General features: G+C 46.1%; 1 protein-coding gene and 1 pseudogene across 1 annotated transcript; both read left to right on the top strand.

Moving 5' to 3' along the window:
- Positions 1-27909: 27909 nt before the first annotated feature.
- Positions 27910-30023, top strand: LOC123038249 (uncharacterized). Its single transcript, XM_044462123.1, has 3 exons — positions 27910-28881; positions 29000-29232; positions 29385-30023. Exons 1-3 carry the CDS (start codon positions 28023-28025, stop codon positions 30021-30023), a joined length of 1731 nt encoding a protein of 576 aa, XP_044318058.1. The 5' UTR covers positions 27910-28022.
- Positions 30024-30584: 561 nt separating this feature from the next.
- Positions 30585-54326, top strand: LOC123038248 (probable LRR receptor-like serine/threonine-protein kinase At1g63430; annotated as a pseudogene).
- The last annotated feature ends 17763 nt before the right edge of the window (positions 54327-72089 follow it).

Below are 72089 nucleotides of genomic sequence, written 5' to 3'. Positions count from 1 at the left end.
GCGGCCCTCAGGATCTCCAGACGGCCATGTATTACGCCCGGGCCTTCGAGGCTCGCGCCCAGGCCATGCTGCCGGCTGCCCCGGCCCGAGGAGGCCGGTAGACCAGCCGCCCGCCACCTGCACCAAGACGGCCACCCCCGGCCACACCGGCACCCACTACCTCGGCCACGACGCGCCCCTTCCGGCGCCTCTCTCCGGTGGAGCAGATGGAGCGGCGGCGCCAGGGCCTCTGCTTTAACTATGGCGAGCCCTACACGTCGACACATGTGTGCCCGCACCTCTTCTACTTGGAGATGGTCGACTTCACCGAGGGCAACGCTTTGGCCGATGAGGCCGCGGCACTACCACCCCCAACGGCGGCTGAGGGCGGACCCACGGCTGCCCCGACGACGACCCTCGTGGTCTCCCTCCACGCGCTCGCCGGGATCCGTGACAAGCGAACCATGCTCTTGCCAGTGACAATCCACGGTGAGCCCTTGGTGGCCTTGGTGGATACAGGCTCCACCCATAACTTCCTGCCCGAGGCTACCATGCGTCGTTTAGCGCTTCAGCCGACGGGCGGGGAGCAACTCCGGGTCACGGTGGCCAACGGCGATCGCCTTTGGTGTCATGGTCTCGCACGGGACGTCCCCATCACCATCGGCGGGGAACACTTCTCCATCACCTGTGCGGGCGTCAACTTGGGCTGCTTCGACTTCATCCTTGGCGTCGACTTCTTACGGCTTCTCGGTCCCATTCTTTGGGACTTCGACGCGCTGACGATGACCTTCTGGCGCCTGGGCCGCCGCATTCAGTGGGACGGCGTTGGGGGCACCACGCCCGCACCACCTCAGCTTCAGCTGGCCGCAGTCACCTCCGAGGCCAAGCATCCGCTCTTGGAGAACCTTCTGCAGTAGCACGGCGACCTCTTCACCGAGCCGCAGGTTCTTCCGCCCACCCGGGCCTATGATCACCGTATACATCTCTTACCGGGCTCCGCGCCGGTGGCGGTGCGTCCTTACCGCTACCCGCAGCTGCAAAAGGACGAGTTGGAGCAGCAGTGTGCGCTTATGCTCACGGCTGGCATCATCTGGATCTCCACCTCGCCGTTTACCGCGCCAGTGCTTCTTGTCCGCAAGTCGGATGACACATGGCGTTTCTGTATCGAATACCGTGCCCTTAATGCTGTTACACTTAAGGACAAGTTCCCTATTCCGGTGGTTGATGAGCTCCTGGATGAGCTACACGGGGCGCGCTTCTTCACCAAGCTCGATCTCCGGTCGGGGTACCACCAGGTGCGCATGCACCCAGATGACATCGCCAAGATGGTGTTTCGGACTCACCATGGCCACTTCGAGTTCTTGGTGATGCCCTTCGGCCTCACCAACTACCCGACAACCTTCCAGGCTTCGATGAACGACGTCCTCCGTCCCTACTTACGTCGGTTTGTGCTCGTTTTCTTTGATGATATTATGATATACAGCGCCTCTTGGGGAGAGCACCTCCAGCACGTCGCCATCGTCTTCAACGAGCTTCGGGCGCACCATCCTCATCTTAAGCACTCGAAGTGCTCGTTCGGGACGCCTTCCGTCGCCTACCTCGGCCATGTCATCTCGGCCGACGGGGTGGCTATGGACGCCGACAAGGTGGTGGCCGTCGCAGCCTGGCCGACGCCGCACTCGCCGCGGGCTCTTCGCGGTTTTCTCGGCCACGCCGGTTACTACCGGAAGTTCATCTGGGAGTTCGGCCTCATTGCGTCGCCCCTCACACGGTTGTTGCGCCGCGACGCCTTCTCCTGGGATGAGGAGGCGACAGCGGCATTCGAGGCCCTCAAGGGGGCCCTCACGACGGGGCCCGTTCTTCAGATGCCGGATTTTGACCGCCCCTTTTTGGTGGACTGTGACGCCTCGGGTGCGGGGTTCGGCGCCGTGCTTCATCAGGGCGATGGTCCTCTCGCCTTCTTCAGCCGACCCTTCGCTCCGTGCCATCTTAAGCTCGTGGCGTACGAGCGGGAGCTCATTGGCTTGGTGCAGGTCGTGCGCCATTGGCGGCCCTATCTGTGGGCCCGGTCTTTCCAGATTCGCACGGACCACAACAGTCTCAAGTTCTTGCTGGACCAGAGGCTCTCGACTGTGCCGCAAAACCAGTGGATTAGCAAACTCTTTGGCTTCGACTTCTCCGTCGAGTATCGCCCAGGTCGTCTTAATATCGTGACCGACGCCTTATCGCGCCGCGATGCAGACCTCGACTCCACCGACGGCGCCTCTGAGGGGACGGCGCTGTGCATCCGCTCCCGGCCCACCTTCGGCCTCTTCACCGAGATTCGCCGGGCAACGGCGACCGCTGACGACGCAGTCCTCCTTCGGCAGTAGCTAGCTGCTGGCGACCTGCAGGAGCCTTGGCGTTTCACTGACGGCCTCCTCCTCCATGGGCGCCGCGTCTTTGTTCCGGCACATGATGATCTCCGTCACCAGGTCTTGTTGCTGGTGTTGGGGAACGTAGCAGAAATTCAAAATTTTCCTACGTGTCACCAAGATCAATCTATGGAGTCATCTAGCAACGAGGGAGGAGTGGATCTACATACCCTTGTAGATCGCGCGCGGAAGCGTTCAAGAGAACGGGGTTGATGGAGTCGTACTCGTCGTGATCCAAATCACCGATGATCCTAGCGCCGAACGGACGGCACCTCCGTGTTCAACACACGTACGGAGCAGCGACGTCTCCTCCTTCTTGATCCAGCAAGGGGGAAGGAGAGGTTGATGGAGATCCAGCAGCACGACGGCGTGGTGGAAGTAGCGGGATTCCAACAGGGCTTCGCCAAGCGCTGCGGGAGGAGGGAGATGTGTCACGGGAGGGAGAGGGAGGCGCCAGGGCTTAGATGGGGCTGCCCTCCCTACCCCCCACTATATATAGGGCCAAGGGAGAGGGGGGGTGCAGCCTTGGCCCTTCCTCCAAGGAAGGGTGCGGCCAAGGGAGGAGTCCCTCCTCCCCAAGGCACCTCGGAGGTGCCTTCCCCCTTTAGGACTCTTCCTTTCCCTCCTCTCTTGCCACATGAGCCTCTTGGGGCTGGTGCCCTTGGCCCATATAGGCAAAGGCGCACCCCCTACAGCCCATGTGGCCCCCCGGGGCAGGTGGCCCCACCCAGTGGACCCCCGGGACCCTTCCGGTGGTCCCGGTACAATACCGATGACCCCGAAACTTGTCCCAATGGCCGAAATAGGACTTCCTATATATAAATCTTTACCTCCGGACCATTCCAGAACTCCCCGTGACGTCCGGGATCTCATCCGGGACTCCGAACAACATTCGGGTTACCGCATACTAATATCTGTATAACCCTAGCGTCACCGAACCTTAAGTGTGTAGACCCTACGAGTTCGGGCAGCATGCAGACATGACCGAGACGTTCTCCGGTCAATAACCAACAGCGAGATCTGGATACCCATGTTGGTTCCCACATGTTCCACGATGATCTCATCGGATGAACCACGATGTCGAGGATTCGATCAATCCCGTATACAATTCCCTTTGTTTAGCGGTACGATACTTGCCCGAGATTCGATCATCGATATCCCGATACCTTGTTCAATCTCGTTACCGGCAAGTCTCTTTACTCGTTCCGTAACACATCATCCCGTGATCAACTCCTTGGTCACATTGTGCATATTATGATGATGTCCTACCGAGTGGGCCCAGAGATACCTCTTCGTCACACGGAGTGACAAATCCCAGTCTCGATTCGTGCCAACCCAACAGACACTTTCGGAGATACCCGTAGTGCACCTTTATAGTCACCCAGTTACGTTGTGACGTTTGGCACACCCAAAGTATTCCTACGGTATCCGGGAGTTGCACAATCTCATGGTCTAAGGAAATGATACTTGACATTAGAAAAGCTTTAGCATACGAACTACACGATCTTGTGCTAGGCTTAGGATTGGGTCTTGTCCATCACATCATTCTCCTAATGATGTGATCTCGTTATCAACGACATCCAATGTCCATGGTCAGGAAACCGTAACCATCTATTGATCAACGAGCTAGTCAACTAGAGGCTTACTAGGGACATGGTGTTGTCTATGTATCCACACATGTATCTGAGTTTCCTATCAATACAATTCTAGCATGGATAATAAACGATTATCATGAACAAGGAAATATGATAATAATCAATTTAGTATTGCCTCTAGGGCATATTTCCAACAGTCTCCCACTTGCACTAGAGTCAATAATCTAGTTCACATCGCCATGTGATTAACACTCACAGGTCACATCGCCATGTGACTAACACCCAAGAGTTTACTAGAGTCAGTAGTCTAGTTCACATCACTATGTGATTAACACTCAATGAGTTCTAGGTTTGATCATGTTTCTTGTGAGAGAGGTTTTAGTCAACGGGTCTGGAACATTCAGATCCGTATGTACTACGCAAATTTCTATGTCATCTCCTAGATGCATCTACCACGCTCTATTTGGAGCCATTCCAAATAACTGTTCTACTATGCGAACCCAGTTTATTACTCAGAATAATCTGGATTAGTGTCAAAGTTAGCATCGGTGTAACCCTTTACGACGAACTCTTTTACCACCTCCATAATCGAGAAAATTCCTTAGTCCACTCGTTACTAAGGATAACTTTGACCGCTGCCCTGTGATCCATTGTTGGATCACTCTTGTACCCCTTCACTTACTCATGGCAAGGCACACTTCAGGTGCTATACACAGCATAGCATACTGTAGAGCCTATGTCTTAAGCATAGGGGACGACCTTCGTCCTTTCTCTCTATTCTGCCGTGGTCGAGCTTTAAGTCTTAACTTCATACCTTACAACTCAGGCAAGAACTCCTTCTTTGACTGATCCATCTTGAACACGTTCAAGATCATGTTAAGGTATGTGCTCATTTGAAAGTTCCATTAAGCGTTTTGATCTATCCTTATAGATCTTGATGCTCAATGCTCAAGTAGCTTAATCCAGGCTTTCCATTGAAAAACACTTTCCAAATAACCCTATATGCTCTCCAGAAATTCTACATCATTTCTGATCAACAATATGTCAACAACATATACTCATCAGAAATTCTATAGTGCTCCCACTCACTTCTTTGGAAATACAAGTTTCTCATAAACTTTGTATACACCCAAAATCTTTGATCATCTCATCAAAGCATACATTCCAACTCCGAGATGCTTACTCCAGTCCTCAGAAGGATTGCTGGAGCTTTGCATACTTATTAGCATCTTTCAGGATTGACAAAACCTTCCGGTTGTATCACATACAACCTTTCCTCAAGAAAATCGTCGAGGAAACAATGTTTTGACATCCTATCTGCAAGATTTCATAAATAATGCAGTAATCACTAGTATAATTCCAACAGACTCTTAGCATCGCTACGAGTGAGAAAGTCTCACCATAGTCAACTCCTCGAACTTGTCAGGAAACTTCTTAATGACAAGTCGAGCTCTCTTAATGGTGACATTTACCATCATTGTCCGTCTTCCTTTTAAAATCCATATGTACCTAACAGCCTTACGACCATCAAGTAGTTCTTCCAAAGTCTACACTTTGTTTTTATATATGGATCCTCTCTCGGATTATATGGCCTCGAGCCATTTATCGGAATCCGGGCCCACCATCGCTTCTCCATAGCTCGTAGGTTCATTGTTGTCTAGCAACATGACTTCCAAGACAGGATTACGTACCACTCTGAAGTAGTACGCATCCTTGTCATCCTATGAGGTTTGGTAGTGACTTGATCTGAAGTTTCATGATCACTATCATAAACTTCCACTTCAATTGGTGTAGGTGCCACAGGAACAACTTCCTGTGTCCTGCCACACACTAGTTGAAGAGACGGTTCAATAACCTCATCAAGTCTCCACCATCCTCCCACTCACTTCTTTCGAGAGAAACTTTTCCTCGAGAAAGGACCCAATTCCAGAAACAATCCCTTATTGCTTTCGGATCTGAGACAGGAGGTATACCCAACTGTTTTGGGTGTCCTATGAAGATGCATTTATCCGCTTTGGGTTCGAGCTTATCAGCCTGAAACTTCTTCACATAAGCATCGCAGCCCCAAACTTTTAAGAAATGACCGCTTAGGTTTCTCTAAACCATAGTTCATACGATGTCATCTCATCGGAATTACGTGGTGCCCTATTTAAAGTGAATGTCGTTGTCTCTAATGCCTAACCCATAAACTATCATGGTAATTCGATAAGAGACATCATGGTATGCATCATATCCAATAGGGTGCACTTATGATGTTCGGACACACCATCACATTATGGTGTTCCTGGCTGTATTAGTTGTGAAACAATTTCCATAATGTCTTAATTCTGTGCCAAACTCGTAATTCAGATATTCATCTCTATGATCATATCATAGATATTTTATCCTCTTGTCACGATGATCTTTCAACTTCACCCTGAAATTACTTGAACCTTTCAATAATTTAGACTTGTGATTCATCAAGTAAATATACTCAACATCTACTCAAATCATCTGTGAAGTAAGAACATAACGATATCCACTACACGCCTCAGCACTCATTGGACTGCACACATCAAAATGTATTACTTCCAACAAGTTGCTTTCTATTTCCATTTTACTGAAAACGAGGCTTTCAGTCATCTTGCCCATGTGGTATGATTTGCATGTCTCAAGTGATTCAAAATCAAATGAGTCCAAACGATCCATTTGCATGGAGTTTCATATACACCAATAGACATGGTTCGCATGTCTCAAACTTTTCAAAATGAGTGAGCCCAAAGATCCATCAACATGGAGCTTCTTCATGCATTTTATACCGATATGACTTAAGTGGCAGTGCCACAAGTAGGTGGTACTATCATTACTATCTTATGAACATGTGTATCACTACGATCGAGATTCAATAAACCATTCATTTTAGGTGCAAGACCATTGAAGGTATTATTCAAATAAATAGAGTAACCATTATTCTCCTTAAATGAATAACCGTATCGCGATAGACATAATCCAATCATGTCTATGCTCAACGCAAACAACAATCTCGATGGTAGAGGGAGCATCCGATGCTTGATCATATCAACATTGAAAACACTTCCAACACATATCGTCAGCTCACCTTTAGCTAGTCTCCGGTTATTCCGTAGCTTTTATTTCGAGTTACTAACACTTAGGAACCGAACCGGTATCTAATACCATGGTGCTACTAGGAGTACTAGTAAAGTACACATCAACACAATGTATATCCAATATACTTCTATCGACCTTGCCAGCCTTCTCATCTACCAAGTATCTAGGGTAATTCTGCTCCAGTGGCTGTTCCCCTTATTACAGAAGCACTTAGTCTCGGGTTTGGGTTCAACCTTGGGTTTCTTCACCAGAGCAGCAGCTGAATTGCCGTTTCATGAAGTATCCCTTCTTGCCCTTGCCCTTCTTGAAACTAGTGGTTTCACCAACCATGAACAATTGATGCTCCTTCTTGAAACTACTTTTGTGGTGTCAAACATCGCGAATATCTCAAGGATCATCATATATGTCCCTGATATATTATATTTCATCACGAAGCTCTAGCAGCTTGGTGGTAATGACTCCGGAGAAACATCACTATCTCATCTGGAAGATCAACTCCCACTCGATTCAAATGATTGTTGTACTCAGACAATCTGAGCACAAACTCAACAATTGAGCTTTTCTCCTTAGTTTGTAGGCTAAGAAAATCGTCAGAGGTCTTATACCTCTTGACGTGGGCACGAGCCTGAAATCCCAATTTCAGCCCTCGAAACATCTCATATGTTTTGCGACGTTTCAAAATGTCTTCGGTGCCTCAACTCTAAACCGTTTAACTGAACTATCACGTAGTTGTCAAAATGTGTATGTCAGATGTTCGCAACATCCACAGACGACGTTCGAGGTTCAGCACACTGAGCGGTGCATTAAGGACATAAGCCTTCTATGAAGCAATGAGGACAATCCTCAATTTACGGACCTAGTCCGCATAATTGCTACTATCAACTTTCAACTAAATTTTCTCTAGGAACATATCTAAACAGTAGAACTGAAGCGCGAGCTACGACATAATTTGCGAAGACCTTTTGACTATGTTCAGGATAATTAAGTTCATCTTATGAACTCCCACTCAGATAGACATCCCTCCAGTCATCTAAGTGATTACATGATCCGAGTCAACTAGGCCGTGTCCGATCATCACGTGAGACGGACTAGTCAACGTCGGTGAACATCTTCATGTTGATCGTATCTTCTATACGACTCATGCTCGACCTTTCGGTCTTCTGTGTTCCGAGGCCATGTTTGTACACATGCTAGGCTCGTCAAGTCAACCTAAGTGTTTCGCGTGTGTAAATCTGTCTTACACCCATTGTATGTGAATGTTAGAATCTATCACACCCGATCATCACGTGGTGCTTCGAAACAACGAACTATCGCAACGGTGCACAGTTAGGGGGAACACTTTCTTGAAATTTTAATGAGGGATCATCTTATTTACTACCGTCGTTCTAAGCAAATAAGATGTATAAACATGATAAACATCACATGCAATCAAATAGTGACATGATATGGCCAATATCACTTTGCTCCTTTTGATCTCCATCTTCGGGGCTCCATGATCATCATCGTCACCGGCATGACACCATGATCTCCATCATCATGATCTCCATCATCGTGTCTTCATGAAGTTGTCTCGCCAACTATTACTTCTACTACTACAGCTAACGGTTAGCAATAAAGTAAAGTAATTACATGACGTTTATGTTGACACGCAGGTCATAAATAAATAAAGACAACTCCTATGGCTCCTGCCGGTTGTCATACTCATCGACATGCAAGTCGTGATTCCTATTACAAGAACATGATCAATCTCATACATCACATATATCATTCATCACATCCTTTTGGTCATATCACATCACATAGCATACCCTGCAAAAACAAGTTAGACGTCCTCTAATTGTTGTTTGCATGTTTTACGTGGCTGCTATGGGTTTCTAGCAAGAACGTTTCTTACCTACGCAAAACCACAACGTGATATGCCAATTGCTATTTACCCTTCATAAGGACCCTTTTCATCGAATCCGATTCGACTAAAGTGGGAGAGACAGACACCCGCTAGCCACCTTATGCAACTAGTGCATGTCAGTCGGTGGAACCAGTCTCACGTAAGAGTACGTGTAAGGTCGGTCCGGGCTGCTTCATCCCACAATGCCGCCGAATCAAGATTGGACTAGTAACGGTAAGCACATTGAACAAAATCAACGCCCACAACTACTTTGTGTTCTACTTGTGCATAGTAACTATGCATAGACCTAGCTCATGATGCCACTGTTGGGGAACGTAGCAGAAATTCAAAATTTTCCTACGTGTCACCAAGATCAATCTATGGAGTCATTTAGCAATGAGGGAGGAGTGGATCTACATACCCTTGTAGCTCGCGCGCGGAAGCGTTCAAGAGAACGGGGTTGATGGAGTCGTACTCGTCGTGATCCAAATCAACGATGATCCTAGCGCCGAACGGACGGCACCTCCGCGTTCAACACACATATGGAGCAGCGACGTCTCGTCCTTCTTGATCCAGCAAGGGGGAAGGAGAGGTTGATGGAGATCCAGCAGCACGACGGCGTCGTGGAAGTAGCGGGATTCCAACAGGGCTTCGCCAAGCGCTGCGGGAGGAGGGAGATGTGTCACGGGAGGGAGAGGGAGGCGCCAGGGCTTAGATGGGGCTGCCCTCCCTTCCCCCCACTATATATAGGGCCAAGGGAGAGGGGGGGCGCAGCCTTGGCCCTTCCTCCAAGGAAGGGTGCGGCCAAGGGAGGAGTCCCTCCTCCCCAAGGCACCTCGGAGGTGCCTTCCCCCTTTAGGACTCTTCCTTTCCCTCTTCTCTTGGCACATGGGCCTCTTGGGGCTGGTGCCCTTGGCCCATATAGGCCAAGGAGCACCCCCTACAGCCCATGTGCCCCCCGGGGCAGGTGGCCCCACCCGGTGGACCCCCGGGACCCTTCCGGTGGTCCCGGTACAATACCGATGACCCCGAAAGTTGTCCCGATGGCCGAAATAGGACTTCCTATATATAAATCTTTACCTCCGGACCATTCCGGAACTCCTCGTGACGTCCGGGATCTCATCCGGGACTCCGAACAACATTCAGGTTACCGCATACTAATATCTGTATAACCCTAGCGTCACTGAACCTTAAGTGTGTAGACCCTATGGGTTCGGGAAGCATGCAGACATGACCGAGACGTTCTCCGGTCAATAACCAACAGCGGAATCTGGATACCCATGTTGGTTCCCACATGTTCCACGATGATCTCATCGGATGAACCACGATGTCGAGGATTCGATCAATCCCGTATACAATTCCCTTTGTCTAGCGGTACGATACTTGCCCGAGATTCGATCGTCGGTATCCCGATACCTTGTTCAATCTCGTTACCGGCAAGTCTCTTTACTCGTTCCGTAACACATCATCCCGTGATCAACTCCTTGGTCACATTGTGCACATTGTGATGATGTCCTACCGAGTGGGCCCAGAGATACCTCTCCGTCACACGGAGTGACAAATCCTAGTCTCGATTCGTGCCAACCCAACAGACACTTTCGGAGATACCCGTAGTGCACCTTTATAGTCACCCATTTACGTTGTGACGTTTGGCACACCCAAAGTATTCCTACGGTATCCGGGAGTTGCACAATCTCATGGTCTAAGGAAATGATACTTGACATTAGAAAAGCTTTAGCATACGAACTACACGATCTTGTGCTAGGCTTAGGATTGGGTCTTGTCCATCACATCATTCTCCTAATGATGTGATCTCGTTATCAATGACATCCAATGTCCATGGTCAGGAAACCGTAACCATCTATTGATCAACGAGCTAGTCAACTAGAGGCTTACTAGGGACATGGTGTTGTCTATGTATCCACACATGTATCTGAGTTTCCTATCAATAGAATTCTAGCATGGATAATAAATGTTTATCATGAACAAGGAAATATGATAATAATCAATTTACTATTGCCTCTAGGGCATATTTCCGACAGCTGGCTCACTCGGCTGGTCATGAGGGTGTGCAGAAGACCCTCCATCGTCTATGCACCGACTTCTACATTCCTGGTGATCGCGCCTTGGTCCGTGACTGGGTGCGATCTTGCATGACATGCCAGCACAACAAGACAGAGACATTGCGGCCGGCTGGTCTGCTTCAGCCTTTGGACGTACCGTCTCAGGTCTGGGCAGATATTTCCATGGACTTCATCGAGGGCCTCCCCAAGGTGGGCGGCAAATCAGTCATTCTCACTGTGGTCGACCGCTTCTTCAAGTATGCTCACTTCATCGTGCTGGGGCATCCGTATACTGCCACGTCCGTGGCCCGTGCCTTCTTCGAGGGCATCGTTCGTCTTCACAGGTTCCCCTCTTCGATCGTCAGTGATCGGGACCCGGTGTTCACTGGCCATGTTTGGCGCGACCTCTTCAGGATAGCGGGCGTCAAGCTCCGCCTGAGCACGGCCTTCCACCCACAGATGGACGGTCAATCAGAGGTGGTTAACAATGTGATTGCCATGTATTTGCGTTGTGTTACAGGTGATCGCCCTCGGGCTTGGATGGATTGGCTCGCGTGGGTGGAGTACTGCTACAACACCTCCTATCACTCCGCCCTGCGTGCTACGCCATTTGAGGTGGTCTACGGTCGGCCACCGCCGCCTATCTTGCCGGTGGACCCAGCAACGGCGCGGACGGAGGCCGCGGGCGAGCTTATTCACACCCGTGACGAGATGCTTGCTGAGGTCCGTCAGCGTCTCCTCCGGGCCCAACAGCTGGCCAAGCATTACTATGACGGCAATCATCGCAAGGCGGAGTTTGCGGTGCGTGATTGGGTGTGGCTGCGTCTTCTCCACCGCTCTACGCAGTCACTAGACCCGCGCGCGGAGCGCAAGCTCGGCCCTCGCTACGCCGGGCCCTTCGCCGTCTTGGAGCGCATTGGGCAGGTGGCCTATCGCCTTCAGCTTCCGACCGGTGCTCGCATCCACGATGTTTTCCATGTGGGGCTGCTCAAGCCTTTTCATGGAGAGTCACCGGCCGCTCCACCCGCGCTGCCTCCGACGGCCGACGGGCATCTTCTTCCGGAGCCGGAGAAGGTGTTGCGGGCGCAGCTCCGTCACGGGGTGTGGTTCATTTTGATCCAGTGGGCGGGTCTTCTGGAGGAGGAGGCCACTTGGGAGCAGCGTGACGACTTCCGCCAACACTATCCAGACTTTCAGCTCGAGGACGAGCTGTTTGCGCAGGCGGGGAGAGATGTTATGACCGGTTTAGCTTATAACCGGAGGAGGCCCACTGGGCCATAGTTAGGGGCTTGGCCCACAAGTTATCTTAGGTTAATTGTTATGCAAGTTATCTAGGTTATAAATATAGTCTGTAAGACTCTATTCGGAATTAAGCAATAAAGATATTTCCTATCCCTATTGCCCGGCTCCCAGAGGAGCCGAAACCCTAACCGCGCCAGCCCTAGCCGCCGCCACCCTTCTCCTTCCTTGCGACGGCGCCAACTCGCCGGCGCACGCCCCCCCCCCCTCCACCCCCAACCTCTGCTGTTCTGCCCTTATAACCTAAGGAGTAGAGCCGGTAGGAACCCTAGTCCTACCAACACCCCTTATCACCATCGTCCAGTTTCCGAGATCTATATATGCAGCTTTATTACTGCATCTATTCTAATACCGGTTAGACTTTGTGTGTAAAGTGGTCATTTAGGCCAGAGCCTAATGTAGGTGTTCTAGCTATGCCCCACTTCTCTGCACTATGCGTCCATGTGCTCACGTGAATGGAAAATAAGGTCAGTGACCTCCTTTCCCTCTATTCCCAAGTCTCATCTCAGTCTCATAGTTCATAGCAGGCCATGCCTCTTTGTCTTCAAATTTCTCCTAGACTTCTCCGACAGTCGTCGTCCTTCGGTTGCTATCAACTAGGGTGGAGAATTTTCTGGGTGGGCGAGAGCGAGACATCTGTTGAAGCTACCGACTAAGGAAAGGCAGATGGATTAGATCGAATTTACTCATGTTCGGGTTGGCCCTTGGTTGGCTCACTCTAGTTAGGGAGATATTTTAAGGACCATACAAAATGGTATTCTTCCAGCGTAAATAATCTGCCAGGAATTGTACATATCTATTTCTTTTTCTTCTAGCATGATAGTTTAACAAATAATTCGAGTACAATGGTCCAGTCACACTAATTAGGTTATTACATCATATCCAACCTGCCAACACCATTGAACGGGACCAACTTCTTCCTCGAGAACCGCCATCAGCGTGTCGTCTTCCTCAAGGGAGAATTCCATAACCTCGTTGAGGGCGACCTCTTGCTCACGGCTTTCTCTCCAGCGAACTGAAGTGCATCGTCGACACCTTGCGCGATGTTGGATCTGCGGGCAGCAACCAAGACATGCTCCTGGCATTCATCCATGGCATCAACGACGACTTCAACCAATGCATTGCGGCCCTGACCATCAACCCCGCCGGCCCCTCCTTAGCGAACGTGCGCTCTGCACTACTCTAGGAGGAGCATCTTCTTGGCGCACTCGGCAGCCCTCGCCGACCGCCCTCTTTGCTGGCGGAGCTGCTAGTCTACCAGCTCCTCCTTCGGCTGCACTAGTTGCCTCATCTCCCCCCGGCAACCGCAATGACTGGAACAACATGAAGAACAAGACAGCCCCGGCTGGCCCTCCCGCTGCGCATGCCCCCTTCTTTGTAGCTGGTTCGTACCCCCCACTTAGGGGTCTTCCACGCGTGGCCACCCACTCGTGCACCTGGCAACGACTGGCTCATTGTCATCGGCACCACCACGCACCTCCCCAAAACCGATGGTATCCTATCCAATCTCTCTCCCTACACTTCTTCTTCTAGTGTTATACTAGTAGGCAATGGTGCTTCCTTGCCCATTACAAATGTTGGTGACACATCTTTTGACAGTTCAAAATTTCCTATTCATCTCCGTGACATTGCTATCACGCCTAATTTCATTAGAAATAGGGTGATGTCCGTTGCCGCTTTAACTCCTCAAAATCCTATTATGGTTGAGTTTGACAGTTTTGGTTTTCTGTCAAGGACCTTTGAACTCGGAAGGTGATTCTGCGATGTGATAGTCCATGAGAGCTCTACCCCCTAGTTGCTGACCAGCAGACTGCATATCATACTGTCAGGACCCCGATCCTAGGTCACACCGATCTAGCATGTAACACATCATATCACTTTGTGGCCTCACGCACGGTATTTCCACGGGTGCCACCTTACCTGGCCCAGGACCGTTTGCGCCTTTTGGCTCACGTATATGATAGTGTCGCTAGCATCCATATGACAAAGAACCCGGGCCGACATGGCTAGTCGTGAACCCAAAGCGGCACTACCCCATGGGGACAGGCATACATGAATCAACCTCGAGCATGTCGGTCAACAGCGTGTGAATCCGGGCTGTAGCACTGGGCTAACAGGACTCCGGTAACCCGGGCTGTAGCAGGCTAGGCAGGACTCCGGATGTCACCGCGCGACATTTCCCCGAAGGGACAGACATAGGAACGAAGTGAATCACATGCCGGCCAGTCAAGTGTCCTGAACAGTAGTGCTGGGCTAGTAGGACTCCGGTGATCCGGGCTGTAGCGGACTACTATCGCTCAAAAGCACTAGACTACATTTCCCCATATGATAGGCTGCCAAGGATAAACAACTAGATAGTCGGATCCCACACATACCAAGCATTTCAATCATACACACAATATGCTCGATATGTGTGAATACAACATGGCATCACAACATAACTCTACAACTCAAGTATTAATTCATTAGGCTCCGAAGAGCCAGATATTACAAGCATGGGTCTCATGACCCAACAATCATAGCATACAAATCAAACACATGCGGAAGCTTAACATGTCTGAGTACAGACATCTATAAATGAAAAAGGCTAAGAAGCCTGACTATCTACCAAATCCTGTCGAAGGCACAAGATCGTAGCTGAGGTATCGAGCTAAACGTCGAAGTCCACACGGAACTACTAGCGAGACTGAAGTCTCTCTGCAAAACATAAATTAAGCAAACATGAGTACAAAGGTACTCAGCAAGTCTTACATCAGAACTAACTACATATGCATCGGTATCAACAAGGGGGGTGGTGGAGTTTAACTGCAGCAAGCCAGCTTTGACTCAGTGGCTAACCTGAACTACGATTGCAAGCAACTCTTTTGAGGTGGCGCACACGAGTCCACATATTCACCATTCAATACACCACTATGGATCCGCTCTCGTCTCCCTACGAGAAGGCCATCCATAGTACTCACACTTATCTTGCGAGTTTTAGAGTATCCACTTTCACTTGTCTATGAACTATGCAAGGGGTCCAAGTTTCCATATCCGAGGAATCCGGCTATTCGAATAGATATTGATAACCCTGCAGGGGTGTACTTCTTCACACACGCTCTCACCACTTATAGCCCTGTACACGTCATGTACCTCGGCAACCTTCAAGCGGAAACCGGGCGAGGGTGTCGGCCACGGCCTACCTAAACACTTAAGTCTCTAGTCCAGGTTTATCGCCTATTCGGGTTCCATCCGCGAGGAGATCCGGCCGGAGTTTCGCTCACAGCCCCAAACGATGTGTGCAGGGTTCCCGAGACACCAAACGGGCGCCCGGTACACCGTGCCACAGTGTATCTACCGCAACATAGCCCACCCCTAGGGTCAGCGCTACGCACGGCCGCCAACACATATCCTACAAACACCAGAAACTAGTTGCAACTCCTGGACAGAGTACTAGGGTGATTAAGAAGCCGAGAGGGGCCGTTGGTTTCGGGCCCAATGCGTGGTAGTAACTGTTCATGGATCACAGACACAGAACTCAGTTCCTGAGGACGGCTGCAATGAGACAACCCACCATGTACTCCTACATGGCCTCTCACCGCTACCTTTACCAAATCGTGTTCACACACTTAGCTCTCAACAGTAGGACATGTTTACACACCTCCGATCCATCCCCGATGAATCAGACCTGACTCAACTCTAAGCAGTAGCAGGCATGACAAACAAGCATGAATGAGTAGGCACATCAGGGCTCAAACAACTCCTACTCATGCTAGTGGGTTTCATCTATTTACTGTGGCAATGACAGGTCATGCAGGGGATAAGGGGTTCAACTACCGCAACGAGTAACAGATGAATCGTTGTTGTCCTAATGCAGTAAAAGAGAGCAGGAGCGAGAGAGGGGGATTGTATCGGAATGAACAAGGGGGTTTTGCTTGCCTGGCACTTCTGAAGATATCATTGGGTCTTCATCAGTGTCAACGATCACATCGTTGGTACAACGTCTATCGAGAGGGGACAAATACCGGCAACAGAGAAAGAAATACAATCAATGCAATGCACAGTATGATGCATGATCATGACATGTCAATATGCTGTGGTTTGAGCTAATGCAACTAGCTATGATTTAAATGAGGTTGGTTTGAGTGCAAGATTCAAATTCCAACCCCATATATGATTATTTAAATGCCCTTTATTTGTTTTGTCCAAAACAGAGGACAAACATTGTTCAAACATGCATGAAAATGGCATAGATGGATTCCTTGAATTTTTCTGATAATTTTACATATATAATTTATCTTATTTGGAGTTACGGTTGATTTTCTATGATTTTTAGAAGTTTTGGGTAATTTCTGGAATTTCCTGAATTGTTTTTAAACTAGAAAATGATTTACTGCATCAGCCCGACGTCAGGGTGACGTCAGCTGGTCAACTGGGCGGCCCTGGGTCAAACCTGACCCGTGGGGTCCACTGGTCAGTGACCCAGTGCTGGTTAGGGTCGCTGACGTGTGGGCCCGGTCAACTGCCTCGTCAGCGAAGTCAACCTAACATGTGGGCCCGGTGGGTTAGTCTAAGTTAAACAGGGAATGAATCCGGGGTTAATTAGCGCGTGGGGCCCATCCGTCAGTGGCATAGTGATCAGCTAATGGCGTCATTAGCGTTAACTAAGTGTGCCACGTTGGCTCGCCGGAGTTTCACCAGCGACGACCAAAAACGCGGCGGAGACGCATCGGGGTGGCTCGGGTTTCGCCTACCGTGCACCGTTCGATGCGCCCTTTGGCCCTACGGAGAGCTGGCGCGATGGCGCGTCAGATGGTGGTGGTCTCCGGGCCAGGGGTGGCCGGAGTCGACGGCGGCGAGCTCGATTGCGGCCGCCGGAGTTCGGGCGCCGATGGATTCGTCGCTACGGTGGTCAGGGGAGCGAGGTAAACAGTGCTATGGCCTCCTGGGTCCGCCTGGAGCTCGTCTACGAGCTCGGACGTGATGGCGCTAAGCAGAACGACGGCGGCGAAGAGGTGCGGCGGCGGCGAGCCTCGGCCATGGCGGGGGATGGGGCTAGAGCATGCGAACGCGAGGGAGAGAAGAGGGGTTCGGGGCAGGGGCTCACAGCGAGTCAAATGAGCGCGAGAGTGGGGTCGGGGACGCGTTGGTTGTCGCGAATCGCCGGCGGCGATCCACGGCGGCCGAGTGCAAAGACGGCGATGGTGGCGACGAAGCAGGGCCTCCGGGCGTTGCGTAGCTCGGTGGAGAGGGCGAGGAAGACGTGGCGGGGCTTCTGGGCGCGTCGTCGGAGCGTGGGGTGGCCGGTGGCCGCGGCAGAGCACGGCGGCGTCCTCTGGTGCGCTCGGGAAGAGAGGGGAGGAAGCTAGAGGAGGGGAGGAGCTGCGGGTGTGAGAGAGAGAGGTAAGGGGAGGGGGCGCGTGGCCGTCTCCGTGGCGCTGGGAGAGACCAGGGGCGAGGAAGCAGGAGGTGGCGTCCGGTGCGTGCGCGGGCGACACGCCGTCGTCCTCCTGGCAGGAGCTAGGGGATGACTGGCAACGGCCTGGTGGGCTGGGCTGGTCCAGCTGGGCCGGCTACAGGTAAGTGGCCAGGTAGGTTCCTTTCTCCCTTTTTTTGTGTAATTTAATTCTGTTTTCTATTTTGCAAGTTTGTTTTGAATTTGGTTTTGAAGCCAAATCAATTTTGTTGCTTCTGGAAATATTTTTAGAAGCTAAAGGAATTAAACCAAAGCTCCACAAAAATATTTCAGAATTATTGGACCTATATTTATTTAATAGTAAATATAAATCCAATTCAAATAGCTATTGATTTAATTCAAATGCCCAGAATAAATATTTCTGTGAATCCAAAAATGTTGGTTTGAATTTTACCTCTTGCCAATATTTTTATAGCTTAACAAGAACATTTTCTTAGGTTATTTGAAGCAATTTTTAATGTTGATCATTTTTTTAATTGATTTCTGGGGCTTTCAGCTTTCCCCAATTCAACTTTCAAAAATTTAGACATGATGCAAAGCCAGATGCTAGCACTGGGCATTAATAGAACTAGGGATGTGACAACTCGCCCCCACTAAACAAGAATCTCGTCCCGAGATTCAAGACGTGAGGTAAGAAGACAGAGGGAACGCCAATAAAGAACCTTCACGATCCGATTGCCCTTCTCAAAGATGTTGATTCATTGCATCATGTCGATCTTGACATCTTTGCTTCGAGAGCTTCATCCAGCATGGCGACAAGAGAGCAAGACAACCTCCCAAGAGTGGATACAAGATCAACTCCACGGAATGAGACGTAAGAACACCTCTTGAGTTGAGACACAAGGCACATATCAGAATCAACGAGAAGAAGCAGATGACAAGGTTCAATTTGGTACGCAACAAACCCACGCTGGAGTAGGATGATGCATGGTTTCAAAGTAGCGAGGGATAATTGCCATGATACCATAACGAGACATCTTAAGGAAGGTGACTCGCAGAATTATTCCCTTAAGTGGCAAAAAGAATTACTTTTGATTCGGAGATCATAGAAACTCTTTATACCAGCCTAAGGCAATCACAAATGATCAGTGGAAGGAGTTCGAAAGAATGACATACTCGGACTAGGATGGATGATGTGGACTACCTTGTTGAAGACAACGCAATGGATGATTTTTGCTTATCATCGGAAATGGATGGGACCTATGGTAAGTCCACTTTTGAAGATGACCATGAACAACAACTGCTGAGGTGCAAGCTGGGAACAAAATGCAAATGTTGGGAATGATTCTAGTAACTGGGGAGAAGGTTCGCCGGCAAGGTGATTCCACCAATCGGATGGCTATCGAACAACTGAGAGAACGGAGGCACATCCCAGTTAACGACAACATCAGAACCTAGTGCCTAAGCGTGCTCTCAAGAACTTGAGCATTTCCATACTCATCAAGGTTCTGCCAATATCCGTGTCAAGGATCCTGGCAACACAACATGCTACCATGATGAATAATGGTGGAAGATGCAGATGCAAAGGAAGATAACACTTTCTCAGATTTCACCTTAGCGAAGCCAAGGAAACAAAATCTGGATGATCGACCGAGAGACATTTAGCACTCCGCTTCTAATGTTCTCCTTGATGTACTGGTTACCACGGTCATGCTTTAAGCATCGGCATAGCCACCAAGTAGTGGTCGGACTTCGGAATACAACAGATCCATAAGGAACAACTTCTGGATTAAATCCTACGAAATCCTTATGGGAAGGTGGCCAACTTTCTTCAACCGAGATACTACAATAATAGGTCTTCCAGCTGGATGTGTTGGCCACGACATCCACTTTACCGGTTATCAGGAGACCAATATTATGGTTCTTGGAAAATGCTCCAACCATCATATCTGCCTGAGATTCAGATTTGGTTGGTGTCAGGATATTCCAGACTCATCGAGTCTAGAAAGGAAAATGAAGGTTTGCAACACAAATCGACGAGACGACATTGCGAGATTCTCGGGGGAATGAACTACGGTAGTAGGCTCCAAAACATGAGCCGGCTCTGCTACAAGCATGTGAACACGTTGTCCTAGACAAGCATGGCCACCTGGTAGTCTTACAACGAAACACTACCGAGTTCAGGAGGGAACCATCAACAAGGATATCGAAGTCCTTACGTAAGTCTAGCTCCTAAGAAGAAACTTCTTCTCCTTGAACAAACCAATCAGTGGCTTGGTGTGCTAGGAACACATATGGAGTGGAGGTAATTAATCTACCAAACCATAGAATATTTCGCACATATGCATGACTGATTTGGGATGACTCCAAGGGAAACAAAACAACCCTTTCTCAAATTCATGGCGGCAACTTACATCGAGTGCACATGAATTAAAGGAAGTCACTTCTTTCATCCAAACATATGCTTCATGAATGAAACACGAAGATAATGCTTATAAAGTTTCCAATACTAGTGTAACGTTCAACATGAATCATGGGGGAGACAAAATGCTGCTGATGGGCTCAACAGCAACTCATCGGAATTTCCATATCACTGGACTTCCACCACTATGTGAACAATGTGATAGTATTGGTCAGACCAAAGATATAATGGTGTATGCTCGAGGGACAACCGTAAGTAAGACAACATTACGAGCATCGTTGGTTCTGATTTGATTTGACAATAGCCCACGCTCAAATCAAGGTTTGGACAACATAATAGATCCAAAACTGATCACGAGGACCAATTGGTGAAGATATCATCTTTCTTCAACACACACACACACACACAAGGATATCCCTTAGAGATGAGCTAAGTCGGACAAGTTTTCATCTTCCAACTCTCCAAGTTGTTGTTAAGCTTAACCAACTAGCTCAGGGGTATCCAACACAGATTCTTGGAGAAAAATGGTTTATTGAAAAACCAACTTGATCACGAACTCAACATAACGGTCAGGTGACAACCTGGTAACACTTCCGAGAAGATATTCGGAAAATCACAACCCACCGGTATGTTACTAAGCTCAAGAACAACCTTGCTTTTCAGGGCAAGATGATATGATCAAAGAGTGAGGGATTGACACAACCCTAACCCATTGATCGAAGTGTGCACCAGAAATATGGACTAGGTAGCACGATCAGTCTTAGAATGATAATTTGATAACCAACACGCTAAGAATGAGGATAGTGTCCATTAACTACCAAGCAACACAGTTGCTAGGAGTATTGATTTCACACATCACGACTCACGTGCCGGCATTCCGGTTACAATAACACGGGAACCAAGGAATGAACAATGATGGTAAGAAGTATCACTGCGTCAAGAATTCATGAGAGATGTGCAATTCTCACGACGCTCTTGACATAAAGTGGGTAATACTTTAGGGTAGAACAAAACCAAAAGCTGGGTTGCATTTTGATCTGCGGAATACAACCACTTTGACCCGATCCCAGAAATGGATGAGGTACTGGAGTTTGTTTCTCCTAGTCATTCCAAAATAGAACGGCTCGATGGACCACAAGAATAAAAGGCACCGATGAACACAAATGCACAACTATTCCTGACTATCAATTGATAGACGAAGGTCAGAAAACAACTAAAGAGGGACAACTCAAGGAACATATAACTTTCTGAGTTGTGGAGGCATAGATTAGTATGTCGAGCAAAGCTCAACATATTTCTTCCAGATAACCCACGCAGAAAGGTAGAACTGGCAGAGCCACAATATAGAATGGAGAACTCATCAAGAGCACTCTGTCGTGACCTTTTGGTTCAAAAGAACTCCTGCCAAGAATGGTTCATGATAATTGGAAGAAGGATGTACCACGAACCTCGAGGACTATTGCAAAGGTTACTAATATCCTAAAGGAACGAGCAAACACTATCAACATGAAGTAAGTAGGGTGAATCTCGGGTTCAAAACCCAGGAATAGAATGCCTACTAACTAAATGGCATCACAGGATGCTTTTGAGAATAATGGCCAGAATCACACACTGGGAACACAAAACATGGCTAGATTACTAGGTGGCACTCTAAGACATCTAGGGTCATAATAATAATTCCAACATATATGTTGAGGCAAAAGAATACCCCAACTGACAAGTAGTGTGATTAATCTGGCCCAAATGGACATCAAGAACAGGGGAAAGGGTTTGCAAATGCATCAGACTATTTAGAAACCTGGGATGACTCGGACAGCATAACGGCTATAAGTGCTCAAAATGATTTGAGACATCCTGCAAAATGGTGGCATAACCACTCAGAAGCACATAATCAAGGTTCGAGACCAACTATGAACACACAGAAGTAGTAGAAACTGAACTGGCTTAAATCCAACAATCTTAGGCAACTACGGTTTAGTAACACGTCATCCTGATAGATAGATGAAAAGGCCTAATTCTTAATCCCCGTAGAAAAGAAGAGGTTGACTTAGATCAGATGGGCATGAGGTATAAGGAGTAAAAAGAGCCTTACGTTCCCTTCCACAATCAATTCCCTTACATAACTAAAGCATTTCTAGACTCAACTTCGACCAGTTTGGCTTGGTAAACCTACAGGCAGTCAGGCTCTGATACCAACGCTGTCAGGACCCCGATCCTAGGTCACACCGATCTAGCATGTAACACATCATATCACTTTGTGGCCTCACGCACGGTATTTCCACGGGTGCCACCTTACCTGGCCCGGGACCGTTTGCGCCTTTTGGCTCACGTATATGATAGTGTCGCTAGCATCCATATGACAAAGAACCCGGGCCGACATGGCTAGTCGTGAACCCAAAGCGGCACTACCCCATGGGGACAGGCATACATGAATCAACCTCGAGCATGTCGGTCAACAGCGTGTGAATCCGGGCTGTAGCACTGGGCTAATAGGACTCCGGTAACCCGGGCTGTAGCAGGCTAGGCAGGACTCCGGATGTCACCGCGTGACATTTCCCCGAAGGGACAGACATAGGAACGAAGTGAATCACATGCCGGCCAGTCAAGTGTCCTGAACAGTAGTGCTGGGCTAGCAGGACTCCGGTGATCCGGGCTGTAGCGGACTACTATCGCTCAGAAGCACTAGACTACATTTCCCCATATGATAGGCTGCCAAGGATAAACAACTAGATAGTCGGATCCCACACATACCAAGCATTTCAATCATACACACAATATGCTCGATATGTGTGAATACAACATGGCATCACAACATAACTCTACAACTCAAGTATTAATTCATTAGGCTCCGAAGAGCCAGATATTACAAGCATGGGTCTCATGACCCAACAATCATAGCATACAAATCAAACACATGCGGAAGCTTAACATGTCTGAGTACAGACATCTATAAATGAAAAAGGCTAAGAAGCCTGACTATCTACCAAATCCTGTCGAGGGCACAAGATCGTAGCTGAGGTATCGAGCTAAACGTCGATGTCCACGCGGAACTACTAGCGAGACTGAAGTCTCTCTGCAAAACATAAATTAAGCAAACGTGAGTACAAAGGTACTCAGCAAGTCTTACATCAGAACTAACTACATATGCATCGGTATCAACAAGGGGGGGTGGTGGAGTTTAACTGCAGCAAGCCAGCTTTGACTCAGTGGCTAACCTGAACTACGATTGCAAGCAACTCTTTTGAGGTGGCGCACACGAGTCCACATATTCACCATTCAATACACCACTATGGATCCGCTCTCGTCTCCCTACGAGAAGGCCATCCATAGTACTCACACTTATCTTGCGAGTTTTAGAGTATCCACTTTCACTTGTCTATGAACTATGCAAGGGGTCCAAGTTTCCATATCCGAGGAATCCGGCTATTCGAATAGATATTGATAACCCTGCAGGGGTGTACTTCTTCACACACGCTCTCACCACTTATAGCCCTGTACACGTCATGTACCTCGGCAACCTTCAAGCGGAAACCGGGCGAGGGTGTCGGCCACGGCCTACCTAAACACTTAAGTCTCTAGTCCAGGTTTATCGCCTATTCAGGTTCCATCCGCGAGGAGATCCGGCCGGAGTTTCGCTCACAGCCCCAAACGATGTGTGCAGGGTTCCCGAGACACCAAACGGGCGCCCGGTACACCGTGCCACAGTGTATCTACCGCAACATAGCCCACCCCTAGGGTCAGCGCTACGCACGGCCGCCAACACATATCCTACAAACACCAGAAACTAGTTGCAACTCCTGGACAGAGTACTAGGGTGATTAAGAAGCCGAGAGGGGCCATTGGTTTCGGGCCCAATGCGTGGTAGTAACTGTTCATGGATCACAGACACAGAACTTAGTTCCTGAGGACGGCTGCAATGAGACAACCCACCATGTACTCCTACATGGCCTCTCACCGCTACCTTTACCAAATCGTGTTCACACACTTAGCTCTCAACAGTAGGACATGTTTACACACCTCCGATCCATCCCCGATGAATCAGACCTGACTCAACTCTAAGCAGTAGCAGGCATGACAAACAAGCATGAATGAGTAGGCACATCAGGGCTCAAACAACTCCTACTCATGCTAGTGGGTTTCATCTATTTACTGTGGCAATGACAGGTCATGCAGAGGATAAGGGGTTCAACTACCGCAACAAGTAACAGATGAATCGTTGTTGTCCTAATGCAATAAAAGAGAGCAGGAGCGAGAGAGGGGGATTGTATCGTAATGAACAAGGGGGTTTTGCTTGCCTGGCACTTCTGAAGATATCATTGGGTCTTCATCAGTGTCAACGATCACATCGTCGGTACAACGTCTATCGAGAGGGGACAAATACCGGCAACAGAGAAAGAAATACAATCAATGCAATGCACAGTATGATGCATGATCATGACATGTCAATATGCTGTGGTTTGAGCTAATGCAACTAGCTATGATTTAAATGAGGTTGGTTTGAGTGCAAGATTCAAATTCCAACCCCATATATGATTATTTAAATGCCCTTTATTTGTTTTGTCCAAAACAGAGGACAAACATTGTTCAAACATGCATGAAAATGGTACAGATGGATTCCTTGAATTTTTCTGATAATTTTACATATATAATTTATCTTATTTGGAGTTACGGTTGATTTTCTATGATTTTTAGAAGTTTTGGGTAATTTCTGGAATTTCCTGAATTGTTTTTAAACTAGAAAATGATTTACTGCATCAGCCCGACGTCAGGGTGACGTCAGCTGGTCAACTGGGCGGCCCTGGGTCAAACCTGACCCGTGGGGTCCACTGGTCAGTGACCCAGTGCTGGTTAGGGTCGCTGACGTGTGGGCCCGGTCAACTGCCTCGTCAGCGAAGTCAACCTGACATGTGGGCCCGGTGGGTTAGTCTAAGTTAAACAGGGAATGAATCCGGGGTTAATTAGCGCGTGGGGCCCATCCGTCAGTGGCACAGTGATCAGCTAATGGCGTCATTAGCGTTAACTAAGTGTGCCACGTTGGCTCGCCGGAGTTTCACCGGCGACGACCAAAAACGCGGCGGAGACGCATCGGGGTGGCTCGGGTTTCGCCTACCGTGCACCGTTCGATGCGCCCTTTGGCCCTACGGAGAGCTGGCGCGATGGCGCGTCAGATGGTGGTGGTCTCCGGGCCAGGGGTGGCCGGAGTCGACGGCGGCGAGCTCGATTGCGGCCGCCGGAGTTCGGGCGCCGATGGATTCGTCGCTACGGTGGTCAGGGGAGCGAGGTAAACAGTGCTATGGCCTCCTGGGTCCGCCTGGAGCTCGTCTACGAGCTCGGACGTGATGGCGCTAAGCAGAACGACGGCGGCGAAGAGGTGCGGCGGCGGCGAGCCTCGGCCATGGCGGGGGATGGGGCTAGAGCATGCGAACGCGAGGGAGAGAAGAGGGGTTCAGGGCAGGGGCTCACATCGAGTCAAATGAGCGCGAGAGCAGGGTCGGGGACGCGTTGGTTGTCGCGAATCGCCGGCGGCGATCCACGGCGGCCGAGTGCAAAGACGGCGATTGTGGCGACGAAGCAGGGCCTCCGGGCATTGCGTAGCTCGGTGGAGAGGGCGAGGAAGACGTGGCGGGGCTTCTGGGCGCGTCGTCGGAGCGTGGGGTGGCCGGTGGCCGCGGCAGAGCACGGCGGCGTCCTCTGGTGCGCTCGGGAAGAGAGGGGGAGGAAGCCAGAGGAGGGGAGGAGCTGCGGGTGTGAGAGAGAGGTAAGGGGAGGGGGCGCGTGGCCGTCTCCGTGGCGCTGGGAGAGACCAGGGGCGAGGAAGCAGGAGGTGGCGTCCGGTGCGTGCGCGGGCGACACGCCGTCGTCCTCCTGGCAGGAGCTAGGGGATGACTGGCAACGGCCTGGTGGGCTGGGCTGGTCCAGCTGGGCCGGCTACAGGTAAGTGGCCAGGTAGGTTCCTTTCTCCCTTTTTTGTGTAATTTAATTCTATTTTCTATTTTGCAAGTTTGTTTTGAATTTGGTTTTGAAGCCAAATCAATTTTGTTGCTTCTGGAAATATTTTTAGAAGCTAAAGGGATTAAACCAAAGCTCCACAAAAATATTTCAGAATTATTAGACCTATATTTATTTAATAGTAAATATAAATCCAATTCAAATAGCTATTGATTTAATTCAAATGCCCAGAATAAATATTTCTGTGAATCCAAAAATGTTGGTTTGAATTTTACCTCTTGCCAATATTTTTATAGCTTAACAGGAACATTTTCTTAGGTTATTTGAAGCAATTTTTAATGTTGATCATTTTTTTAATTGATTTCTGGGGCTTTCAGCTTTCTCCAATTCAACTTTCAAAAATTTAGACATGATGTAAAGCCAGATGCTAGCACTGGGCATTAATAGAACTAGGGATGTGACACATACTTTCATCGACGTCACCACAGAGCTTTGGCACCAGCGACTTGGGCATCCAGGACCTGATTCATTGTCTCACACTTTAGCGTCTTTTGATTTTTCATGTAATAAGTCTCTCCCTACAACATGTCATGCCAGTAAGCCAGGTAAACATGTCGGTCTTCTGTTAAAAAAATTCAGAGTCTAGGGCTAGCTTTGCTTTTGGACTTCTACATTGGGGATGTGTATGGACCTCTACAGTTCCAAGTGTCTTCGCTTATAAATAGTATTTAGTCTTTTTTTTTATGATTATTACTCTCATTACACCTCGATATTTCTTATACGTAAAAAATCGGAACTTTTTCCTCAACTAAATTATTTTCTACCTACGCAGACAAACAGTTTCACCGAAAAATCATAAACTTCCAAACTGACAATGGGCGAGAACTTGATAATCACGCCTCTCGTGCATTCTTCGCTGCCCATGAAATTTACTTCTGTCTCTCTTGCCTATATACTTGCCTCTTTTTGATTGTGACTGGGTGCAATGTGATCAGACGCGCACTATATATGTGATCGGATGCATTTGAATTTCATATTGAACGTACGGCGGACAGTTTGCAGCTAACTTTAGATAGTTGGCTCTCATGTCAAACTCCGTGGATTGGTCTTCACCAGTCTGCGGACGGATATGGTGTCAAGTTTACGGTCAGGTTGGAGATGCCCTAACGACATATAACCAATGTTGGAGATATCGCTTATCGGGAACTTATCGGTCGACCCATGATAAATGAAGACCGGAACCTTGCCGCGCACATGTCTGCCTGCCCTAGAAGGTAGATGCCTCGGAGGCCAGCAGGCTGCAGAAGAGGCCACACATGTACGTGGAATATTGGGAGCATCACCACCGTCGTGTCACTTTCAGTGGACGGCCGGAGCGGATGTTCTAAACACCACATACCACTCCGTGGCTCGAGCCTCGTTGGGCTACATAGCTCCCTGCTATCCTAGCCAAGGGTGACACCCTGTTCTCGAGAAAATAGTTGAGAAAACCGCCACTACTTCTAATATATGTAAAGCTATTACATGTTGTTTCGTGTCGCGCTGCGCATACATGCTATTGCGTTTACTGGTTTTTTTTTGTCTTTTTGAGCTAAACGGTTGCGTTTGACAATTTCGCGGAAAAAAAAAGATTGTGTTTGAGAAAGGAATCGAAGGAAACAAAGTCGTTCGCTCAAACAAGTCAGCATTGGGCCTAAATCGTCCTAACAGGCCCATCAACAGGGTCGCACCGGACCAGATCCGGACAGTCGAATCAATCTAGGAGACGGAGATCTTCTCAAAAAAAAAAATCTAGGAGACGGAGACGGCGACGGACAGGATTTGCTGCACCCCCGCCGAGAGAGAGAATAAGTTCGATCGCCGGAAACTCACGCGCCACCGCAGCAGCGTGACCGTCCGTCCAGGGGAAGAAGATGGGCTCGAGCAAAACCAACTCGCAGCTGGTGTATCTGCCCCACTCTGCCTGGGACGACGAGGAAGATCTCCTGGACTACTTCAACTCCATCTTGCAAGACATGGAGGATCTGGGCCACCGGATGCTATCCACCACGTATGTCCTTGGCAAATCCGACGCCATCGTCTCGCCGTACAAGACCGAGGAGCTCGTCAGGGCGGCATCTATGTTGATGCACATGTCCGAGGATTTCTACAAAGGTATCAAGGAGGCGGAGGCGCCTGAGGGGATCAAGGATAATAAGAATGAAGAGGAGGAGGAGGCGAAGATGATGCGCTCTAACGGGTTCCTGAGTGTCTACCACGATTACTTGGAATGCCCCGATGAGTATGTCAAGGAGAAGGAGGAGGAGGAGAAAAGGAGGAAGCAGGAGGAGGAGCGTGAGAAGAAGGAGAAGGAGGAGCGTGAGAAGAAGGAAAAGGAGGAGGAGCACAAGAGGAAGGAGGAGAAGGAGAAGGCGTTGGAGGAAAAGAAGAAGAAGGATGAGGAGGATAGGAAGAGGAGGAAGGAGGAGTGGATGAAGATGACGGCGCAGGACAAGCACAAGTACAAAGAGGACGAGAAGAAGCGGAACATGGAGAAGAGGAAGGAGAGGAAGGAGAAGGAGGACGAGGAGAGGAGGAACCAGGCGGAGGAGAGGAGGAACCAGGCGGAGGAGTGGAAAAGGGCTTTTGATTATGAGGAGGAGATGGAATCCACAATGGAGTATCTCAAAAATCGGATGGTTATCGAGCAGGATTTTTTTGATGGCTGTCGTCGCATGTGGGAACATGCTCGGGGCTCCGAGATTGGGCGGTGCGGTGCCTTCGAAGATAAAAGTAAGTAAACATGTGCACTCTGCTTACCTCACTTAACTTATTAGTAATTTGTTTAATCAAGGAAATGGAAGACAAGAGATTTCTAACGGTAAGTGTGCACTTTGCTTTGGTCCTGCAGCCTTATTGAGCCCTATGTTCTTTACACACTACACACCCTGTACCATCCCATCATCTGCTGCGGTCACTGGGAGCACCTTGCAAATCTACTCCTTCAGAATTCTTGAACTAAAAGGCAACTTGAACTGGCCACTCTATGTCTACGGCCTGATCGCTGCTCGAGACACCGTGGACCGCAATCGTAACATTCTCTTCAACCGGTCGATGTTTAAATGTCAACTACTCACCCAAAATGTATGTATTGTATCTAGTTTTCTCTACATTTTCTTTTATTTTATTTGGTTCTTCCTGCTTATTTCATACAAATACATAGCCCATTGCAACTAAGGTTTTATTTTTTTGCGAAACCACTGCAAAATAGGTATAATGATATGATGCTTTTGCAGGATCCTTTTTTACGCTTGAGCGGCCCCTCTCGTGCAATTGTAGCTCTGGACCCCGTTGACTTTGAAGTTGAACTAAAACTACATGACGGAGTGGGATGGGACTCCCAAGATAGACCATTGATGAATGTTAGCAACCGTTATGATGGTACTGATCGTACCATTCTCTTCCACAGCTGCTGGTGTACAGCAGAGTTAAGCCTTCAGCGACTTGCTACAACGGTCCAGGCCACTATTGTTGGTGTTCGCGTGGTTGAAGGGGGGTGGCCTTTTAAATATGGAGGTCGAATTGCTTGCTCCCAGTCTGCTGCAGAGGTTATTGAATCCACATCTATGGAAGTTGTGTTGCTGGATTGTCATGGTGAAGGAATGCCTGTTGGACCAAATGGTTACCTTCAGTTGTCAAGGAATGTTGTTTCAGTAGAATTACAAGGAGAATTGAAAGTTGTCATACAAGCTTACATGGAATCTGGTCGTATTGATGACCACGAGGGTCATCTATACTTCCCTCCCAAACATTGTCAAACAAGTACACTTGAATGCTTCATTAGCGACTTCAAGATGGAGATAACCGTTGCTTGGTCCCGCCTGGTCCGAGACAGAATGGATGTGCTGATAGAGGGGCACATCGGCAAGGAGTAGAGGCTATATGTTTTCAAGGAGTGGTGTCATGTTTTTCCAATTATATCTATTTTATTGTTGTCTTTTCACTAAAATGTTAAGTATTTATATATTGACTCGCTATGTCAGATGTCCAACTGTGTGTGTATCCGTTGTACCTTATTATATCCAACTGTTGATGTAATGGCTATAACTTATCTGCTCTGTTGTGTGAAGTATCCGGTTTTGATTAATTGTATTTATGTTATTTCAAATGTCCAAATTGCAATACATTTTTTTTCCTGACTAGTGCATAATTTCAACTTATGGGCTTGTGTTCGAGTAACCTTTGTTAGAAAATGAAGTGCCAGAATATTATAGACTATGTTTTGTTCGATTTACTCTTGTTGATCACTCTATATTGTTGATTCTTTCCATGTATATAATTTTTGTTTGTAAGAATTTACATATATCATAAAAATACAGTTGATGAAATAATGTGGTCCTTGTTGTGTTTTCCTCTTATTTGGGCTTGTGTTTAACATTATAATCCAGTGAAATAACATTAAATAATATATTTTTCTAGTTTTCTTTCTGGTTGCCATGGATGCCCATGACATTCTTGAATCATTTGCATCAAGATTGCCTGTTGATAGATGGGGGAGTTGCAACTTCGAAAATCAGCAGGCCAGTTCAGCACTGGGAATGACAAAGTTCAGGTGAAACCCAACTATTTTGGGACTTTTCTCTCTCCATTGGCGATGAAACTAAATGCCTGAATTGCTGATTGCGATCATGACTCATGAAAAAGAAAATTCTATTGAGGCAGCAGTTTGTCTTGAATGTTATTATTTTGTTCATTGATTTAAGTATCTTCTCTTGTATTCATTCCTCGGTCTTCATTTTCATTTTTGTAATCGGTTATTCAGTCCTTATGTATGCATCACTTTTTAGTTTAGTCCTTTTGATCTTTTTCTTTTTTCCTCATTACATTTTGTTTTGTTACATCTCTCATTCTCCTCATTCAGTTACTGTATTTTTTTTCTCATTCAATTCATTTAGTTATTTCATTATATATATGAGCCATGTCATTCCTCATTCATAATTCTTTGTCCCTATCTTGCTTTCACATATATATAATTATTCCTGTAAGTCAAGGTCCTTCTATGTTTTCCTTCCTTTTACATTCCTTACATTTTTCTTTCTTGCCCATGTCTTCGGATGCCGATTCGTAAAGGAGTGGCCTGTGCATATAGGTGATTGGACAAGGAAGAAGAATCAAGATTGGTCAGGTTTATTAAGCCATTTTCTTGATCCATTGAGTAGAAATCGTCATTTTTTTTGCTAGTTAGTGTGAATGTTCCGAACCTTACTTTTATTATCATGTCCTTTTTTTCTCATTAGGATTTAGTGTGTGTTCTTTAGTCACCAATCTCACAGGTATCAGATTTCAGTAATATCTCAAATCTCTCTCTTTCAATGCAGCTTCCAATGTTTTCATCATGTAAGTCTGTATATCCTTATTTTACATTCTTGCCTAAAGTTTTTGTATTCGATGTGTTTGTTTGTCAGCAACAGGATTGAGAAAGATTTCTATGTCTCTACGCCATAAAAGCCGGCCACAAGATTCAGTTTAAAGTGGATGCCCTCAACCAAGTTTTGGATATGTGAACATGAGCTGGCGAGGGGTTTTCAATGGATGCGAGCCACAGGTAACGCAGTGCACTTCTTCTTCAGATGGCCGGCTCTACTTCGAATCCGGATGGTAGAAATTCGCTTCCGAGATTCAACTCCAAACATGGATTTTCTTGCTCATGGATTTTCATGATAATTTAGCGCTTGATTGTCTATATATCATACTTAAGTTTAGTTAATGTCATTTTTTCAAGGTCAGGGCAGTCCGACTGGACGATGTATGATCAGACCGACTGGACGATGAATTTGACTTTGCGTCTTGCAGGAGGCTGTCGAACGCGTCGCTCAAGGGGTTCATCGCGCCGGAGCTCGGGCAGCTCATCTTCTTGCAAGAGCTGTATGTGCTGCTTCAGTCTGCATTGTGTCCTCAACTGTTCTCTCAAGGGCCTGGTTTCCCTGAATATCTGTGTTTTGGGCAGGTATTTGGATCACAACCTGCTTTTCGGCACGATCCCGAAGCAGCTAGGATCGCTGCGGAACCTCAGGGTCCTGGATTTGGGCGCTAACCGGCTCGCTGGCCCTATACCTCCTGAGCTGAGTGGACTGAACAGCGTGAGCGTAATGTAAGATACCGATTGCTCTGTCTGTACATTTGGAATTCTAAAATTAGGAGTGCTTCGATACAAACCTGCCTCCGCCGGCCAGCAACGTCACGCCGTCATCACGTTTGTCATTGGAAGAAATGGATCCGGCTGAAATCCTCGCCGCCGTGCAAGAGGTTGGTTTGAGACATTGTTGTGCTTGATAAGATAGTTGTTTTAAGAATGATGTTACACGGCGTTTGATTCATCGTACAATTTTTTTTAACTATATATAGTTAGAGGAGGAGGGAGATTATGATGGCGATGATTACGGCGAGGACAACGAAACCTCGTCACGAAATATGGATGAACCTCATGAGGAGAACTACATGAGTTTGGATGAATCTTATAGTGGCAATGTAAGTGTGATCAATGTTGATAAAACAATAAATATGAGGGGGTAAATATGATAAACCGCACGGAAAATTTAATATTGTTGTGCATGATGCAGCGACATGGCGACGACGATGATGATATGGATATAGATGATTCATTTGCTGAAAGTGCACTCCGGATATGTTATTAATAAAATCAGAGAAGAAATGACATAATAACCATATGAGTGCTTACATGTTTTTTTTTTGCAATGCGCGCAGATGGACGAGGACGGAGACTTTGTGAGGAATATTGTGGACGATGAAAGTGACAAATCGCACGTTGATGCATCTCATGATGACAGCTCCAGCAAAGTAAGTTTTGAAACTTACATCACTATAGTACATTTTAAAATTATAACTGACTGACATAAATGGTTTAATGCATTAATTTACAGGGAGATGTAGATGGTACAAGCGGGAATGATGAGCATGTTGGTGATGATCTGTTTAATTTTAACATCGGATTTGATGAATATCAGCAAGAATCATTGGACATGCATTGGAAGGTCATGAGGAAGACGTTCAAGTCACTAGGAGATACTTACAATTTCTATAATCAGTATGCGTACGAACGTGGTTTCAGCGTAAGAAAGGACTCACTGAAATATTCGAAAGGTCCTGAGGCAACTAAGCGCTTGAGAAAGTATGTGTGTGCGATAGCTGGGAAACAACAGGCAAAACGTTGTACAATGGAAGGCAGGACCCGCAGGCTAAGAGGGGAGACTCGTTGCTTTTGCGATGCGCATATAACTTTGAAACTTGATAAAGAGCGTGACGTTTGGTATGTCAGCAGTTTCAATGATGATCACAGTCACGTTCTAGCTAGACCGGATGAAGTCACGTTTCTTCGGTCTCACAATCAAATAAAAGAATATCAGAAGGCTGAGATCTTAACCATGGTAGGTGCTGGAATCAGGAAACAAATGATTTATGATAAACTCGTTGCGCGCTCCGGGTCATATGCAAAGGCTGGTTTTGGGAGGAAGAAGCTCTATAACATGTGTTATAGAGAAAAAATGAAGTTGCTTGCACAAGGTGATGCAGACACTGCCATTGGATCATGATGACCAGAAAAGAGAGAGATCCAGATTTCTTCTTTGAGCACACCGTCGATGATGAAGGAAGGCTGAAAAACATATTCTGGTGTGATTCTCAATCACGTCGAGACTATGTTGACTACGGTGATGTGACAGTCTTCGACAACACATACATGATGAATAGGTATGGCATGCCATTTATACCTTTTGTCGGTCTGAACAACCACCGTTGCACCACGGTATTCGGTTGTGCTCTTGTGTCTGACGAGACGGAAGATACATATGTCTGGCTGCTTTAGACGTTTTTGAGGGCTCACTGTCAGAAGAGGCCCAGGTCATTAATTACTGATGGAGATGCAGCTATGATTAAGGCCATAAGAAAGGTACTTTCGGAGGTTTGGCATCGTCTTTGCTCGTGGCATATTGAGAAGAACATGCAGAAACACCTTCATCATAAGTCTCTAAAGGAGTTCAGGTCTCTACTTTATTATGCCACTTCAAAAAAGGTATTTGAGGAGAGATGGACAGCGTTTACCGCCAAATGGCAGTCGGAGAAAACAAAGACATGGTTACGTAGGATGTACAAGAAGAAAAGGCTTTGGGCTGCATCATATCTGTCAGGTGGGTTTTTCTTAGGTATGCGAAGTAACCAGCGACGTGAGAGTCTGAATTCATGCCTTCACTTGCATCTAGACTCCGGTATGACTATTGTTGATATGATTGTGCACTATGAGAACTGCATAGTTCGTCTCCGTGAGAATGAGGCGCATGACGATTACACAAACTCACAGACAGTTCCAGTACCAGTATTGGATGAGTGTAAAGATATTGAGAAATCAGCTGCCCGTGAGTTCACTGCGGCAAACTTTTATATCTTGTAGGAAGATATGAAGAAGGCACGAGAGCTAGAGGTTCTTGAGAGACTGAGAGGAGCAGACACTCATAGATTCATACTGACATGGAAGGAAAATAGAGATATCAGATTCACTGTGGACTACACCCCAGGTAACTTAGAAAAAACTGTCAAGTGCAGTTGCAGAAGCATGTATCGCAAAGGACTTCCTTGCAAACATATTCTTCACGTTCTGATTCAGCTACGCTTACGTGAGATACCTAAGTGTTTAGTACTGCGGAGGTTGAGCCAAGTTGCAAGGGGTGGACTTCCCGTGAAGCGCACTAGCGATCTGTTTGCATGGGGATGGGCAGGTGCAGGGGACAGAGCTAGGTACAGCGAGTTGTCTATCTTATCTGCTGAAGCAACTCATAAAGCATGTCATAAACCATTTTTATTCGACAAGTTGAAGGCGGCTCTGAGGGACATAATAGATAATGATTACACTGAGGAGGATGAGCCTGGTGCGGAGGTACAGTTTGTGAACGACGATGCATTCGAGCCTAATCAAGACCATGGTCTTGTTCGTGATCCCGCAAAAGTTAACACCAAAGGCGCACCAAAACAGAATGTTCAAGGCCGCGGTAAGGATGGTCCTGATGTCACTAAAAATGGGCGACCAAAAGCTTTTGATGAGAAAAGCAAACGTCAATGTGGACTGTGCGGTGTTACGGGTCATTATAGGTCCACGTGCCCTCAAAATCCTAAGTATGATTTTCTTATGTTATTGTATATATTATTGTTCAAACCGAATTTATTTGTTCATTGTGAATTAACACATATCTTATTGTTATGTAGGAACTTTGCTTAACTTGTGGAGTATGGAAGATTGGTTCACCCTTTGATTGAAGACAGTTTTATTATGGATGGCTATGGAAGATTGTTCCACCCTTTTATTGAAGACAGTTTTTTTAAAGTTCTATACATTTGATCTTCAATAATTGTTATAATATGTTATATGAACTTATTTTACTTCGTTGATGTCAGACTATTTGGTTTGATGACGGACTATGTAATGCAAGAAGGAGTTTTACTTTGTTTATTTTGATGTGTTAATTTTTACTGTTAATTTTGTGCATGTAGCTGTTGTTTATTTTGACATGCTCATTTTTGCATAGTACTGCCGTCGCTTAGAACGCCGTTATTTTATTAAAAAAAACACCCGACAAGTGCGCCGGCGGCACTGTCCCACAGGCCGGGGCAGAGTCGGACGGCGGCAGCAGTATAAGGCAATCAAAGGAGTTCGATAGCCTATGTGCTGCCAGGTATATAAGCCGGTCGTCGCGCGCTCCGTCGGCCGAGGTGGGACTAAACATTCCAAGTCGCCCCGCGTGGAACTTGGGCTGTCGTCGCGTCGCGTGGAACTTGGGCCGTCGTCGCGCCACGTGGAACTTGGGCCGTCGTCGCGCCGCCTGCTACTTGGGCCGTCGTCGCGCCGCGGGCGGAAACACCCACGCGGTCACGCGCATCGCTGCAGGCATGGCGGCTGCGATAGCTAAGTTTTAGTCCCACCTCGCCCGACGGAGCGCGCGACGACCAGCTTATATACCCGACGGCGCACTTGCAGTCGAGCGTCTTTATTAGGTATGCTACCCGTCGTTCGACCCTGCCCTGTTGGACAGTGATGTCGGTCTTGTCTGACGCCAGACTGGCCGGCGCAATAGTTCTCAATCACAAGACATGAAAGTCGAAATAAATGTAAACATTATTTGAGCCTACAAAATTTTCTTATACAAATTTTTTTTCCACATTTATTTCTTCTTTGCAAGCCGGGTAACTTTGTCCTTCACATCGTTGAGCGTATTTCTCTCCGAAAAAATAAGCTGCGCAATCATTAAGTCCCTCAATTTATCAATTGACCCCTGTTAGAACTTCATATTAGTACAATTCAAATAGTATTACATAATGAATTTAATTGAATATAAGCATTTGAAATAAAACCAGACCTGAGAAAAATGGCTTGTCCATTTTTCACCGTTCCAATATTAAAAGCATCGAAGAACAAATATTCCACATGAATTGTTGGTCCATACAAACAACGGTTCATAAGTTCGCATTTGAGGTAAGATATTAAAATAATATGAAAGTATTTACTCACCCGTCTTCTTGTTGTGGGATTTTATACGTTTTGATAGGCCAGGTAGACACATCTGGAAAATTCACAGCACCGCTCGCATTTGTATCACGTATGTCATATCCAAGTTGATTTTTCTGTTCATATACATGATAGCACGAAAATGTTGGGGAACGCAGTAATTTCAAAAAAATTCCTACGCACACGCAAGATCATGGTGATGCACAGCAACGAGAGGGGAGAGTGTTGTCTACGTACCAACGCAGACCGACTGCGGAAGCGATCACACAACGTAGAGGAAGTAGTCGTACGTTTTCTTCCCGATCCGACCGATCCAAGCACCGTTACTCCGGCACCTCCGAGTTCTTAGCACACGTACAGCTCGATGACGTTCCTCGGGCTCCGATCCAGCAAAGCGTCGAGGAAGAGTTCCGTCAGCACGACGGCGTGATGACGATCTTGATGTACTACCGACGCAGGGCTTCGCCTAAGCTCTACAACGGTACGATCGAGGTGGAATTTGGTGGCAGGGGGCACCGCACACGGCTAAGGAACGATCTCAAGGATCAACTTGTGTGTCTTGGGGTGTCCCCTGCCCCCATATATAAAGGTTGGAGGGAGGGGGGCTGGCCGGCCAGAGAGAGGGAGGCGCAGGAGGAGTCCTACTCCTACCGGGAGTAGGACTCCCCCCTCCAATCCTAGTCCAACTAGGAATCCTTTAAAGGGGAGAGAAAGAGAGGTGGCCGGCCCCTCTCCTAGTCCTAATAGGACTAGGGAGAGGGGGGAGGCGCAGCCCTATGTGGGCTGCCCTCTCACCTTTCCACTAAGGCCCATGTTGGCCCATTTGGCTCCCGGGGGGTTCCGGTAACCCTCCCGGTAATCCGGTAAAATCCCGATTTCATCCGGAACACTTCCGATGTCCAAACATAGGCTTCCAATATATCAATCTTTACGTCTCGACCATTTCGAGACTCCTCGTCATGTCCGTGATCTCATCCGGGACTCCGAACAACCTTCGGTACATCAAAATGCATAAACTCATAATAACTGTCATCGTAACGTTAAGTGTGCGGACCCTACGGTTCGAGAACAATGTAGACATGACCGAGACACGTCTCCGGTCAATAACCAATAGCGGGACCTGGATGCCCATATTGGCTCCTACATATTCTACGAAGATCTTTATCGGTCAGACCGCATAACAACATACGTTGTTCCCTTTGTCATCGGTATGTTACTTGCCCGAGATTCGATCGTCGGTATCCAATACTTAGTTCAATCTCGTTACCGGCAAGTCTCTTTACTCGTTCCGTAATACATCATCTCACAACTAACATATTAGTTGCAGTGCTTGCAAGGCTTATGTGATGTGCATCACCGAGAGGGCCCAGAGATACCTCTCCGACAATCGGAGTGACAAACCCTAATCTCGAAATACGCCAACCCAACATCTACCATTGGAGACACCTGTAGTACTCCTTTATAATCACCCAGTTACGTTGTGACGTTTGGTAGTACCCAAAGTGTTCCTCCGGTAAACGGGAGTTGCATAATCTCATAGTTATAGGAACATGTATAAGTCATGAAGAAAGCAATAGCAACATACTAAACGATCGGGTGCTAAGCTAATGGAATGGGTCATGTCAATCAGATCATTCTACTAATGATGTGACCTCGTTAATCAAATAACAACTCTTTGTTCATGGTTAGGAAACATAACCATCTTTGATTAACGAGCTAGTCAAGTAGAGGCATACTAGTGACACTCTGTTGGTCTATGTATTCACACATGTATTATGTTTCCGGTTAATACAATTCTAGCATGAATAATAAACATTTATCATGATATAAGGAAATAAATAATAACTTTATTATTGCCTCTAGGGCATATTTCCTTCAGTCTCCCACTTGCACTAGAGTCAATAATCTAGTTCACATCGCCATGTGATTTAACAGCAATAGTTCACATCACCATGTGATTAACATCCATAGTTCACATCGTCATGTGACCAACACTCAAAGGGTTTACTAGAGTCAGTAATCTAGTTCACATATCTATGTGATTAACACCCAAAGAGTACTAAGGTGTGATCATGTTTTGCTTGTGAGATAATTTTAGTCAACGGGTCTGTCACATTCAGATCCGTAAGTATTTTGCAAGTTCTATGTCCACAATGCTCTACACGGAGCTACTCTAGCTAATTGCTCCCACTTTCAATATGTATTCAGATTGAGACTTTAGATTCATCTGGATCAGTGTCAAAAACTTGCATCGACGTAACCCTTTACGACGAACCTTTTTGTCACGTCCATAATCGAGAAACATATCCTTATTTTTACTAGGGATAATTCTGACCGCTGTCCAGTGATCTACTCCTAGATCACTATTGTACTCCCTTGCTAAACCAGTGCAGGGTATATAATAGATCTGGTACACAGCATGGCATACTTTATAGAACCTATGAATGAGGCATAGGGAATGACTTTCATTCTCTTTCTATCTTCTGCCGTGGTCGGGCTTTGAGTCTTTACTCAACTTCACACCTTGTAACACAGGCAAGAAACTTTTTCTTTGACTGTTCCATTTTGAACTACTTCAAAATCTTGTCAAGGTATGTACTTATTGAAAAACTTATCAAGCGTCTTGATCTATCTCTATAAATCTTGAAGCTCAATATGTAAGCAGCTTTACCAAAGTCTTTCTTTGAAAAACTCCTTTCAAACACTCCTTTTATGCTTTACAAAATAATTCTACATTATTTCCGATCAACAATATGTCATTCACATATACTTATCAGAAATCCTGTAGTGCTCCCACTCACTTTCTCGTAAATACAGGCTTCACCGCAAGTCTGTATAAAACTATATGCTTTGATCAACTTATCAAAGCGTATATTCCAACTCCGAGATGCTTGCACCAGTCCACAGATGGATCGCTGGAGCTTGCACATTTTGTTAGCACTTTTCGGATTCACAAAACCTTCTAGTTGCATCGTATACAACTCTTCTTTAGCAAATCCATTAAGGAATGCAGTTTTGTTTATCCATTTGCCAGATTTCATAAAATGCGGCAATTGCTAACATGATTCGGACAGACTTTAAGCATAGATACGAGTGAGAAAATCTCATCGTAGTCAACACCTTGAACTTGTCGAAAACATTTTGTGACAATTCTAGCTTTGTAGATAGTAACACTACTATCAGCGTCCGTCTTTCTCTTGAAGATCCATTTATTTTCTATGGCTTGCCGATCATCGGGCAAGTCAACCAAAGTCCATACTTTGTTCTCATACATGGATCATATCTCAGATTTCATGGCTTCAAGCCACTTTGCGGAATCTGGGCTCACCATCGCTTCTTCATAGTTCGTAGGATCATCATGATCTAGTAGCATGACTTCCAGAACAGGATTACCGTACCACTCTGGCGCGGATCTTACTCTGGTTGATCTACGAGGTTCAGTAGTGTCTTGTTCTGAAGTTTCATGATCATCATCATTAGCTTCCTCACTAACTGGTGTAGGTGTCACAGAAACATTTTTCTGTGATGTACTACTTTCCAATAAGGGAGCAGGTACAGTTACCTCGTCAAGTTCTACTTTCCTCCTACTCACTTCTTTCGAGAGAAACTCCTTCTCCAGAAAGTTTCCGAATTTAGCAACAAAAAGTCTTGCCTTCGGATCTGTGATAGAAGGTGTATCCAATAGTTTCCTTTGGATATCCTATGAAGATGCACTTCTCCGATTTGAGTTTTGAGCTTGTCAGGATGAAACCTTTTCATATAAGCATCGCAACCCCAAACTTTAAGAAACGACAACTTTGGTTTCTCGCCAAACCATAGTTCATAAGGCGTCGTCTCGACGGATATAGATGGTGCCCCTTTTTAACGTGAATGCAGCTGTCTCTAATGCATGACCCAAAAACAATAGTGGTAAATCGGTAAGAGACATCATAGATTGCACTATATCCAATAAAGTACGGTTATGACGTTCGGACACACCATTATGATGTGGTGTTCCAGGTGGCGTGAGTAGTGAAACTATTTCACATTGTTTTAACTGAAGACCAAACTCGTAACTCAAATATTTGTCTCCGCGATCAGATCGTAGAAACTTTATTTTCTTGTCACGATGTTTTTCACTTCACTCTGAAATTCTTTGAACTTTTCAAATGTTTCAGACTTATGTTTCATCAAGTAGATATACCCATATCTGCTTAAATCATCTGTGAAGGTGAGAAAATAACGATATCCGCCACGAGCCTCAATATTCATCGGACCACATACATCGGTATGTATGATTTCCAATAAATCTGTTGCTCTCTCCATAGTACCGGAGAACGGTGTTTTGGTCATCTTGCCTATGAGGCACGGTTCGCAAGTACCAAGTGATTCATAATCAAGTGGTTCCAAAAGCCCATCAGTATGGAGTTTCTTCATGCGCTTTACACCGATATGATCTAAACAGCAGTGCCACAAGTAAGTTGCACTATCATTATTAACTTTGCATCTTTTGGTTTCAATATTATGAATATGTGTATTATTAAGATCGAGATCCAATGAACTATTTTCATTGGGTGTGTAACCATATTAGGTTTTATTCATGTAAACAGAACAACAATTTATTCTCTTACTTAAATGAATAACCGTATTATAATAAACATGATCAAATCATATTCATGTTCAACGCAAACACCAAATAACACTTATTTAGGTTTAACACTAATCCCGAAATTATAGTGAGTGTGCGATGATGATCATATCAATCTTGGAACCACTTCCAACACACATCGTCACTTCACCCTTAACTAGTCTCTGTTTATTCTGCAACTCCCGTTTCGAGTTACTACTCTTAGCAACTGAACTAGCATCAAATACTAAGGGGTTGCTATAAACACTAGTAAAGTACACATCAATAACATGTATATCAAATATACTTATGTTCGCTTTGCCATCCTTCTTATCCGCCAATCACTTGGGGTAGTTCCGCTTCCAGTGACCAGTCCCTTTGCAGTAGAAACACTTAGTCTCAGGCTTAGGATCAGACTTGGGCTTCTTCACTTGAGCAGCAACTTGCTTGCCGTTCTTCTTGAAGTTCCCCTTCTGCCCTCTGCCCTTTTCTTGAAACTAGTGGTCTTGTCAACCATCAACACTTGATGTTTTTCTTGATTTCTACCTTCGTTGATTTCAGCATCACGAGAGCTTGGGAGTTGTTTCCATTATCCCTTGCATATTATAGTTCATCACGAAGTTCTACTAACTTAGTGATGGTGACTAGAGAATTCTGTCAATCACTATCTTATCTGGAAGATTAACTCCCACTTGATTCAAGCGATTGTAGTACCCAGACAATCTGAGCACATGCTCACTAGTTGAGCGATTCTCCTCCATCTTTTAGCTATAGAACTTGTTGGAGACTTCATATCTCTCAACTCGGGTATTTGCTTGAAATATTAACTTCAACTCCTGGAACATCTCATATGGTCCATGACGTTCAAAACGTCTTTGAAGTCCCGATTCTAAGCTGTTAAGTATGGTGCACTAAACTATCAAGTAGTCATCATATTGAGCTTAGCCAAACGTTCATAACGTCTGCATCTGCTCCTGCAATAGGTCTGTCACCTAGCGGTGCATCAAGGATATAATTCTTCTGTGCAGCAATGAGGATAATCCTCAGATCACGGATCCAATCCGCATCATTGCTACTAACATCTTTCAATACAATTTTCTCTAGGAACATATCAAAATAAACACAGGGAAGCAACAACGCGAGCTATTGATCTACAACATAATTTGCAAAATACTACCAGGACTAAGTTCATGATAAATTTAAGTTCAATTTAATCATATTACTTAAGAACTCCCACTTAGATAGACATCCCTCTAATCCTCTAAGTGATCACGTGATCCAAATCAACTAAACCATAACCGATCATCACGTGAGATGGAGTAGTTTTCAATGGTGAACATTGTTATGTTGATCATATCTACTATATGATTCACGCTCGACCTTTCGGTCTCCGTGTTCCGAGGCCATATCTGTATATGCTTGGCTCGTCAAGTATAACCTGAGTATTCTGCGTGTGCAACTGTTTTGCACCCGTTGTATTTGGACGTAGAGCTTATCACACCCGATCATCACGTGGTGTCTGGGCACGACGAACTTTGGCAACGGTGCATACTCAGGGAGAACACTTCTTGATAATTTAGTGAGAGATCATCTTATAATGCTACCGTCAATCAAAGCAAGATAAGATGCATAAAAGGATAAACATCACATGCAATCAATATAAGTGATATGATATGGCCATCATCATCTTGTGCTTGTGATCTCCATCTCCGAAGCACCGTCATGATCACCATCGTCACCGGCGCGACACCTTGATCTCCATCGTAGCATCGTTGTCGTCTCGCCAATCTTATGCTTCCACGACTATCACTACCGCTTAGTAATAAAGTAAAGCATTACATCGCGATTGCATTGCATACAATAAAGCGACAACCATATGGCTCCTGCCAGTTGCCGATAACTCGGTTACAAAACATGATCATCTCATACAATAAAATCAGTATCATGCCTTGACCATATCACATCACAACATGCCCTGCAAAAACAAGTTAGACGTCCTCTACTTTGTTGTTGCAAGTTTTACGTGGCTGCTACGGACTTAAGTAAGAACTCATCTCACCTACGCATCAAAACCACAACGATAGTTCGTCAAATAGACTCCGTTTTAACCTTCTCAAGGACCGGGCGTAGTCACACTTGGTTCAACTAAAGTTGGAGAGGCAGTCTTCCGCAAGCCATCTGTGTGCAAAGCACGTCGAGGGAACCGGTCTCGCGTAAGAGTACGCGTAAGGTTGGTCCGGATCGTCTCACCCAACAATACCGCCGAACCAAAGTATGACATGCTGGTAGGCAGTATGACTTGTATTGCCCACAACTCACTTGTGTTCTACTCGTGCATATAACATCAAACCATAAAACCTAGGCTCTGATGCCACTGTTGGGGAACGCAGTAATTTCAAAAAATTTCCTACACACACGCAAGATCATGGTGATGCACAGCAACGAGAGGGGAGAGTGTTGTCTACGTACCAACGCAGACCGACTGCGGAAGCGATCACACAACGTAGAGGAAGTAGTCGTACGTCTTCTTCCCGATCCGACCGATCCAAGCACCGTTACTCCGGCACCTCCGAGTTCTTAGCACACGTACAGCTCGATGACGTTCCTCGGGCTCCGATCCAGCAAAGCGTCAAGGAAGAGTTCCGTCAGCACGACGGCGTGATGACAATCTTGATGTACTACCGACGCAGGGCTTCGCCTAAGCACTACAACGGTACGATCGAGGTGGAATTTGGTGGCAGGGGGCACCGCACATGGCTAAGGAACGATCTCAAGGATCAACTTGTGTGTCTTGGGGTGTCCCCTGCCCCCGTATATAAAGGTTGGAGGTAGGGGGGCTGGCCGGCCAGAGAGAGGGAGGCGCAGGAGGAGTCCTACTCCTACCGGGAGTAGGACTCCCCCCTCCAATCCTAGTCCAACTAGGAATCCTTTAAAGGGGAGAGAAAGAGAGGTGGCCGGCCCCTCTCCTAGTCCTAATAGGACTAGGGAGAGGGGGGGAGGCGCAGCCCTATGTGGGCTGCCCTCTCACCTTTCCACTAAGGCCCATGTTGGCCCATTTGGCTCCCGGGGGGTTCCGGTAACCCTCCCGGTAATCCGGTAAAATCCCGATTTCATCCGGAACACTTCCGATGTCCAAACATAGGCTTCCAATATATCAATCTTTATGTCTCGACCATTTCGAGACTCCTCGTCATGTCCGTGATCTCATCCGGGACTCCAAACAACCTTCGGTACATCAAAATGCATAAACTCATAATAACTGTCATCGTAACGTTAAGTGTGAGGAGCCTACGGTTCGAGAACAATGTAGACATGACCGAGACACGTCTCCGGTCAATAACCAATAGCAGGACCTGGATGCCCATATTGGCTCCTACATATTCTACGAAGATCTTTATCGGTCAGACCGCATAACAACATACGTTGTTCCCTTTGTCATCGGTATGTTACTTGCCCGAGATTCGATCGTCGGTATCCAATACTTAGTTCAATCTCGTTACCGGCAAGTCTCTTTACTCGTTCCGTAATACATCATCTCACAACTAACATATTAGTTGCAGTGCTTGCAAGGCTTATGTGATGTGCATCACCGAGAGGGCCCAGAGATACCTCTCCGACAATCGGAGTGACAAACCCTAATCTCGAAATACGCCAACCCAACATCTACCATTGGAGACACCTGTAGTACTCCTTTATAATCACCCAGTTACGTTGTGACGTTTGGTAGTACCCAAAGTGTTCCTCCGGTAAACGGGAGTTGCATAATCTCATAGTTATAGGAACATGTATAAGTCATGAAGAAAGCAATAGCAACATACTAAACGATCGGGTGCTAAGCTAATGGAATGGGTCATGTCAATCAGATCATTCTACTAATGATGTGACCTCGTTAATCAAATAACAACTCTTTGTTCATGGTTAGGAAACATAACCATCTTTGATTAACGAGCTAGTCAAGTAGAGGCATACTAGTGACACTCTGTTGGTCTATGTATTCACACATGTATTATGTTTCCCGTTAATACAATTCTAGCATGAATAATAAACATTTATCATGATATAAGGAAATAAATAATAACTTTATTATTGCCTCTAGGGCATATTTCCTTCAGAAAAGAATTTAACATAGTTCAGTTACTAAATGATAATTTCAATATGCTCATGTAAATTTATGACATACTAGCTTTTCAACTTTTTCTGTAATTTCATTGTCAAGTTCGGGTCCCATCAAAGAATCAAGAACCTGGAACTCTTCCTTCGGGCGATGCATGACAACCGAAACCCAGTGGGTATTTCCCTTATTAGGAGGAATATAAAGCTGCATCACAACGAAAATATGATGCAATCAACACATACTATTTTATTATTTATATCCCATATATGCATACTTTAAGGCAGTTGAACTTACCTTATCTTTTTAAAAATACTCATCGGTGCATCTATTCAAGGGTCCATTCTTCTTCACCACAACTTCGTTGTCATTTTTTCCTCCCTGGGTGTCCGGTCTAAATTCAAGTAACCAATTGACCAGCCACGGCGACATTATATGACGATCTTCACCAACAACTCCCAACAGATACGACGAATAAGCATTGATAACCTGAAAATAATTTAAATGATGTATAACAATTCCAATTTGCATTGAATGCTAATAGAAAACAGAACAATAACTTACATCACCGGTTAGCCATTGATGGTCAAGAATCTTACAAGCCCTCTCTGCACTCAGACCTTCGTGCATGCCATCATTGAATATTTCCTTCTTTCTATGTTTTGCTGACCGCCGATAAGCACGAACAAACTTAACACTAGCTTTAATCACATCGTATTCTTCTTCAAAGACTTCTTTCTCGAATAGTTCTGCAATACATGACGGTAATATGTTAATAATTCAATGATAAGTAGTAATTTCAGCTCGAAAATAATATGATAAAACTCACTTGCTTTTGCTGAACGCTTTGCACGCTTTGTAGGTATAACTGGAATATAAGGAGACTTTACAAGGTTTGATCGTCTCCGCTTCCGTTTCCCTACACCCTTCTCCTCCACCTCATCTTGTCCAATACAATCTACCGATCCATGTGATGCGATTTCATCTGTTCCTAAAGATGTAACGGATTTCTCATCAGATACCTCAGGAACTTCGATAGGATCTTCTTCATGACCCTTGAAACTACCGAAATATTCAGGTGTGCAATAATAAGGTGTCTTCTCTTCAGAATCATTAATATCATCTTCATCATCCTTTTGCACATTCTTTTTTCCCGGTGTTTTGAAATTGTCCACGTCAGGATTATATACAAATTCCTTATGAGGTTTTCCACCATAGTTTCTACTTTCACTATTTTCACCATACTCATTCTCTTCTTCTTTTTCACTATCACCGGCTTTGTAAAATACAGCGCTTTTGTTCAATTTCTCTATGACCCTCTGTGATTAAAAATTAGTTGTAATTAGTTATGTGACACATCGAAAACCATTATGAACGGCAAAATCAGAAAACTTATACCTGTGCGCATAGCTCCGGCATACGAAGCATATCCTTACGAATGTGCTTCAGCTCAGTCAAAATCCGATCCATAATAGGGTTCTGGGTAGCTGAAGCCTCAGATGTACTCACACCTGTCCTCCTTCCAGTAATGTTAGACTTTCTCGTACTGGATTTCTTGTTCTTTTCAGCCTGTTCCATTCTAATTTTGTTTAAGCGGTACTCTTCAGTAATGGTGTCATCGATCTACAACATAAAGAATCATACAATCATATTTAATTACTAATTAATTGCAGACTTTAAATGGAAAAATAAATATTTAACGTATTACCATTCCAACACCACGACCATTTTGAAGGTCGTACTTGTCTCTTTTCTCCGCTGTCGCTTCTGTCCGATTCCTCATCAAGGGGCTCAACAACGCTAAAGGATCATACTGTGGACCGGTGCTTGGCTGCACCTTCTCCCAATATAGATACTGCAAAACAAACAAACAACCATTTAACATGTGTTACACTATTATTACATAATACAACTATTCAATTTAAAAAATAAATCATACCTACAGAAGTGCTAGGTTGCCATGTGGCCATTCCCTAACACGACCGGGCTGCAAGACCGTACCAATCTCCGACAAACAAAACCGCAAAGTGAATGCGTTCCAGTTGAACTTTTTTATCTGCCTGGCATCTTGCACTAGTGCATAATAATTCTTCGGAATGTACTCATCAGACACTGGTGCAATTATAGTCCCTAACAGGACGAGAAACGCCATCCGAACAAATTCATCGTCCGCGTTTTTATTTCTCACAATCTTCTCAATAAGATCATCAATCAACATTTTACCATTCTTCTTGTTAACAAAACTAGCTGGAATTTTTTTTATTGCTTTGCCTTGGTCCATACTCAAAAAACTAGAAACATCAACTCCTTCATTCTTCAAACTAAATATAGCAAACACATCATCAGGCCTCAGTGAAATCAACCCTTTTTTCCGGCTGCCTCTTGCACCATGAACTTTTTACTACTAGGATTGTAACCTTGAATCATAAGCGCAAGCAAATTATCACGCATCTTGACCGAAGGTATTCGTAACATGCCCTCCATCTCCGTTTCGTAAAACGTAAATCGCTGACTTGATGTTAACTTATTAACAAGAGTAACAATTTTTCTACAGAACATGCAATCACACCATCTATGTCCATACTGCATATAAAAATATATATGTGACGTTGCATGCAGCTAATGTGTTATATAATGTTGAAAATTTTAAAATATATACCTGCCCGACGGCGACTACAGCGGGCGACGGCTATCACAGCGGCCGACGGCGGCGTCTGACGGCGTGTTCACAACCGGCGCTGACGGCGAGTGGTGACGTCGGCCGTTGACGACCGGCGCGGATGGAGGGTGGTGACGTTTGCTGGGTGACGACGGGCGTTGACGGTGGGCGTTGACGACCGGCACTGACGGCGGGTGGTGACGTCGACTAGTGCAGGCTGACGGCGGCGCGACGCTATCGGGCGGGGAACGACAGTGTGGGTGGCGGCGGGCGATGGGATCAGATCGGGCATGCGCGACGTGATTGGACGACGTGATTGGGCGACGTGCGCGTTTGTCGGGAATATTCCCTCGGATAGCGACGACTCGTGCTGCGTCGGGCCCGCGGCGATTATTAAGTGGGCGACGGCGATATGTATTTATTTATTTGTATAATTTTGTCATTTAGTGTATTTTTTATAAACTTTGCACGAAAAACAAACATGTTTTGTGGCCAATTTTTTCCACGGGCCACAGTGACCATGCAGGACACGCACGCAAAAATTAGTCGCATTTCGAGTCCGTATGGATTTTCTATGATTTTCCGGGCCGAAAACCCCTAAAATACTGTCGGGACGTGACGCAACTTGCGTTCATTGTCGGATTTCGTTCATTTTGGCTGTGGGGTGCCCGGGTGGGGCCCCACACGCGCTGGAAAAAGTTGGGTGCATTCCGTGAAACCGCTCAGGTACTTGCTGTGGAAGGGGTGGTTTCGGTATGGCCGGAGGGGACCCTCGGTCGCACGTCTCTGCTTCGCATCCGCCAAACTTGCCCAATTTTTTTTCACGGGCCACAGTGTCCATGCAGGGCACGCACGCAAAAAAAAATTCGCGTTTCGAGTCCGTATGGATTTTCTACGATTTTCCAGGCCGAAAACCCCTAAAATATTGCCCGGACGTGACGCAACTTGCGTTCGTTGTCGGATTTCGTTCATTTTGGCCGTGGGGGTGCCCGGGTGAGGCCCCACACGCGCTGGCAAAATTTGGGTGCATTCCGTGAAACCGCTCAGGTACTTGCTGTGGAAGGGGGTGGTTTCGGTATGGCCGGAGGGGACCCTCGGTCGCACGTCTCCGCTTCGCATCCGCCAAACTTGCCCAATTTTTTTTCACGGGGCACAGTGTCCATGCAGGGCACGCACGCAAAAATTTATCGCGTTTCGAGTCCGTATGGATTTTCTACGATTTTCCGGGCCGAAAACGCCTAAAATACTGCCACGTCTCGCGTTTCCAGAAAATTCATAAATGTTAATGAATTTAAAACTATTTCAGATAATGTTAATGAATTTAAAAATTCTCGGATTCATAAATGTTAATGAATTTAAAAAGATTTCAGAAAATGTGAATTAATGAATTAAAATATATCACCTTTTTGATTATTTTTTAATTTGTTAAATTTTTTATTTCTTAATTTTCATTTTTCATCCACCGGGCTTTACTATATGCACATATTTTAACAACATCTGAACATTTCTAAAACACTTTATAAACATTTAGAAACACTTTTGACTTTTTATTCAGTTTTCTTTTATATTTTATGTGTTTTCATGATTTTTTTTGCTACAATTTTTCGATAATTGCATACCTTATTTTGTGCTATGTATATTCGATGGAAATTTTTTAAATATATTGTGAACATTTTTATGAATGGGTCGGAAAATTTTCAAATTTTTGTCAAAATAAGCGTTCAATATTTTGCTAATTTTTTCAACAAACTTTGAAGACAAATTAAAACAACATTCGAACAAACTTGATTGAACATAGATATATTTTACATAGTCCATTAAACACTACGAAAACGAAACGAGTTCATCCGAACATAAACGATTCATAGTTCATACTTAGAACATTTTTTTTTAAAAAAAACAACTACTCCTCCTCGTCGTCGCTACCCAGCAGATCGATGACCGCACCGTCACCGCCGTCACCGTCGTTGTCGTCGTCGCTGACCTGGGCTAGCCGCTCCCAGTCGATGTCGTCTTCGTCCGATGACTCTGCCGCCTCCGCCTCCGCCTGCGGGACCACCGGTGGAATCGCAGCCGCCGCCTGGATCGCTGCCGCCTGCTCGGCGGCCTCCCTCGCAGCCGCCGCCGCCTCTGCAGCCGCCGCTGCAGCCACCGACGCCCGCAGGGCGACGAGGTAACCCGGCGTATCGTCGGGATCGCCGTCCTCCCGAAGAACCACCTGCTCCGGCGGGGCGGGGGGGATCGGCGGTCGCCGGCGCAGGTGTTGGAGGGGCCCGACGGCCGCGTGCTTCTGGACGGGGGCGCGGGACGAGGTATGCCGTGCCGCCGGACTCCGCGAGCCGGCACGCGCGAATGACGGCGGCGTAGTCTTTGCCGTCCCAGAACGCGTGACGGCCGACGATGTTGTTGCGGCCGCCGGTCCACTTCTCCTCCGTGGTGGCGCCGGGCCCGCGCCTCGGGTAGCCGTCCTTGTCGAGCTTCCAATCGTGCGGCAGACGGCAACCCGGCGGCACGAGGAGCCCTAACCGGTACAGCTCCTCTGTCTCCGGCGTGCTCAGGCTCGACGGCCACGCGCTCGGTCCGTCGCCGCCGCCGGTGCTGGAGCTGCTGCCGCGGTGGAACGACATCTCGCCGGCGAGCTTTTCAGAGGTGGATGTGACGACGGGTCGGGGGAAGGAATGGTGCGAGCGGGGATGGGCGGACGGGGGTGGTTTTTATAGGGCAGACGGCGGTGCCGGCGGGCAGACGGGCAGTAATGGCGACGGGCGGGTGGGTCGACGGCATTGATGCGCACGGGATACGATGGGGCGGCAGGCGGCGGGACGGCAGTCGAGGGCGGCGTTGCGGTAGTCGAGGGGACGGACGGGACGGGACGGCGGGGCCGCTATCCACGCGCCACGACGCGTTTTCCGCGAGCGACGCGTCGCGGATTGACCACCGACGGGCGCGTACGTACGTTGCCCCACTGTACAAAAATACGCCGTCCTTGCGCGAGTGTAAAAAAAAAGCCGTCGCCCCACTGTACAAAAATACGCCGTCTTTGCGCGCGAGTGTAAAAAGAAAACCGTCGCCTCGCGTGCGGGTACGTCGCGGGAGCGGGGCTGGGGGGAGGCTGATGGGGAATGACCATCCTACCCTTTTTTAAGTTTTTACATGAAGGGGTATAAGACGATCTGAATCGTTGATGTGTCTTGGGGGTTGTATCGAAGAAGAAGTGTTCTAAAATTTGGCTGCTTCTTTGCTACTCAAACTAAAAGCCTGCTTCATTCGTCTCTTGTAGAAACTTGCATTCCAATGGGCTAACCGGGAACATACCACCGCAGCTGGGCAAGCTACCAAATCTTGTTCAGCTTAGGTTGGACAGGAACAGGCTGAAAGGGTCAATTCCTGGTGGCAATGCTACTGGGTTTTCTCCTATGGCAGATACCGGGTCGGTGACTTGTCCTAACTCCTTTTTTTTTCTGTATATGGTGCTATATATATTAAACAAATTGGAATTATATAAACTCAATACTGATGGAAAATTGGATATGATGTAAGAAGGCCATGGAAATTTAATTTGTGACATCAAAAGGTTCATGATTCATCAAAAAGAATAGACCGAACTGAACTTCAGAGTAATGATTAGCTAGAATAGGACCAAAAGGACAATTATCAGTGGTAATACTTGCTAAATTAGTCATGCCCTTTTGTTACCATTTTCTGTTGATAACATGTTCATTAAATACACTTAACAAAACCAATATGTGAGTATGTGACCATGTTCCAGTAAATTATTACTATATCTGAATACTGTATGTTTGCTTCGTCAGGTCCACAGCTCACAGTGGACTATGCCCGTCTCCTCGATTAAATGTTGCAGATTTCTCCTTCAACTTCCTTGTTGGAAAAATCCCAATTTGTTTGAAGTATCTTCCAAGGTACTATTTACAAAATGCACTTCCTACAGTTAGTATCAGTTAGAAGTCCTTCCATTCACGTGGCAAGTTTGCAGGTCAAGTTTTCAGGGGAACTGCTTCCAGGATGAGTACTCTATACGACAACGTGCTCATCAAATTTGTGCAAGTATGTGACTTAGCCTCTACAAGATAACACAATAATTGTAGTGTTAACTACAAAGATGAAATATTTCTCGAATTATTACATGGACATTTGAATTCAACTCACTTAATCCGAGAAGTACGGAACATCATGCTTTATGATTTTATACATCTTGCCCTTATAAAATTTCTCTGTAGGATTTACCATCACTTCTCATGAGGCAACACTTTTCCCCCTTTTATCTGCAAATATAAATTACACTACTTATGCGACATGGCATATTCATTTCTTCAAGGGTAGTTTTGATACTTAGGCAAAACCTTATGTTGAAACTCCAATATGGGTTATAGTTATTTACTGTATAAGTAGCATTTAGTAGTGGCCTAAGGTCATCTTCAACTTCCATCGACTGAAATCTACTCTTGTTTTAGGTGCATCTACAGCTGCTAATTTAAAGGGATTCAAGCGCCCTGCTTCTGAGCATAAGCATGATAAAGTGCAGCAACCGACTTGGCTTATTGTTTTGGAAATCGCAACCGGTGCTCTCCTGCTTGTTTTCTTGATCACTGGTGCAATTACTGCCTCCAGAAGCTGCAATCTAAAGCCTTCTATAAGAATATCATCGTGGAGTAGATCAAAAAGTTGGAGCGACGAGATAACAGTACTCATTGGTTGGAATTAACATTATCTTCTAAATTGATTATTTTCTCTAAGATATATTGTTGCTAATGTATTCATTCATGCTTTTCTCAGATTCTGATATGCTGAAAAGTTTGCCAAAGCTGAGTCGCCAGGAACTTGAAGTAGCATGTGAGGATTTTAGCAACATTATTGGCTCAACTCCGGAGACAGTAGTCTACAAAGGAACAATGAAGGATGGACCTGAGGTTTCTGTCATATCATTATGCGCCTTTGAAGGTCATTGGACTAGTCAGCATGAACTCTTTTACCAAAACAAGGTAGTTTATTTATCCAAAATTGCTACTCAGAAACACTTTTTAACTGAACTAAATAAATAAAATGGGATGTACATTGTAGGTTATTGATCTGGCACGGTTGAATCATGAGAACATAGCAAAGTTTCTGGGCTATTGCAGAGAGAGTGAGCCATTCTCGAGGATGTTAGTCTTTGAGTACGCATCAAATGGGACCCTGTACGAGCACCTACACTGTAAGCCTATCTCTTCGATTTCGTTACGACAGACTAAATATTTGCATTTTTCTGTGTGTCGTAGATTTGATGTCATTTGTTTTCTTCCTTTAGATGGGGAAGCAGCCCAATTCTCTTGGCTCAGACGGATGAAAATAGCCATCGGCATTGCCCAAGGTTTAAGGTATCTGCACACCGAGTCGCAGCCTCCTTTCGCTATATCAGAGCTGAACTCCAATTCAGTTTACGTTACAGAAGATTTTACCCCCAAGGTACTGCATGCTTTGCTTTTACCTGTATACACTGGTACTATTTCAATGGAGCTTGTCTTTCAGATGAATACTCTCTAACTTGGTGAAATGAACAACAGCTGGTCGACTTTGAGTGCTGGAAAATGCTGTTTTCGAGACACGAGAAGGCGCTCGGCCACTTCAACAGCAAAGCCTCTTTCCCTAGCCGGGACTCTTCGGAGGATAAGTACATGGACACATCCAAGGCAACACGTTTGCCTTTGGAGTGATCTTGCTCGAGATCATCAGTGGGCGGCTTCCCTACTGCAAGGACAAAGGCTACTTGGTAGACTGGGTGAGCCAGTCCGTTTCTCAACCTCATTGCAATAACAGTGCATGTCTTACTCAAAGATCGCGTAAAATTAAAATGAAATGTTGGTGGAAAAATCTATCATTTCACCAACTGAAGAAGTCATTTGCAGCGAAAGTTCAAGTAACTGCTCAGTCTGAATTTCTGATCCTCTACATTTCTGCAGGCCATCAAGTACCTCCAGCAGCCGGAGGAGATCGGGAAGCTGGTCGACCCCGAGCTGACGAACGTGCGGACCGAGGACCTGGCGGTGATCTGCAGCGTGGTGAGCCAGTGCGTCGACCCTGACCCGTCCAAGCGGCCGTCGATGCAGATCATCGCGGGGGCGCTGGAGACCGGCATCAACCTCTCGGCGGCCGGCATCCTCAAGGAGTCCTCCCTGGCGTGGGAGGAGCTCGCCCTGTCGTTGTAGCACACGCCTCGCCTCGTCCCACTGTAGATTTTCGTCAACGCTAACACTGATTTGTTGCGTGCCATCATCTTCTCCGCCTTGTTGGCTCCACGTATGTATACAACGCTTGCTAAAGCGGGCGAGCCAGTTCGGCCGCCATGTAATTCTGTGTGCCTTAGTTGTAGTTTCAGTGTGGGGGCTGAGAAATGCAATGCTGCTCCTTATCTGAAATGATGTTGCACCTTGTGTGAACCGTTGTTTTTCAGTTAAGAGAGTTGAGGATAGATCGATGCTTTTTCCCTAGATCTTCTGCGGTGGTCTCTTGGAACGGTGCGGTTCGACGCAACGGCTGACCACCATGCAGATCAACTTCAGGTTTTGGCTCCGGACATTGGTCGGCCTCGGGTCGACTAGCTTACCGATCTCTTCAGGCATGCAAGAATGTAGAGATTCAGAATGAGCAGTCGGAAGCTGGCTGCAAATGTAGTGATTCTGAATGAGCAGTTTGGAAGTTGGCTGCAAATTGCAACAACAGGCTGTTTCAACATTTCGTTTTATGTTATACTATGATCCTTTTGTAGGGAAGTAGGAGTATGTTATAAGTATGATCTTTGTGTAAGGCAAATGAGGTGGGGGATTTATACCGGCTCACAGAGTGAATTCTTCATAATTGCAACAACAGACTGTTTCAACATTTCCTCGCAGTAAGGAAGCCATACATCCACTAATGGTCTCCAGCAAAATCACTGCAAATGAAAAGGCATTGCTCTAGTCTACTGGGTCAACGAGGAAGAGAAAGTTGTCAGTTGAACTAGAGAAGAAACAGGCTAAAAAATTAAACCCGGGTAAGTATGACAACTGCTAGTAAGTAGAGTAATTCTTGCTCACGACCGCTGCACTGCACTGCCTCTGCCCCAGGAGGCTAGGGCAGTCCCTTCCTCTCCAGAGTCGGTCACCAGGACCAGGCAGGCAGGCAGACATTTCTGGTCTGGTCTGGTCTAGCAACAGGAGACTGACTGACTAAATTGCAAAGCCTTGTTCAAGCTTCGAACCAAGGCGCATGGATGGAACATGGCAGAACGCCGTGCAGAAACGCGTAGAATAAAAATGAAATGACGGCCAGACTTGCCACTTGGTGCATCATAAGTGCACATTCATCAGATAAACGGCCGTGATCAACATTCGCACCGATCGGCACCCATGGCCTTGAGTCATCTGCAAGCAAGCAAGACTGACTCCAACATGGCTGCCCATTTCTTTCTTTCTTTTTCTTTTTTTAATTTTTGTTTCTGCCAAGAGATCGAGTATGCTTGTTTTATTGGGCTGGCAGGGGAGAACCCATGCATCTTCCTTTTTCAGCAGTAGAAAGAAATGTGTAGGTAGTTTCTTGGAGGGGGCAAGTGGTGGTCCTTGTCCCTGTTAATTACAAGTTGATGGCACACCAACTAGAGATCTCAGTGCAAGTGTTTCCAGCTGAATCAGGCCAAGTGTACTTACTAGGCATATCACATATCCTACTTACTTTTTTTTTCCTTTTCTACAACTGGCACCAGAGATCATTGCCAAAGCCTATTTTATTCTTAGCTTGAAGATGATGGCACTCAAGATGATGACATCTCAATGGCCGTGGTACGTGTCTCCAGCTGAGAACAGGGCAGTAGTACTTACTAGTCATGTCACAGATCCTACTTACTATTTTTCATTGAACTGCCAGAGTAGATTATTAGTATCATTTTATCCAAAAAATATAGATTGTACATCCTTCTTCTTGCCAAACCCTATTTTATTATTGCCATAGCCTATTTTATCCTTAGCTAGAAGATGATGGCATCCCACACCAACTAAACATCTCAGTGATAGTACTAGCCAGGAAAAAAAGAAGCTAGTTGTGATCAATGGTACTAGCACTCATGCCACAAGCAAGCAGGTCTTCTGGTATTCAAGGCATGCATGTGCTCACCTTGAGGGCCAGGGCTTTCTGGTCTCCCTGCTGCCTCCTCCGTCCACCTTTCCCTCTCTGATGTTGCCACCTTTCAATTCTCTTCAGCAAAATCATCATCAAACAGGTGGCCCCATCAATGTCAACAGCAGCCATGGCCAACCTCTTATCCTCCTTCTCCTCCAAATAATGTACTACTAACAATTTTAATATTAAAATGATGTGATGGTTTCAGGCAGAGGCTGAGGCAGACATGATCCCAACACCTGTTGCTTCTGCTAAGCATGATTACTTGATTAGATTTGCATTAGCAGAAAGTGTACTTATTAGAGGACAAAAGCCCGGTACTTAGCAATGATCTATCCAGGAAGCAAGCAGATGCTATACATGCTGATGCCCTTTTTGTAAAGTAGGAGGAGCTGGTAGCTAGTTAATTAATAGGAAAGCAAGGTGAGATGATATGATGCCACGTTTATAATAAACAAACAAAAGAGAGAAGAAGAAGGCTCTTTTGATGATGCTTTGTCACTTGTGTTGGAACCATAATGCATGCACGCGCCAGGTTCCAGGCATATCAGACAACATGCATAGATTCTGGGGAAACAAACTGGATTATTGTTAAACTGCATACTGAAACCAGGCTCATAATTCAGTTTTTGTCTGGTTTGTTTACAGGCAAACTGAACAGACTCCACAACTTATAATGCTCACCAATTTTCTTCCTGTCTTTCAACATTGGCAACTTTCTCATGTAAATTAACATAAAGAGAGGATCAAAAATTATACTTTTCTTTAACTTCGTATCTTCTAACAGTATGTGTGTGAGCTGTGAAGCAGCAGGCAATGGAGTGTACTGGTGTGAGGCTGAAGCAAGTACAACCAGCTTCCTTTCCTTTGAGGAGATCAAAAGCAACACCACCAAAGTCCTTCTACTCAATACTCACTACTCACTTGCACCATACCACATATCCCACAATGGCCAACTGGCACTGAGGACTGCTTGCTCTGCCTTGCAAGTGAAGCCCATCCAGAGTCAGACAAGCATACAAGCAAACAAAAAAACAGACAGAAAATCTCAAAGATATCCTGCAACTTTTTCCTCCTTGCAGTTTTTGTGCAGCTCCTAGTAGCTAGGAAGGGAAAAGAAATTGCTGGAAGAACAGTGGGATGGAGTACTGGAGTCAGAATCAATCAGGCACCTTGTTGTTGTTTTCAGTTACTAGACCTCACCTAAATGTCCTGATGTGATGACAAGAGACTACTATTGCTAAGACTACACTCTTGGCCTCATGTGTTGTCGACTAGTACCACTGGTCACTTTCTAGGGTACGTGTGAGGACAGGGGTGGTGAGGTGAGTTTGGTGTGGAGTATTATGTGAGAGGGTCACAGCCACTCCCCACTTAATGATACTACCTACTTACTGTAGAACATTGCTCATGGACATCTCTAGGTGCTATAGGGCCATGCACCTTTGTCCATCATGTCTGTACATTTTTGTTTCATTTCTGTTCAGTCCGTCCCCGTATGCTACAACTAAAACAAGATTTCATTTGGCAGCACTATAAACTAAAACAAATGGTTTAATCATCTGCTAGCTTATAGCATCCCCCAAATCTCTTTGCTTCTTTTTGAAAAAAAGAAGAAGGAATTCCTTGCTTCTACTGTTCTACACTGATAGATGATGGCGAAACTATCCTGGTCTAATAAAGGGCTGTACAGTAAGTACAAAAAAATGATTTTATTTATTCATCCAAAACAGGTCTTTGCTTCTCAGCACCTGCTAGTACTATTTATCCTTACCTTTATTTTGCTGAGCACAGTTAACATGTACTACGAAAGCACTGCACTCACTGATCAATCTGGACGCGCAAGTTGCAACTACATTGAGATCTGCCTCAAAAAAAGATCATTCATGGAACTGCTTCAGGTAGTGCGTACCTGGTCATTACCCTTGTGACCACTTCAAAAAAAAAAAAAAAAAACTAGACCAATAGGGGGAGAGGCCCCTATGGCTTTTTAATTAAGAAGGAGAATGTGAGACTACAAAGTTCCAGCCAAGGCTCGAACCTGCGTCGGCTGTGAGACGCCACTGCGCTCTGGCCACTTCCACAGAGATTTTGTGACAAACCGCGCCAGTTTTCGCGGCGAGGTTTGGCAGCAAGTCCTCTGAACCATTGCGTGATCTTGGATGTATAGTGCTCACAATAGTGTGCTTGCAATAGGTCCACAAAGAAGCTACTGTAAGCTTGAAAAATTCTGATGATATGCAAACAGACATATTGAGATAATTCAAAGTGGTGAGACACAGGATTCAATAGGTTCTCCCATTTGGACTTGGACAGTTAGGAATCCCCCAATTCGGTTGTAAATCTAGGGACAAAGCAGGGGAGTTTGAATTGTCGCCCAACATCCCGCGCCCCGGGTACGTAGCTGTGCGCCGAGAAGCGTAAGCAGTGTCAGGCAATATGGTCACTTGTACAAGATGAATGGACACGCAGGTTTACTTCAGCGAGACAATCGTGTACCATATATTCAGGTAAAAATCAGTAACGAAAATCACTCCCAGCAACCATCTACTGCAAATCATCCAACATATCTCTTGAGAGTTGAGACAGACACAACATGCAGCCATTCCTTCGTGCCCAAACGACCAGCAGAAGCTTACCAAATTCAGGCATGCTCACATCATCTATTTTTTCCTTTTTGTGAATCAGGCTTGCTCACATCATAACTGGAAATTACCACAAACTTCAGGAAATGTATAAATTCAGCGTTCATCATTCCACACTATTACAAACCAAAGGGAACTAGTCAATTCAGGGTTCAGCACTCCAAGATATTACAATACATCAAACTATTGTTCATCGTCCCATAATTTTAAAATCCATGGGGAATACATTAATACAGCAGTTAACATTCAACGATTTCGCAAACAATAGGAAACGGGTAGTTTCGGTGTTCATCGACTCCGGACATGGCATTCTGCACCGTTCTTGCTGTATGACAGGATCGGTAGACAGCACCCTTCAGTCCCAGATAAGGCGGTATCAAAGAACCAAGCACATGCGCCTAGACGACCCATGGTGTGTTCAGATGCTGGAAACATTGTCATCAAACTGCACACCTGGTTTTTTGGCAGGTTAAGCCAAGGAATTTAAGATGCATAAGCAGAACTAGTAATGGATCTTACTTATGGAACCTACATAGCGAGATTTTCCAGAATACACAGTGGGAGAAGTAACCATCATGAGGATCTACATGGTGTACCTCTCAATCTCTCATGCAGTTACTAGGTCCATTTTTTTTCTTCTGAATGTGATGAATCTTTTGCCAGTTTGGATCTGCAATTGTTCCACAGATCTCGTGAGCACCTCATTGCAGCGCTTGAGTTCAAACTCCTCAAGGGACCAGGGCAGTTCTGGAAGAGACTGGATATTCGGGCAATCAATGACGGACAGTTTCGTGAGGGCCTGGGGCAGCGCTGGAAGAGACTGAATATTCGGGCAATAATCGATGGACAACTCCTCAAGGGACTGGGGCAGTACTGGAAGAGACCGAATATTCTTACAATATTTGATGGACAGTTTCCTGAGTGAGTGGGGCAGGGCTGGAAGAGACTGGATATTCTGACACAATTCAATGGACAGTTCCTCAAGTGATTTCAGGCGCACCATGTTATCTGGTAAGGTCACCCAGATGCATGCCGAAAGGGAGAGGACACTAAGTAGAGTGAAGACCTCAAAAATGGGAGCAGGCTCCAAGCTGCATTTCCAGAGCTTAAGTTCTTGCAGGTACTTTAAGCCACCGTTCTGCCTACCAACCATCCAATTAGGGTATCTCGCTCCATTGTACCCGCCGAGTTCCAGTTTTTCAAGATCCTTCGGAGGGCATAGACCCTCAAGTACCTCTACTTCAACTTCTGGATTGCAGCTCTCCTGATCACAATCCCAGCATAGTTCTAGCTCTGTGAGTCGCTCCTTATCAGCTAGCTTGGCTTCAAGAGCTTCCTCGTTGCTTTTAACATTTTCAACACCTCTAATGCGCAGACGGCCATGAAGCTTGTTTAGATCCCTCAGATGTTTTGTGTTGTAACCTCCTTCCTTACTTAATGTGAAGTATGGTCCTAACTCTTGGAGTGATCTCGACCTGGCAATGTTCACCAACTTCAAAATGCTGGCATTCCCTACATGCCGCAAGCTAACCAAATTAATTCCAACTTCACCTTTGGAGAGCGAAAGACGTTTGCAATTACCAAAATCAAGTGTCTGAATGTGGTGAAGTTTTTTAAAGGTCCTTGGTAAAATTAGACCGTGTGATTTGCCGATCCTGTAAGTAAGGTGACGTATATGCTTGACACCAATAGGTTCTAAGAAATTGACATGCCAAGTCAAACCAAAAGTCACGTTCAGTACCCGCAATTTTTGCAGCCTCATGATTATATTCTTGAAAACTTCCCACGATCTAGGCCCGCAAAAACTACCCACGATCTAGGCCCGCCCCCATCTTCTCGCCCGCCCATCTGGTCGCCCGCCCGCTGATCACGGTAGTTCCAAAGTGGCCGATCGCCGCCGCCGCGGATCGCCGCCGTCCGAACCCCGTCCGAGGCCACCCTCGCCATCCCAACGTCGCCCGTCGCCGCCCTCGCCGTCCCAACGTCTGACACCGCCCTCGCCGCCCGAACCCCGTCCGACACCGCCCTCGCCGTCACAACGTCGTCCGTCGCTGCATCTCACTGTCGTCGTCCTACGCCGGGGACGTGAAGGGCCCGACGTCTGACGCCGCCTCCGCAGCACTGTCATCGAACGCCGGCGACGTCTACACCGCGGGCCAAGGTTTGCCATCTAAACCTAGCGGGCATGGGGCGGGCATGATGGATAGAAGTGAGGGCTAGTTCATGCATGTACTGATTTAGGATTTAGGGTTCATCAAAACCTCCCGCCGCAGCGCCTCCTCTACGGACTAGGGCATGATTTACAGAACTAGCGTTGCTTTGGGCATGATGCATTGTACTAAACCTAACACACGATGTTTGCAGTTCTGTGAGTTTGGCGTGTTGACATGGACGAAGAATCCGCATTCGGGAGGGACGAGAATGGTACTGATAAGGTGACTAAGACCGATAACGATAATTTGAACGAAGATGATGACAACAGCGACAACGATTCCGTCTCGTCATATGATATCTTACCTCCGGAGGATTTTGATAATAATGAACATGGCGCAAATAGCGACAACGTAAGTGGCGTATATTTTGTTTTTATTTTTGAATTTGCAAAGTATGGCATGGCTAACTATATATCTTTGTGTACAAATTTACAGGAAGATGTGGATGTTGACAATGTGCAACATAGTTGGCAGGAATCATTTGCAGATAACTTGAGCCAGGTTAGTTGTTAGATGTACGTCGATCAATAGTATGATTTAAATGATAGTAATTGACATATATATATTTTCAAATGAATGTTGTAGGATGAGTCACATGGTCTTGTACTTGATCACGATGAGGGAGAGATGATTGAGACACATTGGAAGGTCATGGCTATGACCTTTCGGTCGCAAGGGGATGCATACATATTCTACAACAATCACGCCAGAGAGCACGGGTTTAGTATCAGAAAACAGAAGGTGAAACGAGGTGCTTCGGAAATGATACGGTACCGGTGGTTTCTTTGCTCCAGGGCAGGGAGAAGGCAGAGCAAGTTCATAACCATGGAGGGCCGCAAGCGCAGGCTTAGACCGGAGACTCGTTGCGACTGCGGTGCACATATGGTGGTGAAGCTGGACAGAGAACGTGGCGTTTGGTTCGTCACATCATTCGTGGATGATCACAACCACGCGATGGCTCGGCCCGACGAGGTTTGTTTTTTGTGGTCACACAGACGGATTGGAGATGGCCAGAGGGCGGAGATATTGGCGATGGAAGCGGCCGGGATAAGAAAGCATATTATAATGGACAACTTCATCAGCAGATACGGTTCGTACGATAAGTGCGGGCTTATCAGGAGGGACATTTACAATCTTTGTTGCAGAGAAAAAACAAAGCTCATTGCAAAGGGAGATGCAGAGACGGCAGTTGGCATTATGAGGAGCAGGAAGGAGAAGGACCCTGAGTTTTTTTTGGAGTATGTGCGTGACAAGGAAGGGCGATTGAAGAGTATGTTCTGGTGCGATGCACAGTCGCGGAGGGACTATCAGGACTACGGAGATGTGGTCGTGTTTGATAGCACGTATAAGATGAACACATACGGTATGCCGTTCGTCCCCTTTGTCGGAGTTAACGACCACCGTTGCACCACAGTGTTTGGTTGTGCCATCATTGCTGACGAGACGGAAGGGACATACGTGTGGCTGCTGCAGACATTTATGAAGGCAAACTGTCAGGTGAAGCCAAAGTCAATAATCACAGACAGTGACGCTGCAATGATCCGGGCTATTCGGACTGTCCTTTCAGATGTTTTCCATCGTCTTTGCTCCTGGCATATCGAGAAAAATATGCAAAGGCACCTGCATTACAAGTCACTGGATGAGTTCAGATCGCTCCTGTACTATGCCACCTCTCAAGCGAACTTTGAGCAGAGATGGAAAGCTTTCTATGATAAGTGGAAGACGGATAGAACCGAAGAGTGGCTTGACAGGATGTACAGGAAGAGGAGACTTTGGGCAGCTTCATATCTTTCCAAGGGTTTTTTTCCTTGGTATGCGAAGTAACCAGAGGAGTGAAAGCCTCAACTCCTGCCTTCACCTTCACCTGGACTACGGTATGACAATTGTTAATTTGGTGGTGCATTATGAGAACTGTATAGTTCGCCTGCGTGAGAACGAGGCGTACGATGACTGCGAGGCATTCCAGAAGGAACCACCGTCGGTTACTGAATATAAGGCCCTTGAGGAGCATGCCGCCAAAGTATTCACACCTGCTAATTTCTACATCCTGCAAGATGATTTGCATAAGATGGGTCAGCTGGAGATATTTGAGACGCTCGTGGGAATTGGGCGTCAAACATTCATGGTGACATGGAAGGATAACCACAAGTTCAGGTACAATGTTGTTTATGAACCAGGTAACTCAGAACAAACTATTACATGCAGTTGTCTTAGGATGGTTCGGAAAGGGCTGCCATGCAAACACATTCTGTTCGTTCTCCATCATCTAAACTTAACTGAAATACCAAAGTGTTGTGTCATGCATCGGTTGTCCAAACATGCGAGAGATGGGTTGCCTGTGCAGTGGAAGAGTTATATGTTTGGATGGGGTTGGTCAGGGACATTGGAGAGAGAACGGTATAGTGCAATAACCATTGAAACCGCAGAAGCTGCTCATGTTGCAGCAAATGATCCCTTCTTGTACAACGAGTTGATGAAGTGTCTGGACAACATAATAGCGCAGAAAAAGATTTCAGAGGAGGAACTTATAGGAAGTAGAAGGTATGCTATGCTGAAGAAGGAGGCAAGTCAGGCGCAACAAGTTGAGCCTGGTATTGGTGATCCTCAGAAAGTTTCGATGAAGGGTGCACCTAAGAAGGGGCGATCGAAGGGGGGGCCCGGCGTTACAAAGAATGGTAGGCCAAAAGATTTTACAGAGAAGAAAAGTGGTCCTTTGTGCAGTCTGTGTGGTCTCCCAGGTCATAACAAGGCTACATGCAGTAAGAACGAGAAGTGAGTTGCAACCTTTTTATTTTTGTTATGTTGCTACTTTAATTTTACCAACTATATTTGCTCACCCATTTCTTTATGTTTTGTTCAGGAACTGGGCGTAGAGACGCAGCTTGGTTTGTAGGAAGAATAAAAGTGATCGCACGAGTCATGTCTGAATAACCTATGCTATTTTTATTCACACATGTGTGCCAGAAAACTTGATTTGTACTGTTACGTGATGATTTGTACATTTATGTCTGAATAACCTATGCTATTTTTATTCGCACATGTGTGCCAGAAAACTTGATTTGTACTGTTACGTGATGATTTGTACTGTTTCTATATGAAGTTTCGAAATTCTGTTTATTTGTACTGTTTCGAAATTCTGTTTATTTGTACTGTTTGCAAATTCTGTTTATTTGTACTGTTTGGAAATATTCAGAAAAAAATATGCCCAACCACCGCAGCCGGGCCCATAGTGGGGAACAAATCATACACCCAAATCAAGCCCGAAAGGGGCGACTCGGCCGGCTGATAGAGCCCACAAATGGGCCCGGCAACAGGGTCCAACGGGGCTGCGGGCAGTGTGATAAGAGAGGAGTTCGAAAGAGGGGGCGGAGGCAGCTATTTAAGTCGCTCCTCGCGCCCCTCCGCTTCCGAGGTGGGACTAAACTGGCGTGAGTTCGGCAGCGCGCGGGGGAGGGGAGTGGGCGTGGGCCGTGGGAGGGGGCGAGTGGCGCCCTGCCTCTATGGGCCGAACTGGGCCGGTCGGTGACAGCGCCGAAAACGGCCTCATGAGCCCTACGGCGGCCGCGTGCAGTGAGGGAGGGGAGTGGGCGTGGGCCGGGGGAGGGGCCGAGTGGCGGCATGCCTTCATTGGGCTGAACTGGGCCGGCCCGAGACAGTGCAAAATAGGCCTCCTGAGCCTTGCGGCGACCACGTGCAGTGTGGGGCGCGATGGGGACGCCATTTTTAGTCCCACCTCGAAAGCCGGGGGGCGCGAGGAGCGGCTTAAATAGCTTCCTCCGCCCCCTCCACCGAGCTCCTCTCTTATACATGCCCGCAGCCCTGTTGGACCCCGTTGCCGGGCCCATTAGTGGGCTCTATCAGCCGCCCGAGTCGCCCCCTTTGGGCTTGATTTGGGTATGATCTGTTCCCCACTATGGGCCCGGCTGCGGTGGTTGGGCATTTTTTTCTGAATATTTTTAAAAAATATTATTTTACTTTGACGAAAGTGCAGAACAAATATACTCATTTAAAAAAATATCATCACCCACAATGATGCAAATAAGAGTGTCATCGACAATGATGCAAATAAAAGTGACATTGAAAAATAGATATTGTAGCAAATACCGACCACGACACATTTATTTAGTTGCGGAACATGCTAAACCATGCCACATTACAATATAGAGATGATGTCTTAATATGAAAATTGTATCAAGTACCGACAACGGCACGTTTATTTAGTGGAGATAATAGCCAACACCCCATCCTCCGACTCATTTCTTCTCCATGATCTTGAGGATCTTCTCTTTCACTACTTCCTTCGTGTTGCATTCTGAAAAAAGTATTTTAGCTAGAATGCGTCCCTTTGAAGCATTAACCTTATCTTGATCGAACTCAAATGTCCAATCATCTCCGTCCCAGCTTTGAACGCATTTCACCACGAAAAGACCACAAGAGACTCCGTAAGAAACCACAACTCAATTATTGATGGATCATACAAGTACATACTAATTCAACATTTGCAACATACCCGTCTGTTTGTGATGGCATATCGTACTCCCTTATTGGCCAGGAAGATACGTCAGGATGTTTCATTCCAATAAGAGCATTCACCTCGTTTGTATCATTAGCTATTTCTGCCCTCTGAAATAAAAATGAAAAATCCATATGAAGTACGTTTCGAATAACTATATATTGTTTTATGTATCGTTGTAAGCTTACCAGCTTAGCAATCTTTGCAGGAACTCTTTTGTTGCATTTACCAGTAGAGTTTAAAACTTGAAACTCTTTTTTCTTGTTGTGCATAAGAACTGTTATCCAATGACTTTCGTCCACATAAAAAGGAAAGTATGCCTACAACAAAAGTTTATTCATGTTGGTGTACACACAGATGTACTACGAATGATCATACTAAACTGAAGTACCTTATCTTTGATGAAATACTTTTCAGTAACTCTAGACACCATTTTAGTTTGGTTTGTGAAATGATCCATAAAATGCCTCTTAGAGTTGTTAACCTTTCCATCACCACGAAGAATAAGCCAGTGGGACACCCAAGATGATAATATGTGACGGTCAGCACGAGGATTATGGGTCTGCATATGGTTGCAATAACTATTGATGACCTACAAAATAACATAACAGCAATACGCCTATTAGATAATTTATGTAAATAACATGTACAACTTAATAACTTAGTGCTAATACTTACACCGCCATGCAACCACTTTTTTGAAATGATGGCTTCAAGCATATCAGGTGTACATGTTTCCCCACCAATTCCCGTCATGTGCACAACAGTTTTTCTGCAAAGCTTCTCCGACTCTGCCAGTGTCCGGATATAAACCTTCGCGGCCTCTATGTGATCCTCATTAATGTAATCAGTACTAACCATAGCAGCTCTTATACCAAATAGACCTAAAATAGTAAGAAACAATGAGTTAATAAAGTGTGCATGCAAGGACAGAAGTATGTTGCAAGAATAAATTACCTAGCACTTACTTTTCTTTGCACGTTTACGTCCACCGTTCTGAAGAAAAGGTGAAAGACAATATTTTGACCGTTTCCTCTTGCGTTTCCCATCATTCTCCTTCCCATCATTCTCCTTTTCATCATTCTCCTTTTCATCATTCTCCTTCCCATCATTCTCCTTAGTGCCATTTTCTTTCGCATTTTTAATACGGGTGTTCAGACTATCCATACTAAATTCCTCAGATTTATCGGCGCTAGACCCGTCTGACACTTCATTCATATTCTTGGGGGTTGAAGTAATAGCTGGAAAGTCATTCGTGTCTACCGTCACAAGAGATGGGTTGGGAGAATTACCATTATCCTCAATAACGAAGGGGTCGCCTTCATCTCCTGTACTAGGTGTGTTGTGATGCACACCTTTCTCACGCGCCAATTTATTCCCGTTCCCAGTGGTGAAGGATGCGTCCACCCTGTTGTCCATATCTTCTTTTGCAGGAGTTGATTGTACATCTGGCCAATATTTTGATGGACCATACTTCCCCACCCAGTCTTCACTATGCTCCACATACTCAATGTCATCATCAGACCCCTTGTTTGGCTTTGAAGACAAGACCTTTCTTCTCCAGCTTCTCCACTACTATCTGCAATGACACATTAATTGCATTAACTACATGCATAAATTATGAATAATCCAATGTAAACTGAAGTACACATCACTCATATTACCTCAGCACATTTTTGAGGGAGAAGTCTAATTTCTTTTTGCATATCTTTGATGCATTTCATCACCTGATCTAATGTACTATCCCTGCTCGATGAAGCCTCATCTCTATTATCTTTCTTTTTTTGGGCACGATCTTCATGCTCTAATTCTTGTTGTAATTCTTCCTCCGCCTTTCTTCCTTGTTGAGCAATTAATGTCTGCCTGTACTTCTCACTTATCACGTCATCAATCTGTAACAGGTAAAATCAATTAAAATTTCTCAATAGATAAATAGTAACTTAAGTGCATGTAGTACTAAATAGTAACACATAAATAGTAACTTACCGTCCCATTACCACGGCCGTATGCCGTGTCGTACGCGTCACGCTTCTTAGCCTCATCTTCTGACCAATTAAGCATCAATGGATACTCATTAGCTAATGGATCAAATGCCTCATCATCCAGTGGCCGCACTTTCTCCCAAAACATGTACTGCATGAACATGAAGTATATTAGCAAAAAAAATATTCACAAACTATAGTTCGAAAGAAACAAATATAACATAAGATTTACCTGTAGGAGCGCAAGGTTTCCGATCGGCCAAGTAAATTTTATAAGATCTGATAAGGTCTTTGTGATGCCTTCCACACAAATGCGTAACGTAAACGCATTCCAATTATATGCTTTGATGGCCTCCACATCGTGCACTAACTTGTAATAAGCATTAGGAACTTCTATCGTGGACTGCGGTGCAAGAACCGTGCCTAGAAGAACCAGAATAATTCTACGGAGGAAATCATCATCGTATGTGCCACTGGCAACGATGTTCTCAATCAGGTCGTCTATCATCATTTTCCCCGTATTGGAATCTAAAAAGCGACTAGGCACCTTCACCTTCACCTTTAACCCCCCTTTTCCTAGCGCTTTCATGGCATCTTTGCCCTTGTTCTGTAGCCCGAAAATGTCAAACACATCTTCGGTGCGCAATGATATCGCACCATTTTTTGATGGCATGATGAACCTTTTTCTGTCCAATGAATACGATTTAATAATGAACTTGAGCAAACATTTGCGCATGAGCACACTAGGTATCATCAGCATTTTTCCAAGACTAGTGCTTGCAAAACGCTTTTTCTGCCTAGAGTTTAGTTTGTTGACCAACAGACACCACTTCTCAACCGAACAAAAAAATCTCTCCGTACTCCACCGTCGCAAGGAATAGGAGCAAAAAAATGTTTGCTACTTTATATGGGCACATGATAAACATGATGAATGCATAGTACCTCGTGCCATGGGATCAGGGCCGGCCCTGGGGACGACGGTGCGGTGGCGTTGGTGGCAGATGGCGTCGGTCGCAACCTGTAAATAATTTTAAAGTTTTTTTTAGAAACACTATGATTTCTGAAAAAAGCTTTGGTATGTAACACTTAGGTGGTTTTTACAGAACTAAGAAACACTATGGTATATACAGTGCATGTATCAGCCATTCATGCATGCATGTATTTACGCAGTACTTAGTGCACTAACTTAATGAGTGGCACATGCAGCACGCTCTCAATCAACTAACAAACTGTAACTACACACTCTACTGATCTAGGACAAAAAAATTCTACAATCAAGGTTATACATGATAAAGCACACGAAACATAAAAGTAAATCCGAATTTGTGTTCACCAACTTGGGGCGTCGGCGTTACGTGGCAACGGGGGCGACGGCGTCGGCCGCAGATGGTGTCGGGGCAGATCGTGTTGGGGCAGTCGCTCTGTGGTGCGTCGGCGTGAGCTGGCGTCGGTGGCAGATGGCCTCAGGGCCGTCGCGGGCGTTGGGGCGGCATCGCCGTGACTTGGCGTCGGGGGCAGCGGCGGCCGCAGATGGCGTCGGGGGAGGCGATCGTGGAGGCGGCGTGAGGCGGCGTCGGGGGCGGCGTCGGCCGCAGATGACGTCGGGGGAGTCGATCGTGGAGGCGGTGTGAGGTGGCGTCGGGGGCGGCGTTTGCCCTAGATGGCGTCGGGAGAGGCGCTCATGGAGGCGGCGTGGAGGCGACGTGGACTGGAAATCGTGGAGGCGTGGAGGGGCTTTGACCCCCGATGGATATGCATGTACGCGGGCTTATCCATTTTTTTCTAAGAACCCATTCATTACTTTTTTCCCAATCATTAGTTGCGTCTGTTTTTTAAAACAACTATTATCGAAAATACATTGATTGATAGATAATTTTTTTGACTCCGCCAAATGGCACGAAACTTTTCCACACGTTGGCATCACCCTCGACAGCACCCACGCCAGTTTGCATATTTTTCCGACGCTCGATGAATTTCCTAGGATTTTCCCCGTGAAAATGCGGTAAAACACTGGCCGGACGTGACGCAACGTTTGTTTTGTGTCCGTTTTCGTTCCAACCTTGCGTGGGGCCCTATGTAGGCCGTGCCCGCATGTCCGCCCACTATGGTGCAATTGCATGCATGCGATCACGTACCCCCAGTGCAACGAGCTTCTTTTCGGTCTACCGAAGGGGGGTTCCCGACTACTTTTTTTCTTTGACTCCGCCAAATGGCACGAAACCTTTTCCACACGTTGGCATCACCCTCGACAGCACCCACGCCAGTTTGCATATTTTTCCGACGCTGGATGAATTTCCTAGGATTTTCCCCGTGAAAATGCGGTAAAACACTGGCCAGACGTGACGCAACGTTCGTTTTGTGTCCGTTTTCGTTCCAACCTTGCGTGGGGCCCTATGTAGGCCGTGCCCGCATGTCCGCCCACTTTGGTGCAATTGCATGCATGCGATCACGTACCCCCAGTGCAACGAGCTTCTTTTCGGTCTACCGGAGGGGGGTTCCCGACTACTTTTTTTCTTTGACTCCGCCAAATGGCACGAAACTTTTTCCACACGTTGGCATCACCCTCGACAGCACCCACGCCAGTTTGCATATTTTTGCGATGCTCGATGAATTTCCTAGGATTTTCCCCGTGAAAATGCCGTAAAACACTGGCCGGACGTGACGCAACGTTTGTTTTGTGTCCGTTTTCGTTCCAACCTTGCATGGGCCCCTATGTAGGCCGTGCCCGCATGTCCGCCCACTTTGGTGCAATTGCATGCATGCGATCACAGACCCCCAGTGCAACGAGCTTCTTTTCGGTCTACCGGAGGTGGTTCCCGACTACTTTTTTTCTTTGACTCCGCCAAATGGCACGAAACTTTTTCCACACGTTGGCATCACCCTCAACAGCACCCACGCTAGTTTGCATATTTTTCCGACGCTCGATGAATTTCCCAGGATTTTCCCCGTGAAAATGCCGTAAAACACTGGCCGGACGTGACGCAACGTTTGTTTTGTGTCTGCTTTTGTTACAACCTTGCGTGGGGCCCTATGTAGGCCGTGCCCGCATGTCCGCCCACTTTGATGCAATTGCATGCATGCGATCACGTACCCCCAGCGCAACGAGCTTCTTTTCGGTCTACCGGAGGGGGTTCCCGACTACTTTTTTTCTTTGACTCCGCCAAATGGCACGAAACTTTTTCCACACGTTGGCATCACCTTCGACAGCACCCACGCCAGTTTGCATATTTTTCCGACGCTCGATGAATTTCCCAGGATTTTCCCCGTGAAAATGCGGTAAAACACTGGCCGGACGTGACGCAACGTTTGTTTTGTGTCCGTTTTCGTTCCAACCTTGCGTGGGGCCCTATGTAGGCCGTGCCCGCATGTCCGCCCACTTTGGTGCAATTGCATGCATGCGATCACGTACCCCAGTGCAACGACCTTCTTTTCGGTCTACCGGAGGGGGGTTCCCGACTACTTTTTTTCTTTTACTCCGCCGAATGGCACGAGACTTTTTCCGCACGTTGGCATCACCGTCGACAGCACCCATGCCGATTTGCATATTTTTCCGACGCTCGATGCATTTCCTAGGATTTTCCCGATGAAAATGCCCTAAAACACTGCCCGGACGTGACGCGACGTTCGTTTGGTGTCCGTTTTCGTTCGACCTTGCGTGGGCCCCTACGTAGGCGTGCCCACATGTAGGCACACTTTGATGCAATTGCATGCATGCGATCACGTGGACCTTGTGCAACGAGCCCGGTTTCGGTCTACCAGAGGGGCGGTTCCCAACTACGATTTTTATTTTACTCCGCCGAATGGCACGAGACTTTTTCCACATGTTGGCATCATCGTCGACAGCACCCACGCTGATTTGCATATTTTTCCGATGCTCGATGCATTTCCTAGGATTTTCCCGGTGAAAATGCCCTAAAACACTGCCCGGACGTGACGCGACGTTCGTTTTGTGTCCGTTTTTGTTACATCGGGAGCACGCACGACAATTTTCGCTACTTTTTGGCAGCCAAATCTTTTTTTATGGTTTTCCCGGCGAAATAACCCTAAAACATTGCGTGTTACTCCGTATTTTCTCAAACAAGCACCTGGTGCCCTCCATTCTGCGTTCACCGATTTCTTTTATATTGCTATTTCATTTTTTCCTCTTTTGTAATTTTTGTTGCACCATTTTTTTTAAAAAATCAACTTGTTTCTACTGTTGTTTTTTAAGATTACGTCAACTTTTCTAAAATTCAAAAAATGTTTCAAAAATTCAGTTAACTTTCATAATATTCTATGATTTAATTTACAGCGAAACACCTTTTGAATGTTTTATGAAAAACTTCTTAGCTTTTTTTTCTAACTTTTTTTACAAAACTGTTTACGTTATCAACTTTTTCTAGATTATTGCTTGTGTATTCTTTTGCAAATTTGATTATTACTTTTTTCATTAAAATTTTATGATTTTTTTACCGGGCGAAAGCGTTCTTAAACCTGGAATTTCTTTATTTTTTCACCCAAATATTTCAACAACTCATAATAGTCAAACAAACAAACTTCATTCAAACTTAATTA

Source organism: Triticum aestivum, chromosome 2A (genome assembly GCF_018294505.1).
Source record: "Triticum aestivum cultivar Chinese Spring chromosome 2A, IWGSC CS RefSeq v2.1, whole genome shotgun sequence".
Lineage (NCBI taxonomy): Eukaryota > Viridiplantae > Streptophyta > Magnoliopsida > Poales > Poaceae > Triticum > Triticum aestivum.
Note: the sequence above shows the minus strand (reverse complement) of the source record. Positions and strands in the feature narration are given on the sequence as shown.

Coding starts and splice junctions, on each gene's coding strand:
- LOC123038249 (XM_044462123.1), top strand. CDS start 28,023: ATGGGCTCGAGCAAAACCAACTCGCAGCTGGTGTATCTGCCCCACTCT. Junction 28,882..28,999: donor CGGTGCCTTCGAAGATAAAA/GTAAGTAAACAT, acceptor TTGGTCCTGCAG/CCTTATTGAGCCCTATGTTC. Junction 29,233..29,384: donor GTCAACTACTCACCCAAAAT/GTATGTATTGTA, acceptor ATGCTTTTGCAG/GATCCTTTTTTACGCTTGAG.